We start from the raw sequence: 72089 nt of genomic DNA, 5'->3' as shown, positions 1-72089 counted from the left end.
ACCCTTCTGACTCCCACTTTTTTATCTGTCAAGTGCGAATAATAATTGTACCTATGCTTCATCAGGGTATTATGAGGATTAAATGAGTTAATGTATGAAAACACTTAATAGAGAGCCTAGCACATAATAAATACCCAATAAATGTAAGCTTTTAATACGACTTTGGTTTCCTCATATAGTATAGTGGTTCTCAACTTGGGGCAAATTTGCCCCCCTACCCCCCAAGACATTTGGAAATGTCTGGAGACAGTTTTGGTTGTCCCAGCGGGGGGATGAGTGCTACCGGTATCTGGTTGGTAGAGGCCAAGGATGATGCTAAACATCCTCCAATGTACAGGACAGGCCCCTGCAAAAAAGAAGCATCCAGCCCAAAATGTTAATAGTGCCAAGGTTCATAAAAACCAAACCATGTGGATCTTCCATTGTTTACCAAGAAGTTGGTGAGATAGTTGGTCCAACATGAGATTGGAAACAGCTGGATTCAAGAGGTTAGCAAACAGCCTCTTTGGTTTGGATAAGTGGGGCTGCCTGCCCCCCAACGCCCACCATTTTGACCAGTTCTCAAATTCTACTTTCAGGATTGGTTAATCTGTTGCATGTATTATCAAGCAATAGTTGACCACTTTGACCCCTGTGCTTTTTCTCTTTCTTCGCAGAGGAGATAACCAGCATTCTGAAAGGCCAGTGAAGAACAAAAGGAAGTGAAATAGGCCATATTAGTTCCTGAGGTTCAGCAGCACTCCTTGCATTTATGGAGGTCCTCTACCACCAATGGTTTCACTCATTATACTTGCAGAAGATTTTATCAAATCCTATTTGCATGGCTTTTTCAAGACATTCCCTCCACCTGGAATTCTCTGTTCTCCTTGCACCCCCGACCCCTCGGTCTCTTGACTATTGAAATTGGAAATTTTATTATCTCTTAAGTTCTGCTTCACACTTCGCCTCCTGCAACTTCACCAATTTAGTTGAAAATTGTCTCTCCCTGCTCTGAACTCCTCGGTCATGGTCTGATCACACCCTGACCTAAATTGAAGTTGTCCGACAGCTCTTCTGTGTTTTTCTTCCTTACTTCTTCCAGAGTTTCTAATATTCAGGGCTCAGTAAGTGCTTGAATGAATAGATAGCCGCATGGATCCCAACAGGAGTGCTCCCTCACTGCACGCCAAACACAAGTCAAGGACAAGCCCGGGGAGACCCGTGCCCGGTCCAGCCCTCTGCCAGGCATTTCTGTCATACCTCATGTCTCTCTCCAATGAAGCCATTTTTTCTCAGATTCCTTGGGAAAACATCCCTGGCATGTACGATAAAGGTCACCACTCTGGGCAGGGGAATGTCCAGCTGAATTTATGTTTTTACCCTCAAGGACCATGGAGCTAAAGTCCAAATAGGGTGGGGCCCAGTAATAAGAGGAGATTGTGGTGTGAATGCCAGCAATTTAGAGTATTGGGCCCCCTGCCTCTGATGCAGCCAAAGGGCACTGCCCACTCTCTATAGGACTGTTGTTAACGGCCAAAGGGTGTCATATGAGTGTCAAAGGAAAGTTCACATTTCCATGGAAGGCCCAGAGGCCAAGGGGGAGGTCAGACGCGTCTATGGGCTTTTGTCTGGTTTCTCTTTGTTAAAACCCACATGTGGACCTATTTTGATCTCCCACATATCTGCATGTGTTTCTGGGTGGATGAGAATGCCGTGCAGCTGGACCCTGAGTAATGGTTCCGGCCTTCAACAAGCTCCGCGGAGGAGCAGTTTAGACAGGGTTGCATTCTGGTCTCAATTTCCAATTTGGCAAAGGAAACTGCATATTCATCTCATCAAGTAAGGGGAGAGTTAAGGGCGTTGCCACCAAATTCTTCTCCCTTCCCATATGTGCAAGTCATGAGGGAAAAGTTCTGACTGTGTTTTTCTGCAATGCCAATTCACGGCTTAGGTCTGTCAATGCCAGCCTAGTTCCTGGTACATAGTAGGTGTTATTTTCTAACTTTTTATTATGGAAAATTCCATGCATGCACAAAGATAGATAGGATGTACAAGATCTCAGGCATATAAAAAGGTACCTGTCAATCAGTTTCAACATTTATGAGCTCATGGCCAATGCTGTTTTTTTTTCTTTTCTGCTGAGGAAGCTTTGCCTTAAGCTAACATCCACTGCCTATCTTCCTCTTTTTTGTATGTGAGCTGCCACCACAGCTTGGCCACTCGTCTGAGTGGTATAGGTCTGTGCCTGGGAACCGAACCCCTGCCGCCGAAGCAGAGAGCACCAAACTTAACCACTAGGCCACCGGGGCTGGCCCCCATATTGTTTTATATACAACCCCCACTCACTTCCTCCACCCTATCTGCATTATTTTGAAGCTAATTCCAGACATCATAGAATTTCTTCTGTAAACAGTTTTGTGTATGAATCTCTAAAAGAGAAAGACTCTTAAAAAAAACAACAACAACATGGCTACAATACCATTTCACATCTAAAACAATAGCAACAAGTCCTTAATATCATCAAGTATCTAATCAGTATTCAAATTTTAAATTGTCCCATAAATGTCATAACTTTTTTTTGTGTGTGAGGAAGATTGGCCCTGAGCTAACATCTATTGTCAATATTTCTCTTTTTGCTTGAGGAAGATTGGCTCTGAGCTAACATCTGTGCCCATCTTCCTCCATTTTGTATGTGGGATGCTACCACAGCATGGCTTGATGTGTGGTGCGTCAGTCCGTGCCCAGGATTCAAACCTGTGAACCCCAGGGCTGCCAAAGCGGAGCACACGAACTTAACCACTATGCCACTGGGCCAGCCCCCATAATTTTTTTTTAAAGTTTCCTTATTTGATTCAGAATCCAAATAAGGTCCACACATCTGACTGACTGCTATGTCTCATTATGTTTCTTTTCACGTATAGATGCCCCCTCCACCTCTCATTCTCTCTCTTTCTATCTCTTTCTTTCTTCCCTTGAAAGAGCTGAGTGGTTAGCCATGGAGAGTTTCTAGCGGTCTAGAGTTTTCTGACTACATCCTGGTGGTGTCATTGTACGTGTTTCTTTGTCTTCTGTTTTTCCTGTAAATTGGTGGTTGGATCTTGGGCTTGATCAGCTTCAGGTCATTTTTTTGGTGGGACTGCTTTACAGATGCTGTATTCTTCTATCAGGAAGCACATGTAATATCTGGTTTCTCTCTTTTTGTGATACCAGCAGCTATTGATGATCAACCCCTAGATCCATTAATCCATTGGAAGTTGCAAAATGGTGATGATGATTCTTCCATTACTTTCTTTGTTTATTAGCTGTAATACTTGTGTAAAGAGAAGAGAAGCCTCTCATCTACCACTTGGTTAACCACTGCAATCATCCATGTAGGAAAGGCAGGATAAACGCTTGATTTTTTTTCCCCTTCCTTACTAGTGATCAAAAAAAGAGAATTGATTCACCAGCCTTCTTCAAATGTGATGAATTATTATCTTTTAGAATCAACGTGAACTCGTGAATTTAAACATATTTGATGCATTTTAATCTACTGCAGTTACTATCATTATTGATTTTCAAACTGTCCGGTCTTTGGCCAGCGGGAGCCGCTTGAAGTTGGCTCATTTGTCCTTTGATGCATCCTGGTAGTCTCTGATAACTTTCTATCTGGTGTAACAAGACGTTCCAGGCACGTCTTATGAATTTCCTGCTCTCAATCTGGAATCAACTCTTTCTCCGAAGAGCGTTGTTCCCTTTAGTGGGAAATAGTGTTTCTGGAGATCACTCTGGGCACCGGGGTGCTCTGTGCTACCAGGTTATTCGTTGTGTCGAGGCCTTTTTAGTAGACAGAGCCAGATAATATGTTTATTTCTTAAGATAAATATATCGTGAGTTCAGATTAATACTTCTAATTCAAATTCAGGATTACAGGGATTTTGCTTAACATCTTCAATCTTACATCCCCTTTCTCTCAAAGTTGGAAATCCTGATTTTCAAAGACACCGGGAATGATACATAATTATCACATAATTATGCATTTGTTCTATCTTACAACACACACACAGGTCTCCGAAAAACTACCAACATTTCCACCAACAATGTGATTCCTGAAAAGAGTTTAAGTGGGTTTTGTTTTTGTGCTTGTTATTCTTATTGCCCCTGGGGACACGCAGTCAAGCTGAAGTTGTCAAGTCCAGTGGAATAGTTCCTCTCTGTGTGGTTATGCAAACTGTACTCACACTTAAGATCATTTGTTTCATTTTATTTTCCAGGATTCCTTTTTTCAAATGTAATTTTATATAATTTTTACATGGTTCCAAAGTCAAATCTATAAAGTGTATACAAAGTATGTTCAAAGTAGTCTAGCTTCTATTTCATATCTCCTTCACCCTGTTTACTCCTGTATCTTATAGGCAATCATTTATTCATAAATTTTAGGATTTATTCTTCTATTGTTTGTTTTTAAAATGTTATGCATGCACACACACAGAGATACACATTCCTTTTTCTCAGATATATACACACAATTTTCTCTACTCTGTTTTTTTTTTGCTTACTATATCTTGGAGATCACTCCATAGTGGTATATAGAGATATTTTTTGTTCCTGTTTTAGACTGGTTCAGTTTACTCAACCAGCCCTTTAATGATGGGTATCTGAGTCGTTTCATCTTTCTGGGCAAAAAATAATAACAGCCTTGTACTCTCTTTCCTTCTTTCAACAGTCTATCTTTGGAATAGATTCCTAAAAATGGGATTGCTGGATGCAGACAGAGTAGTTTAAAAAATTTTTTTTAACAATCTCAAACTTAAAGAAAAGTTGCAAATAGAATACAAAGAATATTTTCTCCTGCACCATTTGAGAGTAAGTTGCCAACATGATGCCCCACCAGCAGTGAATACTTTAGTATGTATTTCCTATAAACAAAGACATTCACCCACATAACAACAATACAACTATCAAAATCAGGAAATTAACATTGGTCTAATACTATCATCTAATCCTTGGACTCCATTCAATCTTCACCAACAACATCCTTTAAAGCAAAAGCATCCAGTTTAGAATCACGCATTGCATGTGAGTGTCACATCTCTTTAGCTCTTGTTTTAGAACAGTTCTCTCTTTCCTTAACTTTCAAGACCTCAATATGTTTGATGATTACAAGTCAGTTTTTTGTTGTATCTTCCTCAATTGAGGTTCATAGTACTACTAGGCTTTTAAAAAAGATGAATTGGATTAGTATTGATCATGTTCTCCTTAACTAGTGTCAGGACCCTGAGGGAGAGGGTGGAGCAGGATGAAGGGAGAGAAATGTCTCTAGAAGAGAGGGGCCCACACTCTTTAGAAATCTGTTTATCTTACTGTACACAAAGGATCACGGCCTTTTTTTATGGAGGGTGCAGGAAGGGGAAAGGAAGTCGATTCCCCAGGAAGCTCTGCCAGATAAGAAATCTGTGACTCTGTAAACTCATCTGCTCCTGTGTTTTTGTATTGTCCATCCTTAGTTTCCTTCTTAGTTCCAGTAAAATTATTTGTGGGGGGAAAAAATCTCAGCTTTGTTTCAGCTGAACTGAGGGGGGAGGGATTGTTCAAGAACGCTGATCAAGAAAGAGAAGGCTGCCAGGGGCCGCGTATGGCAAGTCTGCCTTCCTCAGGAGTCACACTTAGCAACTGGCCCTTAAGTAAACGTGAAATGAAATCATGTATGAAAGGGGCCTGCATGTAGCAGGCATTCGATGGTTAGCTACTATGTAGACAGTTAAGAGCTCCTCCTTCCTCCTGTCAAGGGCTCTGTTCATACCCCTGCTATTGGCCCTACCCTATTGAAACTGTCTGTGTCTCTCTTCTCTCTGAGACTGTGGACGCCTCCTGGGTAAGGGCCATGAACTCCTCTCAGAGCCTGGCAAGGGGAATGGCATGTGCTGAATAGCATCACATTAATGTGGCCCTTAGCTGCCTAATCCATTAGTAGCCATAATTAGGAGGGCTTCAGTCAGACAGTGGGAATCTTCTCCAGAAAGAAGTTGGGTAAGGGCACACATTAACATGGGAGAAGAAAGGAGAAGGGTGGGAGTATCTGCAAGAAGGACCTGGTGATCATTTACTTGATGATCCTTTTGAGTCCATCAGCCGGAGTAATTTCCTTTAAACTGAACTTGAGGAGAGAAGGAAGACAAGGGAAAACAGGAAGTTAAAGAATTTGTGATTGGTTCCCTTTCAAATCCAGGATGCAGGAGCCATCAGAGGGATCCAGTTTGGCCAGTGCTCCCAGGAGCCCTGCAGCCTGAATCCAGCCAGGCCCAGGCCTGGGACTCTGCACCCCAAGTCCGCCTGAGAGTTTGGTAAGGCAGGGAGCAGTTTACTTTAACTGAATTTGTAAAGCCATGTTTTCTTTTCAGGCCAAAAAAAAGGATAAAATCGCACACCCTTAGTTCAATCCAAGTGTTTGCACTGCTTGCCAAAGATAGAACAGACACGATTTCCCCTAAGGAGGGATGGTGGTAGTTTGGGGCATGGTGTCTGTGTGTGTATTTAATTGGGTAAAGCCCCAAATAGACTGAGTCCTTTTGTTACCTGATAGGAGCTCCAACCCACCCATCAAGGAAAAATCAAGGTATACTTCCAAACCTCTTTGAGATCACCTCAAAATCTTAGAAGTCAATATTTACTTATAGGAACTCTATGTACATTCCAGACATTTCAGATTTGGGTCTTTTTAAATTCCTTGTTTCTGATGGGGTATCACTTGGGGATCACTATTCATCAGAAGGTCCCTATTTCCCTATCCCCCCCCTTCCCTTTTTTTGGACGAAGCATTATTTTTTATCCCTCTAATGATTGGTATTTGGCTATAGTTGGAGCTCTCTTGATAAGAGGGATTTTTGGCATTTTTAAAAATTTGTGCATCATTTTATGAATTAGGGAGAGACAGCACAATTTGACACTGGAGTGTCTGGATAGAAAAGATTTTGTTAAAACACTTGAAATTTAAAAGCTCTTCTTGCCTTGTAATGAGTCCTTTGAAAGATAATCTGTTTGGGGCCCTGTGGGGTTTCTGAGGAAACACGCAGCTTTGAGGGGAAATGCTCGCTCTCTCCCCCGGTCCCACAAGTGCACATTTCTCAACCCAATGCTCTCCCTGGATCGCTCTGCTTCCTGAGGCGGTAATCAGATATTTTGGTGAAGGAAATTTTAAAGCCTAATCGTGCTGTAGTGAGGAAGGTGGGATTTTTTTTCCTTGCATGTGACTCAAGGGCACGTTTTCCTCAAAAACCAGGTATTACCTTTTGGCCTCTCACAAGATGCCCAGACCGTTACTATGAAAGAATCCACAGTCTCTGCCCCTGGAGAGGTTACCATCCAGAGTGGAGGAGAGGCAGCCTGCCAAATAATTTACATGTGTGGTAATTGCAGTAAACTTTTATTAGTGTTGTCAGCACATTCGACACATTTATTGCATTTACTGAGCCCACTGCCTGGGGACACAAAGGCAAATACTGAAATTTATCAAATTTATGCCATACATTGCAGTCATGCCATTACTTTTTTTTTTTTTTTAATCTCACCAAGAAAGAAAAAAAACACTGCCAATTATAATATAAATGCATACTGATTTCAGAGATGCCAAAAAGTTGCAAATCTGCATCCTGGAATGAATCAGATGCAGTAACTCCTTCTAGAGTCACCCAGAAGATAGGTAGGGAAGCAATCACAGAGCAAGGGAAGAAACACAATTAGAGATTTCTGAACAGTGTGCTAAGTTGGTCCAGAGCCAGGATCACCCAATCTAAGAGGCAAGGTGGGCAGGCTTCACAGAGGAGGTGACATCTGAACAAGGTCTTAATGAATGAATAAGGATTTGTCGGAGGAGAAGACAGGGCATTCCAGGCTGAAGAAACTACATGTGCAAAGGCAAAAAGGAATAATAATCACATCCAGGGCTTCGGGTCTATGTCTCAAAGGAAGGCTCACAACAATATGTTAGGTTTTATTATTACTTCTCTTTTACAGCAGGGAAGAGGGGCACAGGTTTAGTAATTTGCCCAAGGTCTCTCAGCTGGTAATCAAGAAATATGAGCGGGGCCGGCCCTGTGGCTTAGCGGTTAAGTGCGCGTGCTCCGCTACTGGCAGCCCGGGTTCGGATCCCGGGCGTGCACCGACGCACCACTTGGCCGGCCATGCTGAGGCCGCGTCCCACATACAGCAACTAGAAGGATGTGCAGCTATGACGTACAACTGTCTACTGGGGCTTTGGGGGGAAAAAAAGGAGGAGGATTGGCAATAGATGTTAGCTCAGAGCCGGTCTTCCTCAGCAAAAAGAGGAGGATTAGCATGGATGTTAACTCAGGGCTGATCTTCCTAAAGGAAAAAAAAAAAAAAGGAAATATGAGCTATTGCTATTATTTCAGTTCAGTCATGTGGGCCATTGTTCTAAAGCTGTGCTGTCCAATATGGTAGCTATGAGCCACATGTGACCAGGAGCCACATGTGGTCACTCGATATGTGGTAGTCCAAATTGAGATGTGCTGTAAGAGTAAACTATGCACTGAATTTTAAAGACTTTGTACCAAAAAAAGGATGTAAAATATCTCACATAATTTTTTCTATTAATTACATATTAAAGTGACAGTATTTTTGGATATGTTTGGTTAAATAAAATATATTATTAAAATTAATTTCAACTGTTTCTTTTTGGTAATTGGGTTACTAGAAAAGTTTTAAATTACATATGTGGCTCACATTATATTTCTGTTGGTCGACGCTGTTCTAGGGCAGTCTGCTATGAAGTGGCATGGTAAGCGTAAATGGTCCCCAAGGCAAAGGAAGGCGTCTTTGCCCACGTTCTCTGTGCTCTGCTGCTGGAATCTGCGCATATGCTGCCTTACACACCGGTGCCTCGCTGTCACTCAGCCTCTCAGGGTAAGTAGCTTGCCCCCAGCTCCACAGCTGCGAGTAGCAGAGCTGGACTTTGAACCCAGGCAGCCTACCTCCAGAGCCCGCGTCTGAGTTCCAGAAATGTGACTGAGGTATCGGTGACACTGAATGCAAGGAGGTGGGGTCAGGTCATTAATATGTTACCCCCTTCAGGGAACATGTATGTGCATGTCTCCATAAGGCCTCTGAAGAGTGAGTGGAATGCTGGGGACTTCTGGCACCAGCCACTTCCATCCTGAACCAGGCTTCTGTGAGAGCCGGGCACCTTTGGTGTTATGTTTGAGGGCAACCAGGTTTTGTCCTATACTAATGAGCTTCTGCCTGAAGCTCGAGTCCTGAGAAAGATCCAAGCCCCTACTCATCCAGGACCCCTGCTTTCTAGCATCATTGTTCTAGCATCTGCCCCACCCCCTATCCACCACCCACCTCGGCTCCCTTTAGACCCCACGCACTTTGATGTGGCCGCCCCTTTGTTAATGCTCTCCCTCAGTTTATTGGCCCTTTCTTTTCTTGCCCACAAGGCCAACTCATCCTTCAAGACTCGCCTCTATACCTTCTCTATAGCTCTCCTTGATATCTGGATTCTCCCTCCTCTGTTCCACATTGTAGTTATTTGTCTACATATCTGTGGCCTCTGCTTGATGATGTGGCCCACCAAGGTAGTGGCAGCATCCTACCTGTCCTATCTGCCCAGCAGTGCCTAGTAAGTGTCTGCACACACCAGACGCTCAGTGCCTGCTTTGGAATGGAATTGAATCAACTCACATTTAGCCAACTGAAGAAGAATGGTGACAGCTCCCTCACAATCGAATTTCCCTTTGCAAATCCCCAGGAAGGCCAGTGGTTCCTGCTCTTTGCCTGTCTGTTAAATGCAGGATTAAAAGAGGAAACAAGTAGCAGTTGTTGTTGTTTAACTTCTGAAATGATTGTTACAGACGCAAACCATGCAGGAAAAAACCCATAACTCACCAGCATGACTCAGCAACGAGGCACATTCCAGGGGATTCGCAGGTTGGTTTTACTCATAGGGGCTTAATCCGTAAAAGTTAATCACTTTCCCTCACTGGTGTCTCATGCTCTGATGTCTTAGGGTTCGAGGCACGATTAGGGCCCATTTCTGTGACACCTGAAGGCTTCTATGCTTCTATTTCTTCACTTGATTCATTTGCTTCTCACAGCAACCTCAGAGAGTGAAGGAAGTTTCTGGATATTTTCATTGGTTTTAAAGTTTTGTTTCATGAATTAATGGCTTGTGACAACTCCTCCCACCCCCACATGGTTTGATGTTTTCCTTTCAAACCTACTATGTTTTCCTTTCAAACCGACTACTGATGGTCACAGTGCTCTAAATCATGCCTTCTGAGTCAGTACCCACGTCCTCTACCGCAGCCAGATGCTGACAGCCATGATTAGGTGGCAGGTGATATCTCTAAGATAGCAATAGGGCCTGGAGGACATGCCACAGGCCCTGAAAAGGAGCCCCGAGTCGGACCCAACAGCTGGTACAAGCCACGGTGTCTGTGGAGGCGTTGTCCCCCCACCACTTTTCCTAATCCCCCAAAATAAAACTGACTCTGATTCTCAGAAGAAAGAGTCTGACCCCCCTGCTTCCCAAGCACACTGTTATGCCACCCCCAGGAGCTGTCCCATCCATCCCCTGAAATATTATTTTGCATAAAAATTTCAATTATTTTGCTACAATGTCCAACAAAGATTTAGCACCTTGAAGCCAGACAACTCAACAGGATGATTTCTCAGTTTTCTTCCTGACTGTAAATTTGTATCCTAAATTTTGGAGTATGTACAGTTTAGAGAAGGAAGTTTGCCTTCTGCTCAAGAAAAGCAGGGGATTTGCCTATGTAGTCAATATGTGAAGAGCTGTGTAGTGGAATGACCTGTGATATTTAGCTTCCATGGTCATGTTCTTCTCATTCTTCTCCTTCTCCCTCTGTCTTCCTGCTTCTCCTTTCTACTGAGAAAGGTATCAGAAAGTCTAGCGGGATGAGCTGTCCTGAGGCACTGCAGATTCTCCCTCTTCCTGAGGGCAACAGGGCCCCTTGGAGACCAGCAGGTGACCAATCTTAAGAAGTGGTGGGGGGCCCTATTTGCTGGAGATGAGGAATAATGAGGACCTTTTGTGTTTCAAGGTTTGAAAAGGAAAAGTTGCCAGACCTACAGTGGCTTGGTCCCTGGGGATGGAAAGTCTACAGAAGTTTGGGGTCTGCAGGGCTGGATAGCCTGATAAAATGTGATACCGCTCTCTTGGGTGACTGGATCTTTGGGGAAAGGTCACATTGGGGATTGAAAGTTAGCAGTAAGAGCTGCAACTCTGGGAACCTAAGCAAGGCTCAGTCCAGGCTGAGCTGAGCATAAGGTCGAGGATCATTTTCCTGCACAGACCTTCAGCAGCCTGTGAAGAGCTCTGGAGCAACATCTTCTAAAGGCTCGCATTGAGCATCTTCCACAGCCTTGTGGCAGTGAGCAGCAGCATTCCTCCCACTGGGATGAGGAAGTCAGGCTGATCTTTCTTTTTGGATTATGTGAGCCTTCGAGATTCTGGGCAAGTCATGGGGAGGGAGACAGCCCCAAGACAGAGATGCTGGACTTTCTGCTAATCCTACAATCTGTTAAACCATGGGAACTAAGCTACTTGTTTTGTATGAAAAAACTAAATATGACAGTATTTGTCCCCTGGGTTCATGGAGCAGTCCTACTAGTTATTACACATATCCAGGATACGCGTATACACGAACAATTCAAAAACCAGCATTAGTTTTCACAACCAGCCCCAAATTGAAAGTTGGTGAAGGGGTTGACCCCAAGCTTCTGTCTTGATGGTTCTGAGATTCACTGAGTCAAAAACGAACAGCAAAAGCCACTTGATATATATTTTGTGTTTATAATGAGAAGGGAAAATGATCACTCTTAGGGAAGATGGTGTTAAAACAGAGCAAAATGAGAGCCTAACTTTGCGATAAGGTTTGCCCATAGTCATTCTGCATTTAATAAATATTTCCACAGTACCTACTCTTCGCCGTGCACTGTGCTAGGTACTAGAGAATAATATGATAAGGCAGACGTCATTCTTGCCTTCTAGTTTCAAGATGGAGAAATACATTAATCAAAGAATCACTCAAATAGGTACCTGTAGTTAGCACTGAGGACTAATTATTATCTATTCTCATTCTGATTAATTTTCAACTAAGAGTCAGGATAGATGAGACTATGTATATAGCTCAAGATAGGAATGAGTTAAGCCCTACATGGGAACTGGCTGAGGCTGTCCTAGGGGAAAAGAGGGGTCCATTCGTCAGTCCTTAGGCAATGGGTTGGTTCTTCCTTTACTGTCATTTCAGAGAATGTGTGCTCCCTCGGGCATCCTGGCTGGCCCAGAAGGTCACTGCATGCTCAGGGTGCCACAAACACAGGATTGTTCACTCTCTTTGGCTGGAGAACTGGGCTGGGGACCAAACTGGCCCACAAACTCAGGTTTTCTCGTTTCATTTCAAGGGCAGCCAATTTCAGGGCCTTAAAAATGAGCTTATGGCAACACTGAGAGTGATGGTGAGGGGAGCCAAAGTCAATGCCATCGACAGGCCATGCTGTCTTCAGAATAATTTCCCAATCTTTGAAACAACTAGAGTGATTGCCAGAGTGATTCAGAGAGGAGGAGAGTTGGAGTGACTTCAACTAGTAAGGTTATATGTTGAAACAATATGAAATAATAGAAAGAATTTCCTAGGGATCCCCAATCTAGTCTATTTTTGAACAGCATGGTTTTGGTTTCTTCTATAATTCTTGGGCATACTGTGAATTAACATGGAATTTTCTATTAATTAGCTAATCAATTCAACACTTATTAAATTTAGTTCACTCTTTTACTAGCTATAAGACTGTAGGTGATAATCCATCCATCTTTCCTTCCATCCAACCAACAAACATTTATTTAGTGCCTACTGCAAGCCAGACATTGTCGCTACACCCAAAGAGGGGAACCACCAGAGTTCACCAGATGTCATGTCATTCTTCTCTTTCCCAAGTACATGGGAAAACTACATTTCCCAGACACCTTTGGGAGTCCTTATTAGGTTGGGGCCACATGACTGGATTCTACCTAATAGGGTAGCGTAGAAATGACATATATTACTCTCAGGCCTGGCCATAAAATTCCTTGTGCAATTGTCCAAGGTTCGTTCTTTCCCTTTTGTGGTGAATCCAGATGGCAGCAATATAAGATGAAAGGAATATGGATCCCTGAGACACTACTTGGAGGAGAGCCACAGAAGGACTGTGGTATAGAATCTATTTATTATAACCTAGCCTCGCTTTCCCTAACAATACACACTCTCTAAATGTGGGGATGTCTAAGTTTAATACTGAAAAAAAAGAAGAAATTATCTAGGCTAAATCAGGTAATGTGACCACTTTTAATTATCTTTTTCCAGCTAGAAAAAAAAACTATATAAAAAATAGCCAGCTTACCAAACAAAATATCTTGATCAAACACCAAAGTCTTGAATGAACCCCAGGTTTTTACTTGAAAAACTGAGTGTAATGGTTGCCTTCATCAAAATAGAGACTGTAGAAATTCCCTGAAAAATTCTGATTCACACTCCAGAAGGTTTTAACTTGACTGAAGTAAATACTGGGTTAGTTGAAGGAATCACTTTCTCATCATAAAAATGGATCATCTAGTTCTTGACTATTTGGAGTTTACAATTTAATGAGGTAGAATAGAGGCGAGCGGAGAGAGAATGTCAAGTTCATTCAAGTCCTAGTGCCTTGGACCTAGATTTTTCCCCCTTCCAGGAAGGCTCTTCTTGTCATTCGCTTCTTCAGAGAATGCTTTCCCGACAGCTTGATGTAAAGCAGTCACCTAGTGACTCTCTATTGAATCCCTCTATGCTAATTCTCTGTGTAGTGCTCCCCAATACCTGATAGTTTTCTTGTCCATGAATTTTGTTTGTTTTATTATTGGCTGCCTCCTCTCACTAGAATGGGGGAAAGAACACTTTGTTCAACATTATCTCCAGCACAGTGAACAGTGGCCAGCACGAGTAGGAGCTCCATAAATGTTTATCGAATAAATGAATGATAGGCAGCTGAATAGGAGTAAAAAAGCAAATGTTTTATTTTGAAACAGATGTGCAAAATACTGAATGGCCAAGCTTGGGATGTGCCTCAAATGAGAACTATAAGGTGGCCATGTTTATCATTCTGCATCAAAGAAAAACCAGTGTCAATTGGCATCAATATCTTGCCTATTTTGAAATTGAATTTTCTCAAACAACACACTGGAGTAAGTCTATTCCTGGAGAATTCCTTCTTTAGACATGACAAAGTCCCAGAGATGTAAATAGTGTTGAATCTAATTCATATACATTAAACCCCTTTATTGCAACATGTCTCAGATCATCTGATGCCCAAGATGCAATTTTTGCTGTAGAGGCTGAAGGAAGCAAATCTCTCTTTCAAAAGGGATATGAATTCTTGGGCTTAGGCTCCTCTATCTGACCTAACTGCTCTAGACCCTGAGGCATGGGCATTCCAGACCTGAGTTATCAGGAAATCAGATTGTCTTCAGACAATCAACTAAAATCTCAGTTTTGAAAGTCATGTCTGAAATGAGTGTAAAGACTAAAGGGATGTGGTTGCAATTCTGAAGCTAGAAGCTATAGCCGGAAAATAGGTCAAGAAAAAAAATGACAAACAAAAGCCGCATAGAACTGGGCCCTAAAAGGATGAGCCCTGCTGGTTTACCAAACAAGGAGGACTCCTCAGGAAGCCACAGGAGTGGGCTCCATTTCAAGCCAAGCCAACCAACTAGGTACTAAACACGGGCTCACATAATAATAGCTTTAGTAACAGTTACACCAACCAACATCTATTGAGTGCTTACTGTGTGCCAGGCACTCTGCCAAGTGCTTTATATGCATCATCTCATTTACTTCCTCATGACATGTGCCAGTGAGGGAGGGATTAGTAATTTCTATCTACAGGCCAGGAAACTGAGGTTAATTAACTTGCCCAAGTACAGATTTTCCTGACACCAAAATTCAAGGTTTAATCACAACCTGTCCAACTTAAAATTTCATTGTGAATGTCACGAATCATGGTAACGCTTCTAGAGAGGCCCAAAAACACAAAAAACAAAAAACCCAGCATGGGATACGAAAATGTATAACATACATCTATTTCATTTGCATCTTCTTATAATAAAGAGGATCCAACTATTTAATTCAGGAGACAATATGTGGTACAGTGGAAAGAGTAAAGCATGTCAAGGCCTGTGTGTCCTGCCTCATTCCTGCAGTAACCATTAGTGTGACTCCAGGTCCCTCACTTGCCTTCTCTCTGTCTCAGTTTCCTAGTCTATAAAATGGGACTAATCCCTACCTTGTATTTTCCATCCTGAGAAAGCTTCCTGAAAGGCCTAACGAAGGAAGGATTCTAATTTAGATTGTCTAAACAGTTTCAACCCATTTTAGCCTTCAGCACTTTTTTTCACCGCCCCCTAGTGAAAAAGGTACACAGAAAAAAAAAAAATGCCACAATAGAATCACAATACAATCAAAATCTCCTCTGTGCTACAGGAAACCTATATCATTCTCTATGGTCTATACTGTGCTTTTTCCCTTTAGAGGAATAGAAAAGAGAAAATCTTATGATCTATGCTGAAGAGGCAGCATGAGGTAGCTTGGAAGAGGGGTGGACACCACATTCTCACCTCACAGCCATTGTGGGAGGCAGCTAGCAGAGTATGGCAGCCTGTAAAACAACAGGAGAGCAGAGATTGTGTCATATCCATCTACTTAAATTCCTTCAACGTTTTTATTATCTGCTGTATAAATTATAAATCTTCAGGATAATATTTCTTTGGTGTTTTCTAGGTAGAAATCTTGGATTAACTCCATATATATTATACTCAGAGAAGATGGAGAGGGGTTTCTTGGTCTGGCTGCCTGCCCCTGAGAGCCAGAGGTAAATCGGGGAGGGCCCCAGATGCTGGGCTGGGGTCTGTGGAGCAGGAAGGCTGTGCGGCCTAGAAGTGCTGACGGACCTCAAGGCTGGGCTTGAGGAGGCTCCATGGTTTAAGGGTGGAGCCTGAGAGATGCTTCAAAACAACATTCTTCCTTCCTTCCAGAAATGCTGATTGTGTGACACATGCCCAGGCATTGTCCTGAACGCTGAAGATATGGTGATGAAGACAGTCTTTTATGGTCCAGTTTAACAAACTTTTGAAGCAATCAGACTTGGGCTTAAATCCTGCCTGCCACTAATTAGCTGTGACCCTGGGGAAGTTACTTGACTCTTTGAGCTCAGCTTCTTCAACTAGAAACTGGGGACAACCACACAGTTATGATTGTGAAAATCAAGTTAGATTATGTAAGTGAAGCATTTAGCACAGCCCCTAACCTGTGGTGACCGCATCCACACACTGCTGTAAACCCTGTGAGGTACGGATTGTGTCTTGGATTCACTTCGAATCCTTGGTGCTTACCAGGGTACACGGAAGGTACTGAAGAATTATCTGTTGAAGGCTTGAAGCTTAATGCAGGAGTCAGATTGGAGGCCAGGAAGCAAGCTAAGGGTCTGGAACAGGATAAAAAGTCAAAATGTCAAGAACTAGAAAAAGCAGAAACAGGATGTAGGAACAGAACATACATAGTAACTAAGGTTACTTGGGGGAGGGGCAAGGCCTCTGCAGGAGGTGGTGGATGTATGGGTGAGCATGGAATAAAGGGTTGTGGCAGATTCTGGGGACTCCCTCTCAGACCAGCCCCGTAGGCTATTAACACTCCTCCTTGCTCCCACAAACACACCTTGCCTCTCTTATAGCAACCATTAATGATTATAATAATAACAAACACAACTAACTAGCAGAACAAACAGTTCAGTTATTAGATAGTTGCCTACTGTGAGAGCTGGGGACAAAAAGACAAGCTCTTGAGACCATATTCCCAAACCAGGGCCCAGTTTGGGAAGGAGGGGACCCCAGAGCTGTGGCTGCTCAAACTTCCCCTTTACCCCTTCCAGCCCTCTACATCCCTAGCTCCCTGATTTTAAGTTTAAATTCGTGTCCCAATGCAATCATTAGTAGAGCAGGAGCTTTAGTGTATATACCAATCACCGGGAGATCTTGTTAAAATGCAGATTGACTCAGTAGGTCTGGCTGGGGCCTGAGATTCTGCATTTCTTAAAAACTTCCAAGTGAGGCTGATGCTATTTGTCTGAGGACCATACTTTTAGTAGTAAGGATCTACCACTGGTTCTCAAACGTAACTATATGTCAGCATCACCTAGGTTGTTTAAACTACAGACTCTGAGTCCCCATTCACCTATCGGGTGTGCCTCGAGGGCTCAGAAAGACCTGCTCTGAGATAGCTCCCCTTCTGGAATTTCCACTTGCCCTTTCTAACAAAACTTTTCTCTGGGTTAAGGAATATGAACAGAAAATCAACCACTTAATGAACATACCTTGGTTTACACACAGGAAAAGGCATCAGGGACCTGGCAGTTCTGAGATGGGGGTGCTCTGGGAGGGTAGCAGCTCTTCCCGTACAAGGAGCCACGCTTGAGTTTTTCCTTCAGACATCCTGGGGCTTAGTTGTGAGGCTTTGTGGAGCTGGACAATATACTGTGGGCAGCAGGGGAAAAAAGGTGGAAAAAAGCAGTCTCTGGCTTTAGGGAATTTTAAATTAAAGGATAAGATTTCAGATCCTTTCAAAGCCCCAATTAAACACTTGCAAAAGAAATCGAACAGAATACCAGGGTGCTGAAAAAAAGACAGAACTGAACTGGATGGGGTTAGAAGAGAGAGACTTCCAGGTAGAAGTGAATTTCACACTGTGCTTTGCAGGAGATAATCCAAGGGGATTAGTGGAAGTGGATGGAGGAGATTGCTGAGTTGAGGGGCTGAAAGGTGGAGGTACTGAGGCAGGAAGGAACATGTCCTAGGAGGGGCCTCCCTGAAAAGCCATCGGATTTTAAAAATCGAGAAGAAACACTTCAATTTATGAAGACTCGCAGGGCAGTCTCCTCTAACAGCTCCGATGGTGAGTGCCTGGGGCAGCGACCGGACCACATCCTGCCCTCTGGCACGTGGATGGTCCTGCAACACACCAACCTGGGCTTTTGGAGACCTCCCCGCGGTCTCATTTTGATCATTCTTGCCCGGCAGTAAAATAACACCCCACTAACGAGCTGTCAATTGCAAACTGTTCCAAACTACTTCCTCCCTCCCCGTCCCTATTCCCACCATTCCCGGAGTGGCAGAAGCGAAAGGTGGAAAAAAGCAGATTTTCCACGCACTACAGAGCAGGGTCAAGTGAAAGGCACAATGGGGCTTCTGAGGCAGAGAGGAAGGGCAGAGAAAGGGCTGATCTCTGCAAGACAAAGCTGGGTGAACAACTGAGTCTTTGCCTCGTTGACAAAGGAGAATGAGGGACTGGCGCCAGGCTGGCTTGAATTGACTGGAGAAAAGTAACTTTTGTAATTCACGGCCCTCTGCGTGCTATGGAAACGCTGGCAAGGCAGTGAGACAGGCATGGACTATGCAGGCAGAATGATCATGAACCAGGAGACAATTTCGGGCTCCAGGGTCAAGGATGGGGTTGCCCAAGGCCCCAGGGTAGCCTCAGGGAGACAGGGACTGCAGGACGTGGAGCCTGGCTGCCCCTGCAGGCTTCAGGGTCCACGGTTCACGCAGGACAGCGGCACAGCCCACTGGGTTAGAACGGCTGTGCTGGCTCCGCCCACTTATATGATCACGTGGGGGCAAAGTTAGCCAATCCAAGGTGGTCACTGCAGGGTGCTGAGGGGCGTCAAGGAGAGCTGGGAGACTGCCCTGGAAGGAGGGACCGCACAAAGAACAAGTCGGGGGTAGCAGGAGAGAACCCAAGCAACCCATCTGTCAGTTGGTCAGCGACATTTTCCTGGGTGGTTGCGCTGGGCTCAGCTCAGTGAGTTTGGCTCTCACTGCCTAACTAATGGGCTTTGGGACACAGATAGTGAATAACTTAGCAGGGGTGAAGTGTGCTGAAGACTTGCTCCCACAGCCACTCCAGGAATCTTAAAGAGGAGGACACATCCCTGTTAAGTGACCGATTCAGGATTTCTCATCAGTGTTGGTGGGTGGAGCCAGGTCAGAGATCATGGTTTAGAACAAATAAATGTGAAGTTTCTTACATCCGAGTGGTCTGGGAAAATCCATACTAATTACATAGTACAAGCCTGTTGTCGTCATGTGCTAAACAGTGTGGCAGTTGAGTGGAAAGCTCTCCAGGGGCCAGAGTGATCAGGAAAAGTTTGGTGGAAGAGGGAGAACTGGAGTTAGGTGCTGATGGATGGGCAGGCCATGGACAGGCAGAGGAAAGTAGAGGGCATTCCAGGAGGGAGGAGGCAGCATAACCCAGACCCTGAGATGAGCATGGTGAGTTTAAGGGGCTCCGGGGGGATTAGGCTGTTTGGAGTTGAGCAGGTGCTCTGAAGAGCAAGGGAGAGAAGAGAGCACCGGCAGCTGGAGTTCAGAGAGGAGCTCCTTGCAGGACCCCACAGTGCCTAGCAGAGTCTCAGCTGTCAGGGTCTTCTCCTAAGACTCATCCTCAGCTCCTTTTGGGGTTTAGGGAGATCTTTCATCAGAGTTCCAAGCACTTTAGTTGATTTTCAAATCCCCCTCACTGAATCCCCATGGAAGGGGGCCAAAATAGCAGGTGCTGCTCCTCTGAGGCACTAACATTCTGGTGCTGAGAGCATAAGGCTGCTCTGGACGGACCTTTTAGAAAAAGGTGTCTTTTTCAAATTTAGGTGTCTTATGAGCTTCAAGTATCTTAGGCATAGAGTCAAGAAGGCAGGAGGAGATGCTGAGGGGACACCCCAAGGAAGCATAAGGGCTTTGAGCACAGGACTGGCTGTGGGGGCAGAAGCTGAGCTTTAAGGCAGGGGGCAGGGGCTGGGAGAAGAGAGATGACAAAAGAGTCTCAGGCCACTGCTGGAAAATTGTTGTCCTATGAGATCCTGGGTATCTGCAATACCTTCTCTTTTTCTAGAAGAGGCACAGGGCTCCCTTTGAAAAGAGAGCATCTAGGGTCTTTCAAAAGGACAGGGGCAGAAAAGGGCAAGAATGTTTGCTCTCATCACTTCTATTCAACTTTATACAGAAGGTCCTAGCCAGTACAAGTGGGCAGGAAAAAGACATTAAAGACATACAGTTTGGAGAGGAAGAAGTAAAATTGTCCTTATTTGCAGATAAAATGATCTTGTACAAAGAAAAGCCTAAGGAATCTACAAAAGTCTACTAGAACCAATAAGCAAGTTCAGTAGAGTTGCAGGATACACTATTAACAATCAAACAATGAAGTTAACAATTCCATTCACAATAGCATAAAAAAAGAATAAAATACTTAGGAATAATTTTAACAAAAGAAGTACAAGACCTATACACTGAGAACCTCAAAACATTGCTAGAGAAATTAAAGATCTAAACAAATGGAGAGATATATGATGTTCATGAATTGGAAGATTCAATATTGTTAAGATAGAAATTGTCCCTAAATTGATCTATAGTCTCAACGCAATTCATATCAAAATCCCAGCAGGTTTTTTTTTTTTTGTAGGACTTGACAAGCTGATCCTAAAATTTATATGAAAATGCAAAGGACCTAGAGATATCAAATAAGTTTGAAAAAGAAAAACAAAGTTGGGGGATTTATTATAAAGCTATAGTAATCAAGACAGTGTGGTATTGACTTAAAGATAGGCGTATAGATCAATGAGACAGAATAAACTCCAGATATAAACCCGTAAATTAATGGTCAATTGACTTTTGACAAAGTTGCAAAGGCAATTCAATAGTCTTTTCAATAAATGATTCTGGAACGCTTTGATATCCATATGCAAAAAATGAACTTATTTCCTTACCTCAAACCATATGCAAAAAATAACTCACAATGAATCAGACCTATATTTAATAGCTAAAACTATAAAACTTCTAGAAGAAAACATAGGAGAAAACCTTGGTGAACATGGATTAGGCAAAGATTTCTTAGATATGACACCAAAAACGTGATCCTTAAAAGAAAAATATTGATAAATTGGACTTCATCAAAATTAAAAACTTTTTTTGTGTGTGTGTGTGAGGAAGATCGGCCCTAAGCTAACATCCATGCCAATCCTCCTCTTTTTGCTGAGGAAGACTGGTCCTGGGCTAACATCTGTGCCTATCTTCCTCCACTTTATATGGGATGCCGCCACATCATGGCCTGACAAGCGGTGCCTCGGTGGGTGCCCAGGATCCAAACCTGGACTGCCAGCAGTGGAGTGCGCGCACTTAACTGCTACGCCACGGGGCTGGCCCCAAAATTAAAAACTTTTGCGTTACAGAAGATACCGTTGAAAAAATGAAAAGGCAAGCCCCAGACTGGGAGAAAATATTTGCAAATCATATATCTGATAAAGAACTTGTATCCGGAATATATAAAGAACTCTTACAACTCAATCAGAAGACAAATTGATTTTTTAAAAATGATCAAAATATTTGAATAAGCATTTCACCAAAGCAGATATACGAATGTTTGATAAGCATATGAAAAGATGCTCAACATCATTAGTCATAAGGAAATGCAAATTAAAACTACAACTAACTACTACTACCTACCACCAGAATGGCTAAAGACTGACAATATCAAATATTTGCAAGGATGTGGAGAAATTGGAACTCTCATACATTGCCTTTGGGAATATAAAATGGTATAGCTAATTTGGATAACAGTTTGGCGGTTTCTCAAAATGTTAAATACATATTTACCATATGACCCAGCCATTCCACTCCTAAGTATCTACCCAAGAGAAATGAATACATATATCTACACAAACACTTATATGCAAATTTTCACAGCTGTGTTATTCATAATAGCCCCTGAAGGACAGCAGAATATGCCACCCCAAAATATGCCTCTTTGGCATAAGGATTATTTTGAGAAACAGCAGACACAGGAGAAGCTCTGGAAACAGAGTAGAAGTTACCCTTTGGTAAGGGACATTTACATTTATAAAGGAAATCTCCATTTGTCAAAGTGTCTCCCTTTCTGTATCAGGAAGAGAAGGATGACTCTAAATCACAAGAGAATCTTATTAATGGACAAGGCACTTATTTAAAGCTGCATAACAAACCTTACCCTTGTTTACCATGCTTTTCCTGGTAACCTCCCATAGCTGGCCTCCACCCTACCCCCTTCCACACAACTTTGTTTTGCCTTTAGCTGAAGATAGTATTTAAGCTGGTGGCTTAGACCACTTCAGGAGTTACTCATTTTTCCCTGGGTATCTTCCATGTACACAATGAGGTATACATGTTAATAAACTTATGTTTGTTTTTCTCTTGTTAGTCTGTCTTTTATTACAGGGGTCTCAGCTAATTCAGAAGAGTAGAGGGAAAATTGTTTTTCCTCCCCTACACCCAAAACTGAAAATAATCCAAATGTCCGTCAGCTGCTGTATAGATAAACAAAATATGGTATAGCCATACAATGGACTACTACTCAGCAATAAAAAGAAATGAACTACTGATACATGCAACAACACAGATGAACTTCAAAAACATGGCAAAGTAGAGAAAGTCAGACACAGAAGACTATGTTTTGTATGATTTCATTTATATGAAATTTTTACAAAGCACAGAAGTATATATAGAGAAAGCAGATCAGAGGAGTTGAGGTGGGAACAGGGATTGCCTGCCTAAGAAGAGCAGGGAACTTCCTACTAAGGGAAGAGGTGGGATGGAAGTGTTCTAAAACTGCATTATTTTGATAATTGTGATGATTGTACAACAGTATAAATTCACTGAGGTGATCAAAGTGTACACTTATGATGGGTGAATTTTATAGTGTGCAAACTATACATCAATAAAGCTGTTAAAACAAAGGACAGGGAGACTCCTAGAAAGGTCTTTGGGAAGAAGGTACATGGTGTGTGTGTGTGTGTGTCTGGTGTCTGTGTATGTGTGTGTGTGTGGTTGTCACAGGAAGAGAGAACATCTATGGGAGATAGTTATGAATTTAAGTGCAGCAGAAAAACATGGGGGCTCTGGAGCCAGACTGTTGAGTCTGAATCTTGGTGCTACTACTTACCACCTTTAAGAACTTGAGACAAATTACTTAATTTCTTTGAGCCTCTGGGAAGTGGGACTAATAGTAAATACCAAGGCAGTTGTGAGCATTGAAGGTAATGTATATAAAGTGCTTAGCCCAGAGCCTGACAACATAGTAGGTACTTGCTGAGGGAACATTCTGGACCAATTACTCCTACAGAAAATTCAGGGCTTTGTTGTAGCTGTAGAATTATAGGCTCTCTGGGTATATTGTAGCAGAATTACAAGCCTCTCACTGACCTGATTTAGCAGCTTATTAATGAAGAAGCTTGAGACCATGGGCCAAAAGCCTTGGTTTCCAATACTGGTTCTACCATAATCACACCATGTAACTCTAATGGGGTTCCATAACCTCTTTGGGTTCCTAAGATATGCCCCACCTCGCAAATGGGGTTGTTGGGATGCTTCAGAAGTCAGAGCTCATCGCCAACATCAAAAGTGTCCTGTGTAGGTAATGATGGCATAAGCAGAGAGTGGGGGCTGGGGCCTAGCATGAGAGGAATATAATCTGGCCAAGGTCACTGTGCCTATGGGCTGGGATATGTGAACATCAGCCTAGCAGGAGGCCATGGAAATTTTCGCAAACCAAAATTGGCATTTGGAGCTGAGCTGGAAAGCTGTGAACACAGGATGTTGCTGAAAATGGTGCCGGGCAGGGCTGCTACCTGAGGTTTTGGCAGGCTTCACCCCCTGCCAGTTGATTGCAGAAGGATGTTGGATCATCAGGAAATGGGGATTTGAAATGATCCCACAGGAAGGTGTGAATAACAACAGAAGTAATAAACAAAGCCAGCCAGGCCAGGTCTGACCGGGGGGTGTCGGATTGGGAGACAAGTGAGTTCTCACTTTCTTCAACACTTCAGTAACTTCTAAGGAGGAGCCCAGCTGGCACTCAAAGATGGCTTTGTGATAGATTCCTCCCCCCTCCCCCCCCATCCTCCATTATTACCTCTTGGAGGAGGAAAGAGAAAAGTAGTGGCTTGAAGGGACAACTCATTTCTGGCTCAGGATGCTGGCAGTCCTCCATGAAACAGTTTCTAGTGGACACTTGCTATATTTTTGGAAGCCCAGCACACGCTCCTGCTTTTTCTGGTAAGATCGCTTGGTTCCTTTTTTGGGAATTTCCTCTCCCCATTATGTACAGTGTTGGTGGGGCTGTCAATACAGGTATGCTGCCCTCCTCTGTCCAATTAAACTCTGCCTCCTGGACTCTGAGTTGAGCTGAATGATGGACAAGAGTGGAAAAAAATGTTGGAGAGGATCTGATTCCATGGCCCTCACTCAAATTTACCTACACTTGTTACTTGAATCCCAGCTCCACTCCAGTTTCTCAACACTGCTATTTTGTGAGTCCCTGATATCACTCCAATAAATTCTGTTTTCCTTAAGTTAGCTGTGGTCCATTTCTGTTTCAAGGAACAGACATAGAACGTGGCTATGGCACTCTTGGTTGGGGCAGTTTTCATGGAGGACATGCAAAGGGAGTAGAAAGAGCCCAGCTTCAGTCACCACATTCAGTCATCCGACTCCTCAACTTTCTAACCATGTAACCACAGGTAAGTCACTAAATCCCTCTAAGCCTCAACTTCTATAAAATGGAAATACTATTACTTTGCAGATCTGTTAGGATTAAATGTATTTATCCATTCATTCACCCAGCAGCTGCCATTTTCTAGGCACTCTGTGAGGAAGCAGAATAGAGAAGTGAACAAGACAGACAGAGTCGAGTCCCTGTCTTCATGGAGCATATACTCGAATGGGAAGAGACACACTGAACTTACGTTTACAAGTCTGATGATATTATAATAGTTTAAGGCACTATGGGAGTAGTTAAAAAGGAATCCAGTAGAGAGCCACATATGGAAGGCCCTTCATAAATGTGACTTCCTTTTCTCCTTCTTTCTCCTGGCTCTTTTCTTCTTCATCATGGTATGTTCACTATTGAATGGTCCGCTCACATCCATGTGCTTACAGAAGAATTAGGACACTCCAGAGAAGCCCTGATTTGATTCAGTGACTGGACATCTGCCTATTTTGTTTAAAGCAGAAGTTGGAAGCCACTCACCCCCACAGATGGGCCAACTTGGTGGGGGGTCCTTACCCCATAAAGGAGTCAATGCATAAAGGGAGGTCAAGGTTAAGATGATGAGGAAGGGAACAGGAAGGCACTAACACCTTTAGAATTAACTGCTTCTCAGATTACCAAGGTCTTGTAGGAGTCAAGACGGAAGAGGCTTGCCTAAAGTTGATATTGAAAAAACAATGACTTCCTGTTGAAAAACAGCAACTTCTCTGACCCACGAGGTCCATTTCTAGCATCGCAAAGTCTCAAAAATGATTCACAAAATGTTAGCACCAGAAAAGATCTTAGACAACATTTAGAAAGCTCCTTCATTTACAGATGAGGAAGCCAAAGTTCACTGGAATTAAGTCTCTTATCTGTGTCCTGGATGTGTAACCCTGTGACACCTTTAGACCCCTGCTAGGCAGTGAGAGAGCCCAGACTGGTTCCTTTTTCGTGTGGACAAGTCCTGGTGGATGTGCCCCCTGAGAAACAGTCTAGGTTAACCTCCCAAAGGGCAGGGACCAAGGGAGTGATGCTCTGTGCCAGGTATTGGGGAGGGACAAAGACAGTAAGACATCAGTTCTTTAGGGTTCTTCTGACATAGCTGGCGAGCTGAGCATTATACATAATGCTATATAATCACACAGGGCAACAATACATGGGAACTGCCTGTTGGTCGTGGTCACATGGACGTGCTGGTGCCATTTCCCTCTCAACATCTCTGAAACCCATCTCATTATTTATGCCCAGTTTCCTCCCAAGTCTCCTACTGGAGGTGCCTTCTCCTCAGATGCCTGTATCCATTAATAGTAATACTATCTTCCAATCACAAAGGCTTGAAATATTGAAGTTAGTTTTTATTCCTGCCTTTCCCTCATCCCCACATCCAGTTAGTCACTAGGTCCTGTTGATCTGATCTTTAAATTCTACCTCATCCTGTCCAAAGACACCAGAAGAGTATTCCTAATATACAGCTCTTGTATCATTCTCCTGCTTAAAATCCTTCAGGGTGTCACAGAAGAATGTGTAGAATGAAACTCAAATTCCGTAGCTTAACATCTGTGGTTCCTTGTGATCTAGTCTCAACTCCCATTTCCTCCCTCCAGTCCTGCTACTCTCCTGGAGGAATGTATCGACCATGTCTTTTTTTTTTTTTTTTTGCATATCGATTCTTTGACGTCTGGGGCCTTGCTGACCCCAGAGGGACTGCCCCTCCCCCCAAGGCTAGCCAATTCCTAGAGATAGTAAACAACTAGCCCTTGAGTGCACCTTTCAAAGGCAGACCAACCAATTCAGAGCCCACATCCCCAACCTTTATCAGTCTATCATACTCAGGGCCACTATTCCTCTGGCCAAAATACCCCAAGGCCAGGTACCAGACAACTGGGCCAGGTACCAAACAACTAAGGACAAACCCTATGCCCCTGAACCCACTGAAATTATTCAAACTAGCCAATCCTAAACCTGCTTACCTTGTCACACCCATTCCTTCCCGTGGAAACCACAATAAAGGCTCTTGGGCATGTTTTTCCCTGCTCCTTCTGCTTCCTGACCGACCCTAATGCTTCCCCGTGTGGCCCTCTGTGGTGTGGTGTGCCCCCTTCTCCTGGGACCTGTGAGTATAACTATGTTTTCAATAGCAGTCCTCTCATAATCTGTTGTTCTTGCCATATCTAAATAATAATAAATCCTATACTTTAAAGCAAGGAAACTCATGCTCCAGAGGAGCTCCCTCTGCTTCCCAGACAGGCCTCTGCTTTCCTGCACCCATGTCTTCTCCTGTGCTGTACCTCGTTTTTAGAATGAACTCCCTCTGCCATATCTGCATCTTTCAATTCTATCCATCCTTCAATGTACTCTCACCAGCACTGGCTTGAATCTCTGGTGATTTAAAGATGAGTGTGTGAGGTTCAGAGTGAATTGTCACTTGAACTATATCACACAGCAAGTGGAAGGCAGTGTCAGGCCTCAAAGCCCAGTAGCCTTTTTTTCTGCCCTTTGCAATCGTATTTGCTCAGGTCCTTTGAATACGTGCAACATAAACTGACCCTAGCTAACTTGAGCACAAAAGGGATTTCCTGGAACAATGCTGGGACAGCACACATAATTGGAGGAGCTGAAGAACCAGACCCCAGGTGAAGTGGAAACAAGGGCAGCCCCAGAGATATGTCTTCAAATCTTCCCTCAAGATCCCAGTCTTTAATAGGATCAGCTCAAGCCCACTTGCTTAAAGGTTCAAATATCTGGAAGTGAAAATATGAGGGACCCTGCCTGGTCAGCTATGGTGGGGTGTGTTTGGGAGGGGGCAGACTGATGTGATGCGTGGAGAACCACTCCTGTGTATTAGAGAGTTTCCCAAAGCAAAAGGGAACTGTTGAGACCTGCGCATACACCTCAACTTGAGTCTCCTACAGCCATCTTTCTAATATTTTAAATACAAGTTCCCCAAATAAAATTCGGTAATGGAAGGGTTGGATGAAAACACCTCCAAAGCAACTTTGACAATTCCACAGATAGTCATTGAATGCTTACTCTGTGCAAAGTACTATGCTAGACACTGAGTGGGGAAAGGGATGAGGCTGGGATGTGAAAATCAATAAGATCTGGCTCAAGGATAAGACAGGCATATGAATCACGACAATGCGAGGCAGGATAAAGGCATGACGATGCCAGGCTCCAAAAGACGTACAAAGTGCCATGAGATTTTACAAGATGGAGAGGTTCCCTAAAATTTATATCCAGAAGAAAACCAAAAAACTGAATTCCAGATTTTCCTTCTTATTGCAACTTCATCATATGCTGGAGAAACTATACATGACTCCACATGGAAAGGAACACAATGTTCTTATTTCCACCTACTGCAGCCCAGCTGCCAATTCAAACATCTGTCGCCCCTTAAATGTGCACTTAGGGAAGCATCAGGTTCAGGGGGCTCATGTGCCACTTCCAAGTCCCCTCTTAGACGGACTGTATAAACATGGTATCTGGGAAGGAAAAAGGGAGTTGCCAGGAGTCCTGCCCATACTCCTGCAAAGATTTCAGATGTTTGTTCCATCAGGGAGACACCTCTGAAAATCTGTGAGCACAAAGGAGAAAGCCCCCTAGAATTCTTACTGACAGGGTTAAAGACAGAGACCTTTGCTGATAACATCACTGTACAAGGAGAGTTTGCTGCAACATTTCATAACTCCAGAGCTGCAGGCCCAGGGCCATGCTGTTGCAACATATTTGGACGCTTCTCATGTTGTGGTGGTGAGAGAGTGAGAAGAATTTAAACGTCTTGGTCCGGCTGGATTATCAAAACAACGTTGTTTTATTGAGAGCACCAGGTGCACCTCATGACCCCTCAGGGCCAGGGAAGATCAGTTTAGGATCTGATATGAGGGTGGGGAGTGCAATGGCTTCTTCACTTACTATCAATCCTTTTGGCTTGTCTTTAGTCAGTGGTTACAGGAGGAGGCAGGGGCAAAGGGGATGCAGAGGAAGTGAAGGCAGAAGCAGCAGGAGAGCAGGCAGATTAAGGAGGGAGGAGGGCGCATATGTTTGGGAGCAGGGAGCAAGGGGATGGAAAGACTGGAGTTGTTTAGCATGGTTTTCACTATTCAAGTGGAGGAGAGTAAGCAAAACAGAGTCAGCCTCACCTTTAGCAGTAGAGTGTGAGGAGATGATCAGTTGAAGGAGAAAGGGAACCAGTCAATTAATATTTTTGTAGACCACTGTATGTCAGGCACTGTTGCATTTTCTTCAACTTAGGAACTTACTTAGGGACAGAGAAGCCTCCAGCATTTGTACTTGGAGACTTACAAAGACATATCAGACATTTCCTCACCCTTAATACATACATAGGCTTCATCTCTAGAATGCAGCTTTCTTTTAGCCAGATGTTCAGCCTCCACCGCTGGGTCAGAGAGCTCAGAACGCTTTGTTTGGAGGTTGAGATTTCACACTCACACTCAACCTTAAGGCCATAGTCAGTATTGGGGGAGTCGGGGTGGGCAGGAGAGCACTTACCTTGGTCCTCATAGTCATGAGAAGGAAGGGCAGCGCCTCAAATTTACACTTCTGACATTTATCTCCAGGTGAGGTTGTATTAAGCTGAACTATACAAAATAGTTTTTTTAGGTCACAAAATAGTTGAAAATCAACAATTTCATGTGGCTTAATACATTGTGAATTATATACATGTTAAAGATGTTAATTTGTTAGATGAAATATTTAAAGATTATCATTTTTGTAAACCTGCTTTATCATCTTGTCATTCTTTTTAAAATAATATATTGGGATCTTAAAAAAAAAGGAAGTTATCTAGACCCTTCTTGACTCTGGCCAAAGCCGGGTTCTACCTTTATCTTGGGACCCCCACAGAGGAGGCCTCAGACATGTGTATATGAGCACCATGTGCTGCTCGAGACCCAGAGCACGTCTTCAGAAGTGCTTCTCATGTCCAAGTCTATGAGTTTTTTCTTCTTCTGAATGTTACACCTCAGCCTCGTTTCTCATAGCTAACTGTCTAAAGCCACATAGGTTCTCCTGTTGCACGTTTTTATATCACCGTATCTGTTTGGTCACCAGATGGCTGCTCACAAACATCTTTTCTTTCTCTTCAAATCTTCTGTGGCCTCCTAATCGCTGGCTCTGCAAACTATGTTTAACTTCCTACGAAGTTTGACATTAATTCTAAATTCACTCGAGAATTCAGGCCAACATAAGACCTATTCATTTAGTGCAGCTGCTATCAAAAGCCCACCTGCTGACCCTGAACATACAGATGCTGCTGTAGCCAAAAAAAGCCTAATATAGGTCCCTGCTGCCATTTCTCCACCTCTGCTTCACTGAGCTCCTCAAAAAGCAAAAAAGAAATCATTTGCTTCACTGTAGTCATACTGTGTGCATATGTGTACATTATAGTTATGTGTGCTCATTTTTCAACAAACATTTATTGAGGCCTGATTACGTGCGAGGCACTGAAGATATGATGGTGCATAAAACAGACACGATTCTTCTTGTCAGGAAGTTAACAATCTAGTAGGTGATACAGATAAGAGAGACTGATAATATATGCTGTAAGGGCCACACAGGAATGACTGGAGGCTCCAGTGTGCTGTGGGAGCACCGTGATTCCCTTACCATAGGATTTTGAGTGTCTACTTGTCCCAAGCCCTGTTCTAGATTCTAGAGGAAGAGATGATAACTTAGTAAACAGGGAGGCCTGTTAGAGGAGGCAATATTTGAGCAGGTACTGAATAATGAGCAGGATCCAGGGATCAGGGAGGGTGTGGTGCATTGAACTCAAAATGAGAGGTCAAGGAAGGCTTCCTAAAGGTGGTGAACTGAGCTCATATCTGAACTGAGCCCTGAAGGACGAACAGGAGTTATCCAGATGACGGAGGCTGAGGTTTGATGGAGAAGCGTTCCAGGCAAAGGAAGCAGGGTATGCAAAAGCCCAGGGGAAAAGGAGCAGAACATCTGAGAAGTTTGTGCTAGAAAAGATGAGGGTGTGGTAGATGACTACTAGCTCCCCCTTTGCCTGGTAAATTGTTTCAATTGTGTAAGGGCCAGTATTTTTGTGTACCTTCTTTTCTGTTTAGTAGCCTTACTGATACACCAGTCCGAATGTGTCTGGATAGCTGACAGAACATGACAAAGTAACTCCTGCCATCTGGTGGACAGACAGAACATCACAATGTGTGGAAAATTAGCATTACTACATAGTGTCAGGCTCACAGCATCCCAGATTATGGCAATTTTCCATTCAATAATTTAAAAGTCCTGATGTGTTAAAAAAAAAAAAATTTAAGAAATATGTAAGAATATTCCCAGGCCATGCTCCCCTGTTGGAGGGAGATGAAGGGAAACTAGAGTAAGAAAGGAAGGGGGGAAGGGAAACAACTATGTACTGTCACCATTATACTTAGGAGGCATGCTCTCACTTATTCCTCCGAATGATGAGGTACGCATATGAACTCATTTTGCAGCTGAGGAAACCAGGTTCACAGTACAGTGAAAAGCCAGCCTTAGCTGACTCCTTTGTGTTATGCTGCCTCTAGTCAGGGTTCATGTTTAATCAACAAAGTGTGAGTAAGGGAGCATTCGTTCTCCATCTATACTTTTAAATGTGAGAACCTCAATGAAAATACTTAAGGCCTCATTCAGCGCTCAAAAGACACTGGAAAACTCTCCATTTTACTCAATAATATACACATCAGACAGTTCCCAAAGCAGAGGGAGCCTCAAATGAAACATGTCATAATGGACATATTTTCAAAGCTAAAAAACTGGAATGCATTTCTAACAATTTCACACTGCTTCTAGTTGAGAGACATTCTTAGAAATGCAATTTGGATGCAGAAATGTTGGGATTCTCAGAACACATCAACAAGGACTGACATTTTTGGAATTGAAGCTGTCTCAGAAATATCCAAGATGAACAGTGTCCTGCATGTATGAAGATGAATCACATTAGCAAAGCATAATCAAGTGTGTAGATAATGCTTTCCCATAGTACTTTATACATATTTACAAGTCCTTAAAACAGATTTTTTTTATTGTTATGGTGCTCAGCACACAACAGTAGGAGCTAAAAACATGACTATAATTATGAAATTTTTCCTTATTCGCCTCTTATTCTAGGATGTGCAAAGTTATTAGAGACAGAATGTCCCAGTTGTTCTCTGTCTCCACTGAGGTCAAAGCAATGGGAATGGAGCACCAGCAAATTGAAATGCAGAGAAATTAGAACTGATATGGCTGGGATGGGGGTGGGGAGCTGGGAAGTCTTAGGACTACCAAGGGAAAACAGTATAATCCTGTAGATGTTTAAGACTAAAAGGGGCTGTCCTTATTCTGGTGGGGTTTGGGAATACGCCCTGGTGTCAGGTTCCTAGTCAACCCCAAAGTTTTGACTGAGTACTTGAGTCTCCAATGTGGTGATAAGAAACGCAGGGTGTGGGGGGATGACATATAAAAGTCTCTACCTTCCAGAAACTTATAATCCAGATACAGGAAATCAAGGAAATGATCATTTGGATTGGAGTGATCAGGGAAGGTTTTGTAAAGGGAGTGAGACTTCTGCGAGTCTAAGAAGAATGAATACATTTGAGATAGAGGAGAGAAAAAGGCACTGTAGGTAATAGCAACTACAAGTCCAAATATCCCTTTAGGGCTATTCTGAACCTAAAGCCTGGCATCAAAATCTTGCCTTCATTTAAATTACATATTTATTAGGGGGTGGGGGAAGGGTGGGAGGAGATGATCTACTGGAGAGAGATTATGTAAGGAAGAATGTGGCATTTCATTTTTCTTACCATTTGGTGTTACTCCCTATCAAATAAATCGTACCAAACTTAGGAAAATAGGCACCCTTATTAAGAGAGACTTTTGGCCTAATACCTTGCCAAGAAAGCAAATTAATTAAATGTAATTTAATGCATTCACTCCACAGATACTTATCGAACACCCACTCAATAAATGCCAGGCGCTAATCTAGTCACACTGTATAGGGACAGGCAAGAAAGATGCTTCCTCATAATACACAAAAATGAGATGTAAGACACCAATGTTTATTTTTACACATAAAAGTGATAATGAGTTTTCTTTTTACAAAGAGTACACATTTGATATGGCCATTTATCTATGGAGTTTTAAAATAAAAAATTAAAATGACAGAAAAGGATACTCACAGAATACCTGGCATTCATTTCACAAACTCTGGGGCAAAGTGTGAAGAAGCATTGCTAACACTTGTCTAAAGATTACTCATATATACATACACAAACAGTGGGACTGGTTTTGTTTCTTATCAGAACACTTGAGCGTAGGAAGACCAGCAACACGCCAGAAGAAATAAAGAAACTTCTACTGGGTAAAAAGCACTAAGATAAGTGTTGAGAGACATTCAGAGGGGGTTGGATTCCCCAGCCCCTTGCTCCTTTTGCTTATGGACAGGGCTGAAATAACAATGTGAGGCTACAGAGCCATACATCTGTTTCTGATTTACTGTCTTGGTCTTGTCCTAGTTGGAGTCATTTCTAGATCATATGCTAGTCTTCAGAGAAGTTACAGAAGGAATTTACACAAAGGGTGAATATATAATTAAATACACACATATAAAAACACAGCATGGATAGAATGTAGATAAGAAACAAATGTAAAAATTCTGATGAGAAAGAAATTATCAGATGGCTCTTTCATTTTCTGATTTGTGCTACTCACTCCCCAGCTGACAGTGTTATTACTGTTGATTTCGGGATGTCAGAAGCCCACCTGTTGGTTCATCTTCTTAGGTTCCCTAATAAAGTGAGTGACATTGGCCTTCTCTAAATCTAGACCTAGAGATGAATCTAAAAGCTATTATTCTCTATTTTCCTTCATAAGATAGCATTAAATTTTCTAGTGCTAAACCTGTTACTTTCCTCAAAGAAATGCTTCAGTAGTGTCCAAGATGGAATCTGCTTAAGGGCTAGGACAGCGTAATGTGTTCAATTTAAAAGGCATTTTGCACACAGTGCATGCTTAAATCAAAATTCTAAACCATTTACATCTGTTTTCTAGTCATCTTTCTTGCCTTATAAAAACTGTGTACACACCCTCCAAATAAGTTTTTTGCTCATCCTTTTGAATTCTTTTCCATAAATTATTTTGTTAATTTTTTAAAGCACTCAAACAGAGGTCAAGGACAATTTTATTCCTTTAGTTCATTTTCTTCTGTTGAGAAAAAAATTAGGTCAAATTAAGCTTGAACTATTTTGCAATCATTTTTCTGAACCTCATTTTCATAATTTTCTCGCCCAACTTGCAATTGCTTTCCTAAGATCATACTTTTCACTTTAGATATCTAAAATGTCATTATTTACTAAATATTTGCCTTAGCACTGACCTCTGTGGTTACTTTGTTGAAAATCTTGCTGTAATTTGACACAGCATCAATTACTTGTGATGACTTGTCTAGTACATGGATGATATAATATCCACCTTTCAAGAAAGGCAGTTTAAACAATTTGACAAAATTAGGAAAGGGTAACATCAGTTCTAAGAATATAGGAAAAAATCTGAACAGAGTTGACATTCCTGCCTGGTGTTAGATAGTGTTCTTTAAAGACCACAGACAGCACGCACAAATGTAGGCGGAAACAATACATCTGCAGACACTGGCAGACGGCATTACCCGCCAAATTTGGCCACAGTTTCTTAAGATAAATAACTTTTCGGTGACGCGTAGGGTTGAAATTACATAAACAGCAGAAATTACTAAGACATAAGCCTACGAGTTTGTGGGTTTCAAGATTTTATGCAATCAATATTCTGACATCTGTAACACCATTTTGTTTCTAAAAAGCTGATGCCAGAAATGTAAGAGATTAACTAACATCACTTGATGACTTTTGTTCAGATTTCGAAATAAACTAAGTTTAATTCTTTGGAATAACCATTCTTGAGCCACATTTTTATTTAGGTCATTAAGACAACCATAATCATCTCCTTATAAGGAAAAGTTTCATTAAAAATGCTAGAGAGCTGCAGCCTGTTTCAAAAACCAATACTTGTAGCTTGTTATATTAATAGTTCTAAATGTCTAAGGCTTATTAAATGAAAACACCCTTAACAGTTTTATCTCAAGAGTTTGAGCAATAAGAATTTTAAAAAGCTGACAATGAAAAATAGCTAAATATTCCGGGAACTTCCATAATAAGAGGAAACGGCATTAACTAATTACCTTCTTAATCTTTCCCTAGAAGTGACTATTTTGCCTAATTAAAATCTTTTAGGGAGATAGCTGCCATTATAAAATGGTATTCAGAAGGCTGAAAAACCTAAAGAATATGCGTATGGAAGCTCCTGGCTAATTTTTGTCTATAGAGCACCCAAAATTGAGGCAACATTCTCTAGTGGGATTGAAATTCCCCGAGAACTAATCTGTAACACTGGATATCTTTTAAAACACTATCTCCCTTTACCTCCCCTTGCATATCACCCAAGTTCTATTCTAAATATTACATTAACGAAAGGTGAACCAACACTCTGAATATTAAACTTTCTTAGAGTATGTCTCCTTCCCTGCACTTTTGGTAGTTGAATTTTTCTTCTTGTTAATTTTCTTGAGAATATGTTAACTTGATTGTGAGTCACATTAAGAAAATATTTTTTTTAGCTAAGACTTCATTTTAGTTATTGAGATGGTTTACTATTTGTGACAAATATCCTATAAATGAAGTCAATGAGCACCTTTTCTATAAAAAAAACTCTATTTTTATCTATCAAGTATTACTTGAGCCAGGTCAATATTTGTTAATCTAATACAAAACTATACGTTGAAGAGAGCATTCATCAAACTCAGAAGGAAAATACTCCCAGTGGTCAATACTTTTTTTAAAAAAGGTATTTTTCAAATGAGTAGTCTGATATAAAAAATATAAAAGGACAACTTTATTAAACATAAAAATTTAAGAACATTCAAGTTTTTTTTTCTTCTAAAGACTACAGCATGACAAGACAGAGCAGATCAATGGTAACGGTTTATAAATATACTATACTTACCAAATACGGTGGGTAGACATACTGACTTCAATGCTCAAAATAACAAAATGAATGTTGTATGTCCCTCAGCTGTTTCTGTACTCTATGTCTACTAAATGGGAAACTTCTCAGCAGATCCACACCCCCACTTATTTCCCATAGGAAGTTTGATATGCTGTCACTGATAGGTATCATTTTGAAATGTAGTAATACGTAAACCTCTATCTTTGGTCCTTTTCTACTTTGCCTACTTCATTCTCTCTTTTCCCAACCCAGCCAAGACTACAGTAATCATCCTTTTCTGAGCAGGACCAACTTAGTCAGAACAGGATATAGAGATCTGAATGGCTCTAGGCAGAGCAAAAATCTCCAATAATATTTTCAATTCTGTGTTCACTTTTCCTTTTAGCAGCTACCTAATTATACTTAAGATGATGTGAAAAAAACATACACATTCAGAGAAAAAGAAGAGCATTTTGGACTATCAATCCTCACGTTGGTCCTATGGCTTCCTTTTATGAACCAGTGTACACATTATTTTAAGTTCCCAACTGTAAACACATGCAGTATTTAACAAAGTATCCAAAAACTTTGTGGAAAGCACCATATAATTTCCAAGGAGAATGTGTTGGGTGGGGGTAGAGAAGGCAGAAAACTCAAGAGAGAAACCATTAAGAAAAACATAGCAATTCACACAAAAAATGCTTTCACAAAATACTTTTAAAAATGGATGAATTAAATTCAATTTTAAGTGATACCCCCCCAACATTTTCTCATTAATTGTTTTAGTGTTCATGAAAGGTGTAATATATGCTTCTAGAAGAGGAAGTTATCTACTTTACCTACAGAACGGTTAGAGCACCAGCACCAGGTTGAGTTTTCCAAAAGTACACATAGCTCACAGCTTGAAGAAACCAATAAAGTAAGTCTTTTGACTCATTTAATCCTATCACATCCCTTAATTCTAAGACTTACACCTTGAACCCCTATGTACAGGCTAAAACTGCTCCTTTTTCTGCATACAGCAGTGACAAGTAATTAGGGACATTGCAGATCTGATTCTACTTGGGTAGATCTAATCAAAGATAATGTTGTTAGTCCAAAGAACTATCCCAGGCATTTTAAGTAATCTTAATCCATATTTTAGAATCTGCTGAGAGCAATCACTAAAATTTTAAAATAAATTATTCATACTGCCCTGGTCTCTAATCAAGAACTTATGGCTATTACAAAGAACTCTTTTTCACCCCACCTCACAATACACAACAGCAAACGTTAAATGAAGAAGGAGAATCATAAGCTCATATCTTTAAAAAAAGGATGCAACAAAGCTTCTTCTGCTGTTATTCTTGAAGCTGGATTTAGATCTAGAAGTTTATCAAGTAGGTCATAAGCTTCATCAGGCACCTCATCCCAGCCTTCTAAGTTGGTAGTATATGCATCAAAACGACCACCACAGCCATTACTGTCCCCTTTAAACAATGAAGTCCCTGAGTGTTGTGCTTGAGCTGTTTGTACGAGGTGCGAAGCTTTATGGTCAGTCTTCTCTGAAAAAGCTGGGTCATGAGAAGCAGGCCCTTGTATATCACTTGTTAATTTGGGAGTGTTAGAATCTATACCTCTGAGCTTCTCACAGAGTTTTCTCAAGTCTTGTGCAGGGACTTCTTTGCTACACAATATTGATTTGCCTAAAGAGAAAAAATACACACATTTTATATTATTTGAATATATCAGAAGCCTCTCTCATGAGAAACATGCAAGGCCAACCCTGTGCTCTGTGGATACATTTACATGGAGTTATGAGATACAGCACCACATGCTATATCTGTGTTTTGCACAACATAGTTGAAGGTAAGGTCAAATCATAAGGTGGGAGATGGCAAATAGAAAGCAGTGACTTACCACGCTATGTAAGGGACTCACCTGATTCTGCCAACTTCTCCAGCTTTCACTGTATCCTTCTGTAATCTTTAATCAGCTACAGCTTCCATTCCCTCTCCCCCTTCCAAGCTTCTATATGCCTTTGACTACATGGTTCTTGTCTTTGAATAGGATGCCCTGAACTCCCCCGTGTGCCCAGGATAATCCCACTTAACATCACCACTCACCTCAAGAATTACCCTGTGAGGCCTGACACTCTCGGAGTTGATCATTCTAAGCTTCTGTTGCATCCCGTGAAGATTTCTATTATTACTTTTGCTATCCTGCATTGTAACAGATAAAACGAATGTCTATCTTGCTTACTAGACTATGAGCTCTTTGAAGACAGGGACTATCTTATTTATTTTTGAATCCCCAAAAGCTAGACAATGTCTGATACACACTAGATTCTCAATTAATGTCTGTTGAACTAGACAAAAAGGCATTATTCAGCCTCTCACGTTTTACTTCAAATATCACATCCTTACAGATGCCATCCTTGAGCAATCTATCTGCAGTAGCTGAGCCTTCTTCACTCCCTTTCCCCTTTTATCTTTCTCAATACCACTCATCTGTCTGATATATATATTTGTTTGTCTCTCCCACTAGAATTTAAGCTCCATGAGCACAGAGACTCAACAAGAGTACCTGGCACACATAAAGTTCCAATAAATGTTTTTGAATGAATTAATAAACAAACCAGAATTCAGTTTTTAAAAATATAAATGTCTTTGAAAAAATTTTGCAACAGGATTATCATCAGACACGGGCAAAAATAAGTTAAGCACACAAAGAGGCAATAATGCATTATTTTTGCCTTATATTTCCTTATTAAACAGAAATGCGGCTCTAAACGATGCGTAGTGCGGCATTTAGATTCCTTTTTGGGCTACGTGGATTGCTAACAAAGCAATTAATCCAGCTCTGGATGTTAAAAAATTAACTTTTAGGGGCTGGCCCCGTGGCCTAGTGGTTAAGTTTGGCACGCTCCACTTTGGCGGCCTGGGTTTAGTTCCCGGGCGTGGACCTACACCACTTGTTGGTGGCCATGCTGTGGCGGCACCTACATACAAAATAGAGAAAGACTGGCACAGATGTTAGCTCAGGGCAAATCTTCCTCAGCAAAAAAAAAAAAAGAAACAAAAGTTACTTTTTTACATATTCTAATCTAACTACTGGATTAGAGTACTAGGGTAAGGAAAAAAGGGGGGCAGGGGCAGGCAGGGAGAAGGCAAAGGAAACAAATTACCAAAAACTAAGTTTGTTGAAGATACAACATGCCAATCCTTTTTTATTTTAAAATTTTATCATTCCTATTCTCTTGAGAAAATTATACCCAGAGGAGAACAGCCATATAGTTTTATTCCTTAATTTAGAGGCTACTCTGAAGTCATGAAATAATTAACAGTATGTTATAGCATCTTCCCAAGTTACACAACATGCTTAAATTATTTTTTTACATGATCAAAGAGAGGACTCATTATTCAGGGAAAATAATTTAAAATAATACATCCAATCAAAAAATATTATGTTACAGACTACTATGTGTCAGGCATTTGTTTTAGCTCAATGTTTTTCTTTCGAATGTATTTGATACAATTCAACAAGTACTTAATGACAGTTTACAATGGGGCCAGGCCTAGGAGTTGAGGACAGTGGGGCAAGTTACATAAAAGAGAAGTACAAGTACTCTTGCTGCTCATCTCAGGCAAGTCATATCTTTGGGTCATAAAGACGAACACAGTCGTGGTTTTTGAAGTTTTGAGTCCTTCTGTATTCAGCCCAAAGTTATAATAAGTTTTGACTGAAATAACTACAGAAGTAACACTAATAAAACAGAGACAAGTGCTATATAGCATTATATATTTTTTTAATATGAGAAAAAGCATTACAATGACAAATCTCTAAAAGCCCTTGCCTGTTACCATGATACTTGCCATGGAATCTGTGTGTCAGATGCTGCACTTCTATTGTTGGTCCTCATTATAACTTTCACTACAGATGGGAAAGATTTAAGTTCTTCAACAAAATGTTTTGGTGTTCTCTGACAAACTTCATGTTCATAAATTTCTCATGAAGTTATTCAATAGTAGATCAAAATTTTCTCAATCAGTTGAGAATAAACATACTCATGTAAGAAAATAATTTCTAAGGTATCAATCTTGCTTTCCATTCATGGTCACTTTTCCCTTGTTTGTACGTATTATTTCACCCTATTATTCTCAGATAAAATTTTCTTATAATAGGTATAAGAAAGGTACAAGTTGTGGATTCACTTTGCTGCACAAACATTTTTTGGTAAGCCTCTATTATGAGGCTTTCTTCACAACCACCACGAAGTTCTTCTGGTTGATTAGACAATGGCACTGGTGCTTAAGCAAGGGACAATAATTTTCATAGTGATTCTTAGCCAGAAGTAGTTCTTGGTCAAAATCACTTGTTTTCAAACTAACAAGCCTGGACCCTTCTTACATATCATATTTTTCTGAATCATATTTTCCAAGAAGGGGAAGGATGAGAGAAGCATATGATTTCTTGAAGCTCCTCATATAATTCTGATATGCACTCTGATTAAAGCCCACTGATCCATGGCAACCCAGCTACTTTTGAGGCGGACTGACTAAAATTTTGTCCCAAAGGGGTGTTCCATATTGTGTGGTAGCATGCTGACTCAATCACACCCACCCACTTTGGAAAGTATTAACTATAATTGTGCATGGAGAATAACATAAGGTGGGCATTTGAGTTCAAGTTGCTGGCCAGGGCCAGGCTGAGATAATTCTCAGGTGCCCTATGAAGTACACTGTGTATCCTAGTCTTAAAGTACAAGAACCTGTGTAGCTAAGATGACTTCCTACATCCAATATATGCTTACAATAATACTCCATCAGTAAAGGTGCTCTGTTCATTTCTCTTCTCTGCTACCCTAACCCCAAGAAACCTGACAACACAAATTCTATTGTCTTCCCTACTATAGCCCTTACTATACTGTATTATAATTAACTGTTCGTTAGTATAGACTAAGATCATTTAAGGCAGGCCCAAGAGTATCTGATGCTTAATAAATATACAATAAACAAATTAAAGCCTATTATTAAAAATATTTATGCAGTATATATTTTTTGCATTTCTGCAATTATTGCATTGCAAAATTATGCAATGAAGTCAACCTATAACTACAGGCAGTTGAGATTTTATTTCTTATTTTTTTGTTTAAGATTATAAAGCTGAACTTTAAATAATGGAGAAGTACAGCACTTTGTGCTTGATAAGATTAAATGATTACATGTATAGAAGAGAAGTGATGATAAATTATTTTCTTACAAAATGCAATTAATTTTCAAGCAATTGAAAAATTTTCTACCTAATATCAGAGAACTTCATGAACATAGAATATGTTTACTTTTAAAGAGAATTTCATAATTTATTAAGTGATTTGTAGGAGACAATCAAAGGCATTTGTTTTGTTCTATAATATAAAACTGCTTACCAAAAGTTTTAGCAGCCTGGATAGTTTCCCTGGATCCACGAATTGTCATAATTTGAGCCAAAGCAGTTAAATCATCACTTGCTTTATAAAATGGATATCGTCCACTAAGTAAAGAAAGGAATATGACACCTGCAGACCACATGTCAATTGCTGTAACAGAAAATAAACTTAAAACAAAATTCCAAATCTACAATTTTATCATCTACATCAGTAGTTCTCAACCTTTACTGCGCATTCCAATTATCTTGAGAACCTTAAGAAATTCTGATGCCGAGGCCGAATCCCTCAGAGATTCTGATTTAATTGTTCTAGAGTAGGGCTCAGGCATCAGTACTTTTTTAAAAGTTCCTCAGGTGCTTTTAACATAATTCCAGGATTGACATCCTTAATACAAAACCTAATTCCTGGCCTAACATCCTTAATACAAAATACAATGTGTTCTTTCTTAAGCAACACGTTGGTAAGTTTAAAAGGATATTTCATTATTAGAAAACACTAAGTAAATGCACATTTTATAAGATCAAAAGAAATCCAAAAATAGCTATGTGGGAAAAAATCTGGATGCTCCTCAAGAATTACACACCAAAGTAGCGGAAGTGTTTCAGTTTAGTAAAAGTATTGAACATTAGAAGATCTTCTTTGGCCAGATGCTAACCCTAGCTTTTGTGATAGAAACTTTAATCTTCAGAATTCTGGCGGTTAAGATTAAGATCACCTCAGCCTTATGTTAAGAAATTCATTTTCTTTCTTTTAGGGACTTCTTTCCTAATTGGTGACCTCCCAGTATCACCAAGTTATTTGCTCCCTATTCCCTTGGCCACTGTATCATCTGCCTTTCCTGGTCCCCTTTGTACCTCTGCCTGCTCCTTCAATGTTTTCTCCAAGCCTTAAGGGCTGAGGTTCCCCAGAGTTCCAACCTCTTCCCCTGCACACTCTCCCTGATTGGCCCATCCATTTCTCAGCTTCAACTACCATTTAAACAATGACGACACTCCACTGTATTTCTAGCCCAGACTTCCCTGGGCTTCAGACTTTTATCCTGTTGGACATCTCTACCTAGATGTCCCACAAATATCAACCAATTATGCCCCCAATAAACCTTATTTTTCCCTGTAAACCAGTTAAACTTCTTTATTCTCCACCTTCGTTACTGGTACCCATCTAAGTCCCTCAACCTAGGAATCTGATAAACATCCTGGATGCCTTCTCCCTCACCACCCCACACTCAAATCCCAAATCCAATTATCCACCAAGCTCTGCCTTTCCAATCCTTCACCTTTCTTTTCATTCCTATTACTAATGCTCTCATTCAGACTTTCAGCATCTCTAACTGCAGGCCACCACTCTCCAAGATCTATCCTTGCTGTACACCTGCCAGAATGATCCATCTAGAACACAATTATTTGCCATCTCTTTCCCTTGAATAATTTTCCAACATCTACAGGAAACAGTCCAAGCTGTTTAACAACAGTGATCTGACCTTGTCTACCTCTTTCCAGGTTTATTTCTCATCATTCCTTGACTTCCATCTTACATTCTAGCAACAAGAAACTTTTGTTTCCTGTATGATAGACCATGCTGTTTCTTGAGTTCCTCTGCTCAGGCCTCAATACCAACACCCCCCACCCCAATTTACATTCTCTTCTCAGAGGGTCTCTCTTCCATAAACTTCCTTCCATAATCCCTTCAGTTAAGGATAGTTACATATCCCTAAAATATCATGTATAAAGTTTTATAACCATACTCAACAGGTTATTGATAATTATTTGAGAGTGTGTCCTGACTAGAGTGTAAGCAGACAGTTTCATTCACTTTTGTATCACTAGCAAGCACAGAATACACACAATGAATGAATGCATTTCTTTAAAGTCCATAATCAAAGTGAATAGCAAGATTCTTCCATTCAATAAGATGTTTCCTGGGTTCTGGCTCCATGACAACTTTTTAGATTATAGACTTTTTTCTTTTTCTAAAATTCTTTTAATGCTATTATATCATCATACAATAACAAAAAATAATTTCAATCAAACACACAATCATATGGCATCACAGAAAACTTTCAAGGTATTAGGCAAACAGATAAAACGCTGCAAGTCTTAAGTTAGCAAAGACTACTAAACACAGTTTTTTCCCCCACAAAGGTGATATTAACAAAATTCCTGATAAAATCATCTTGTAAATAGATAAGCAAAATGTGACCTATAGAAAAAAAAATGTTTAAAAAAAAGAAAAGGCCACACCACGAACAGAAATTTTCATAAACAGCATTATCTCAAAAATGAGAATGCCACATTGCTAGAACCACTTACATAATTTAATTAAAAGCAGAAGAGCTTAAATATTACTCATAAATAGACAAAGATCATAAAATATACCTGGGACAGTCAATTTTAATCAGGTTCTGAATTTCTAGTGCAACATACCTGTAGTTTGATTGGGGCACTTTGTCAATACCTCTGGTGCTCTGAATCCTGGTGTACCTGCCCTAGGGGCAACCTGTTGCCGCCTTATGATGACAAAATAAGATTTTTCTAGTTATGTTCAAGTTTAATTATTTAAGATGAAAAAATAACATTTATCGATTTAGTTCACACTAAATTCTGCCTTGATATCTATATAAATAAAAGTTATTACAAAGCAAATGACAATCCAGTGTGATAAAAATTCTAGATTTTGCTTCTACTGGCCTCCCCTCCCCACCCTGCCACCTAGTACCCAGGCCTTATTCCAGAAAGGTTTTAAGGTAACTTCCAGGCACAAAAAAAGGTAGTAGATGACAAGAGCCATATCAGAAAAATAGAATACAACAAGAATTCAGAGGTATAAAAATTCTTTTCTGTTTGGAGTGACTAATTACTGATATACTTAGTCACTTATATACTTGAGTTAATCAGGAAAGGCTCATGAAAACCAAGTCTTGAAAGAAAGGGAGAAATTTATGTGGCAAAGAGTTGGAGGCGGGAGTAAGAGAGGAGCTCCATTATTTGGTTCTGGTTATTCTACATTGGCAGGAATAAAGAAAGAAAACAAATGATTAAATCAGCAAGCAAAATGTGCAATTCTAAAGCTCCAAAAAAGCTATCCCCTGCACCAAAATTATTTGCATGTAAGAGCAAATGTGTTTTCCAAAGAACATATGCATGTTGAATGAACAATATATAACTGTAATTATCATTTGCTCTTTAAGGTACCACTCTGCATTAGTGCCTGTGTTCACAGAACTGTGTTGTTCCCTTTCACTCACTAAACCAACTGCCCATCAAAATCAATGCAATTTCTATCTTCCCTGGCAGCATGCTGGTGATTTTACAGCACCATCAAAACACATTACCTTGAAAGGCAAATACTGCAAACTTTATCTGTTGCATAACAGTCACAGGTCAGGTTAGCTGGGCAAGAACTGGCAGTCTTCCTCATCACACCACTATTCATAACTTTTGTAGAAACAGCCTTCTTTTTTGTTGCTAACTTTCTAGATAGTACATCCACAGTCTTTGACTGCTTCATAAGCTGTAAAAAAAAGTCATATTTTCTATATTCATGACATTTAACATGATGCCTTCAAATGCTAATATGGCTAAACACAATAGTGGAAGCATAACTTTTAAAACTGCTAAATGTGCTATCGATTGTAAACAAACAGTTGTCCATTAAAACATTTAAGGTGTTGTTAGGTTTTTCTGAATAAACATTAAAATTTACTAATTAGTCCTAGTTTGGTAAATAGTTGACATACTTTATTAGAACTTTTCCTGATATGTTACAAAAATATAAAAGTTACGTTCTAGTGTCTAACTCCATTTCAGAACTGTAAACTGCACAATTACATTGGCTAAAATCAAGAGTTTTCATTTGTTGCTCATGCTATCTCGCTGTAACAGGATATCATATGTCAATTTAAAACCATGAAACATTGATGACAATTTTGTAAACTTCACAAACATCTTTATGCTATCAACTATGTATTAGAAATGTGTTAGTTGTTGGGAGCTCACATTCCAGCTAATGAAAGAAAAGGCCTCAATGTTCTAAATGTTCCTTTAGAGAAAGAGCAACAACAGTCAGCTAACCAAAAATAATAAAAAATTCCACCAGAAAAGTTCAGAAAAAAACTGGAGAAAATAAACGTGCTGACTAGATGCTCAAAGCAGCAATACCTTCTGTCAAAGCAAAACTCTCCTTTTAAAAACTTACTGATAATAAATGCTAATCTAGCCATTCCCTAAATTCTCTTCAGGGTACGACTGACTGATGATTGCACTATTAAGCTACATTACTTACTTTCACTGCAGGGCTCTCATGTGAAATGGAGCTGTGTATATTGAAATTTCTTTCTCCAAAAACAGAGCGCTGGACAGAAAGGCCTACAGATCCCTCCTACAATACCAACAAAAACAAGGAAAATAAGGATTATATCTGTAACACTTTCTGCCAGCTGTACTCTGCCATAGTTTTGAAAGAGTTAAGTGACATGAAACAAAAACAGCTGCATCCAAGTCATTCTCAGGCACCAATACACTTCTGTGAAAGGAGAAAATAGTCTAGACAGAATGCTTAATACCCATACATGTTATCATAGTCCACAAATATATATATATGTAACTAGAAAAATTAAAAACCACCTGCACGGATGTCACATTTTGCTGTGCAGCTAAAATGGAGATAGACACTTCAGAATCCTTCCCCTATAACTAATGCTTTCTTTTAAAAAGGATAATTAATCTCATTTTTATAACATGCAGGGAAAATTTATTATTTTCCATTTTTTTAATATAATGTGATTGTAATAATGACAGACATTATAAAGCTACCAAGTAAATTTCACTTTTCAAAGAGTAAAATGATCCATTACAAATCTTAGTGAAAATGTAATCAATTGAATATATAACAAATGTAAAAAAAATTTTTTTTAATTGCAAGTATTATCCTAGTATTATACCTCCCTCTGTTGGTTGAAGGAGTACATTTCCAAAACCGTGTTAATACTTAAGAAATAAAAGAGGTAGAACCTTTCCATCTTTTCCTTGTTTAATCTGAATTTGTGCATTTGTGTAGGGCCTTTTAACAGAAGTTTTTGTGGTGGGCTGCTGATCCAGCTCCTTAGGTGCTGCTGGGCCACTCAATGAAACCTTGTTTCCTGTGATTATGTGAGATTTATTTTGTAAACAACTTTCTTGCTGAGCTTCCGACTGGACAAATTTGAGAAGGTCTATTTTCGTATCATGGGTTCCTTGGGCCAAACCAAAGTCTACCAAGGCGTACCTAAGAAACAAAAGCAAGCATTTTTTACCTCTCTGTAACAATTAAAGCTTAGTAACAACATAATATGCTCAAACCATATTCATACAGAAACTGTAATTCTTTTGGAGATCAATTAAGAATCTGTAAAATTCTTGGGGCCGGCCCGGTGGTGCAAGCAGTTAAGTGCACGTGCTCCACTGTGGCGGCCCGGGGTTCGCCGGTTTGGATCCCAGGTGCGCACCTACACACCGCTTGCCGGGCCATGCTGTGGCGGCGTCCCATATAAAGTGGAGGAAGACGGGCGTGGATGTTAGCCCAGGGCCAGTCTTGCTCAGCAAAAAGAGGAGGATTGGCAGATGTTAGCTCAGGGCTGATCTTCCTCACAAGAAAAAAAAAAAAAAAGAATCTGTAAAATTCTTGAAAAAAAGGAAAAAAAAAAAGTTTTATGGACAAGGTAAGGACTTAATAGCTAACTAGGATTGAAAATCCCCCCCCACACACAAAAATCCTTTATCCCATTTTTCCAATGGCCTGTACTGACAAGGCAGACAAGGAATGTAGAATATAAGCACAATCCTTTGTTCTCTGACGGTAGCAGAGATGGCATCATAGCAGATAAGTTTTAATTAAACAAATGTAAAACAAAAAGTTATAGTTTTTTTTTTTTTTTTTTTTTTTTTTGTGAGGAAGATCAGCCCTGAGCCAACATCTGCCAGTCCTCCTTCCTTTGCTGAGGAAGACTGGCCCTGGGCCAACATCTGTGCCCATCTTGCTCCACTTTACATGGGACGCCGCCACAGCATGGCTTGACAAGCGGTGCGTCGGTGTGCGCCCGGGATCCGAACCAGCGAACCCCGGGCCGCCGCAGTGGAGCGCGCACACTTAACCTCTTGTGCCACCGGGCTGGCCCCAAAAAAGGTATAGTTTTAAAATCTGATTTAATTAAAGAAAATTAAAGAGGAAAGTTAGAAGTATAAAAGCCCAAGAAGGGCTGGCCCCGTGGCTTAGCGGTTAAGTGCGCACACTCCGCTGCTGGCGGCCCGGGGTTCGGATCCCGGGCGTCCACCGATGCACCGCTTCTCTGGCCATGCTGAGGCCACGTCCCACATACAGCAACTAGAAGGATGTGCAGCTATGACATACAACTATCTACTGGGGCTTTGGGGGAAGAAAAATAAAGAAAATTATAAAAAAAAATAAAAATAAAAGCCCAAGAAAAGTTATAGTTCTATTCTTCCTACCATACTCACTATGATCCATTGTATAAACAGCAGTATTTAAGTTTTCAATGCCTCTATGTATATAATCAGCATAAAAACATACATAAAAACAGAACTTTAGTGTTGAAACAGGAAATTGGCTATCCTGTGGTCCAATCCCCTCATTTACTAGAAAAGAAAAATAAAGTCCAGAAATAAGAGAAATGTGTAAGGTCAAAAAGGACTAGATCCTTTCTAAGTCTCTTTTAGCTAAGTGCTATTTCCACTGCGCCATGAAACATCTAATGATGTACACTGCTTTACTAATACAATTTTATCTTCTCCTTCACTATATTTCCCCCTTCCCCAATCACAGTGAAAATATGAAACAGAAAAAAATCTGCATTGCTGTTGTAGTATGTTCTATGTCTAAAAGATGACCTCATGGCACAAATTCATTCGAGTGGAAATATTTTCTGGTAACTTTCCATACTTACTTTTTCAGGCGCCTATTATATAAAAAATTGCTGGGCTTAACATCACGGTGAACAATACCAAACTGATGAATGCGTTTCAAAGCTTTGAACAGATTAAACATATATTCCCGTACTTCTTGAAAGGAGAGAGAATTCAAAATGTCCTAAAATAAAGTTATGAATAAGGTCATAAAACCGTTTCCAATTAAATATTTAGCTAATAAAAATTCAAGAAATATTAAAACCTACCAAAAAGGACTCATGCTCCAGATATGGCATAGCAATAACCACATGATCATTTTTCCTAAAGCAGTATTTAACTCCCATGACATTGTCTTGCCCCCTAGTGGAAAAATGCACAATGAACTTTAGAGGAAAGGTCAAAGGAACTGAAACTTTATGCCTAGTACTTTTAAAAATGTAATTTTAGCAATGCATAAATAATGCTAGAAAACTAACTTAAAACCATCATCATATAAGATAGTATACATATTTGACTGACTTGTACAAGATAAAGTTTTTTTTTAAAACAAAAATAGCAACAGTTATGAGGTTACTATAATTCAAACATGAGATAATTACAGTTTTAATTAGGGAAGTGACAGAATGAGAAGGAAAAGATGAATAACAAGAATGAATTAACAAAACTCAATAGCAGATAAGATAGTAATAATAACAAACTAATTATTTGAAAAATAATAGCTAAGATTTACTAAGTATTCACACTATGCCAAGCTCTGATCTAAGCACTTCATATCTATTAACAATTGACTTAATCTTCTCAGCAACCCTATGAGAAGGGTATTATTATCTCCTCCCTCTTTTTTACAGATAAGGAAATTGAGGCACAGAGAGGTTAAAGAACTTCCCCAAGGTCACTAAATTCATGGAGCCAGGATTTGAATCCAGGCCGTCTGCTTCAAATCTATGCTCTTCATCTCTATATCATACTGCTTCATAAAAGATGAGGAAAATAGGGTAAAGTTGATTTCCATGGTTTTGAGCCTGAGTGAGTAAAACAGCATGGATACCAACAAAATATGCAGAGAAATCAGGAAAAGAAGCATCGAAACCAAGAGCTCATCATTTTTACTAAGATATCTAGATGTAGAACTAAATCTTTTAAGTGAGAAGTCAGTGACTACTTGCAGAGAAATGATACCCAAAGCTGTGAAAATGATTAGACAGAAGAGAAAACTGAACCTTGGAAAAGTCTCAAGTTGGAGGGCAAAATAAGGAAGAAGGGGCAGAAAGCCCAGATAAGAATGTCACCCAAGTGAGGAGTTTTGAAGGAAGGGGTGATCAGCATGAAAGTCAAAGAGAATGAGGACTGAGAGAAGGCTTTTAGTCTGGCAAAGAGAAATTAACCAGTAAGTTTTCACAGAGCAATTTAAGTGGAAAGGAAGAGGCAAAACAGAATTCAAGGAGGGAAAATAGGATACAATGGAAGCAGAACATAAAGATATTTGCTTGAAATATCGGGCAAAGAAAAGAAGAAAAGCTAGTGTGGGAGCTAGAAGGGAAGCAAGATTAGATAAAGATTTTTTTAGCACACACCGTTTCGAAGTACAGGGTAAGGAAAAATGTTGGAGGGAGATATTTAAAGTGTGGAAAAAGGAATGATCTTATTCAGGGGACTAGAATGCATGTAATCATGCCTTAAAGAGGCCATCTCATGCTCTTGTCTCATAACAGACAGAAAGATAAAACAAAGAAATAGGCTTGTTCGTTTATTCAATAAATATTTAATGGACACTGTTATTTGCCAGACACTATGTTACACATTAGGGATGTGATGGAGAATTAAAATTAACATGATTTCTGCCCTCATGGAGTTTACTATCTAGTGGACAAAACAGATAATGAACAAGGTAACAAATAGTGACAGGTTATGATGAGCGTTTTGAAAGAGATCAAAAGGTGCTGTGACAATAAAAAAAAATAGGAGAACTTAATTTAATTCAGAGAAGACCTCTTTGGAGTGGTGCCACTCTTGCTCAGATCAGAAAGATGAGGGGTCAGCATGCAAAGACTGGGAGGGGTCCTCCTGAATGGGGAAACAGTATGGGTAGTACCTTCAGGTAAGAAAGCTCTTTAGACAAATCTGAGGAACTAAGGAAACTGGAGCACAGTGAGGACTGGCATGAGATAAGGCTGGATTTTTTTTTTTCAAAGTACATTCGGAAACCATTGAAGGATTTTAAGTGGTGGAACTAACAGCATCCAGTTTATGTTACATACATACACATTTTTATATTTTAAAGATCACTGGCTGTTTTGTGACCATGGGATTAAGGGGGAAGAGAAGAAGTAGGCTATTGTAGTAATCTAGGTTTGGACTGAGGTTGTGGTTGAGAAGATAGTAAGACAGGGATGGGTCTTTAGATATATTTTGGAGGCAAAATGGCCAGGACTTGGTGATGGACGTGGTTTAGGCGAGAAATGGAGAAATCAAGGATGACCACTAGGTTTCTGGCTTGAGCCACTGGGTAGATAGTAGCCATCCGTTGAGATGAGTAGGTGAAAACAGGTTGTTACAATAAAGTATTTTTTTGGCAGGTGAAGGCTGATTAAAATTTAGTTTTTGACATATTACATTTGAGATGTTTATTAAGTACCCAAGTGAAAATGTCAAACAGGCAGGTGGATATATACAAATCTGCAAATAAGAGGTCTGAGGCTAGATATATACTTAGGGGAATCGTTACTATCTATCTAAAGCCACGTGGAAACACATGATACTACCTAGGGAAAAGTTCACAGAAAGAAAGTCCAGGATCAAGCACTGAGGAACTCCAACATTTAGGGGTCAGGTAGAAGACGAAGAACTAGCAAAGGATACTGAAAATGAAAGGCTAAATAAAGCAGGAAGAAAACAAAGAGCACGTGGCAGTAGAGAAGTCAAAAGACAATGGTTCAAATCAATTACGCTAAACACTGCCTCGAGTTCATGTGAACAGAAACAGGAAATGGCAAAATGGAAGCCGTGGCTGACTCTACCTGAAGTAGCTTCAGTTTAGCATAGAGGAGAGCAGCCACACCGTGTGTTGTGAAAAGGGGGTTTGGAAGTGAAAACAGTATGTGTAAATAATTTTTGAAAAGTCTCGCTATAAAGGGGAGCAAGGAAATGATGGAGCAGCTGGAAGAGGGACGGTAGTAGTGGGGAGGCTGATAGAGGGGAATAAGAGATACTAGATCGCGTCGGTATGTTGAGAGGAATGACCTAGCAGAGAGACCAATGAGAAAGACATGCCAGATGATTCTGTTGTTCAAAACAAAATATGAGATGAGGCTGTCAATAGCTGGGGAGATGTGAAAAATATGAGTTTCCCACATTGTTTAAAAATATCTAGACCATGGATGACAAGGTTTATGATTTGGCAGGAAGATTAGAAAAAGAAGTGGTAGGAGAACAGGAAGTCAAGCTGAGCCTGAAGGGAAATCCACTCTAAAAACTAATATAAATTTAACTAAGCATTCCAAGGTTAGCGGAAAAGTGCTGGCAAATTGCATACCCCTGACTGAAGAATATGTTTAATTCACAGACAATCGCATCATCCCTGTTAGATATCTACTTAAAAATCTTAAAAATAATATACAGCCAGTTCAATTAAAATATCTTTAAATTGCCTACCCAGCCACTGTTAGGCACTGAAGTTCAGCTGCAATTCTTATAGGATGACTTGTTGGAATTAAGTGTTTTAGAGCAATTTTCTCTTCAGGTCCTACTTGTAACTGTGCTGTAGCCAAATAAACAGAGCTGAAAGTGCCTATAAAACAATGTATCAGATTTTTCAATATTTGATTCTTAAAAATTTAATGAAATAATGCTGAAATAGATCCTAAAAACTGTTTGGAACCCATAAAATTATCATAATCACTAATATTTTAATGACAATGAACACAAAGAGCAACATATCTATAAATACAACTTATTTTTTTAATAAATCCTTAAATGTCCACAGTTCTTTAGGGGTATATTAATTTACCAAAACTCTATAGTAAATCTGTTTGACTGGGTTAGCATAAAATATTTCCACGGTCACGAGCCATTCTAATAATTGTTTTTCTATAACATTGCCATTTGAAATTACGTTCTTAAGACCTGGATACAGGTCTGTTAGGAGCAGAAATGATAATAGTCTTAGGGGAAAAAAAAAATCTACAAAAACACCTGGGCTTTTAAATTTAGCATTAAACTAAACAGAAAAAATAAAAGATTTAGTGGTCAATTAAATTTGAGAAATACAGAGTTAAAACAAATTGATAGATTTCTTATACTACAAAATTCTCCAGAATCTTTAATGTGTTAAAGTACCTCATGAACAACCAAAAGGAAGCTATAACACGGAACATTTTCCAAACTTATTTAGCCTTACAATACGCTCCTCCCCTTCCCCTCTCCAGGAAAAGCTATCAATTTATCAGGAGGACACCACTGTTTTCCAGAACAAAGTTTCTGAACATTAAGTCAGTGTCAAAAAATGTAAGGAAAAAGACGTAAAGATCTGCTTTTTACATCCCAAATCATCTCATTTTCTAATTTCTCTGCCCTCACTGACCCAGCCTTTTCTCGTCTGACACTTTCCATTGTGAAAAGCAAGCAACAAAGCAAATGGAAGTTTTTTACTATTTAGGCATTTCTCAACATAGCCACCAAAAAGTTCTATTAGCTTTTATTTTCTTATTCATTTCACATCTGTCTACCAAATTCACCCTTTATTCAATCAATATGATTGCCAGTTTCTCAATGGTATTTATGTTAATATCATCCTATAAATATTGTACCACTTTATTTTCATCATTTTGCCATCTTAGGTTTCATATATGTTTCAATGTACAATTCTACCTAACTGCAATGGAGACGAAAAATATTTGGCTTCATTTGATCAAATCCCCCCATTTAAATCTTAAACTTTTCACTTTTAACAATTAATTATCATTAATAATACATTATCAACATATCAATACTTTGGTATAAAAGCATAAAGATTAAAATAGGACTATTTGTTTTACTGTAAATATTTATTCTTTCACTCTTTTCAGGGAAAAAAGAAAAGCTGTTACTGTTATTAGTAATATAAACATGGTCTTAATAGTTTTAAAAGGGGTATATTTTTCAATAAGAAATAATAATGAAAGTCAAGAGTATACAAGGAAAACAGAAGGAAAAAAAACTTATAAAGATAGTATATCCCCAAATTACCTTCTCCAATTTTGTCCTTAATCTTAAACACATTACCAAGCTGTGGTACAGCTTCATAAAGCTTCTCAATATCTTTTTTAATGCCTAGCAAGGAAAAAAGAATTTATAATTATAATTAATTAGAGTATATTTTATACTTTAAGTTAAAAAAAACTCAATGAAATTAATTCTAAAACATGAGTAATTAAATTACAAAAAATAGCTATAATAAATCTTAAAATCATGATAAGAATAATTAAAAACCCATCAAGTTGCCATAATTCACACACACCTCTTAAACTAACAGACAAAACTGATTAAATCCCAGAATCACACACACCGAGTGTCTACTACTCTAAAACCACATACTAACAGATGCATTGTCACTGCATAGAGTACAATATAATGAAGAAACTAAATTTAAAAAATAACTAAACAATTTGTGCTATGATCACTAGATGGCATGACAAGAACACAATGAAATCTTCTTGAAAACTATTTCCTTCTCCCAAAGATACAAAATCTTACAGGCTTGGGAAAGTTTTACGTATTGAATATTCACAGAATACCCTCAGAGAGAAGGTCTACTAAAGCTCTTGGGAATGTTAAAAAATATTTTTTAAAAATTGTCCCAATTACCGATAGTATCCTCTATCCTTGACAACAGATAAATTACTACTTTTAAATAAATATAAGCTCTTTACAAAAATGTACATGGTTAAAATAAGAAGAGGCAATAATACAAAATGCAATAAACTACCGGATACAAAAGAGAACTACATACTTATGAGTCATCAGATTATGTTATAGTATCTAGCCCAAGCAACAACTACTTTTTAAGTTATCATAATACTCTGCATAGTGTAACAGTTTAAGACATTTCAAAGCACTTTCACATACATTATCTTTTCAGATCTTCACAACAGCACTGTTATATTGGCAGGACATGAACTACTACCCTGAGTTTTCAGATAAGGAAACTCTATTCAGAGAAGTTCCATCATCTGCCCAGTTTCACAGAGGTATTGCTGATAAATCTATAGACTCATTCATTTAACACTCTGTTTTAAAACATGCTCAGCAATGAGCATATTTAAGAAAACTAACAAATCTGGTGCATCCCCTGTTCTCTAGGAGCTTAGTCTAGTGGAAGAGACAGATGTTAAAAACTCACTCTTAATAAAAGATGATAATTGTAATAATAGAGGAATGCATATATTACTAGGTGGTGGGGGAGGGGAATGAACACTTCTGAAGGTCCCAGGAAGCTTCAGGTGACAGTTAAGCTGTGTCTTGAAGCATTCACCAAGTAGAAAAAGTAGAAGGCGGCATTTTAGGAAAAAGGAACTATATATGCAAAGACATGGAAAGGAAAAGGCATGGATTATTGTGTGTGAGGGGAGATAATGAAATTCAATGTGGCTAAGAAAGGGAAACGCAGAGAATGCAAGTGAAACCATGAAAAGTTTTTAAGCAGGAAGATAACAAGGGGAGGATAATCTGAAAGGAAGAAGAACATTAAGAGCTGGAAACTAAGTAAGAGGCCAAGAAGATCTAGTCCAGTATTCTTTCCACTACATCAGCCTAGCTAAGGAAATGCGAAGTTACTTCAATTACCCTCATCTTCCCATCTACTTCATAAACGGACTGGAGAAGCTTCATGGATTTCAATACAAGAGGCAAATATAACAGTAATTATGCATGTAAGTTTTGGAGATGGGAGGCCTAAGTTAAAATCCTGGCTCCACTATTTAGCAGCCAGTATGACCTTCCTTGAGCACACAGCTTATCTCTGTGAGCCTTAGTTTCCCATGTATAGAAAAGGTGGTAATAACACTACCATGCCATTGAGATATTGTGAGGATTAAATGAAACAACGTACATAATAAAAGACAAGCTTTTAATGCAATGGCTGGCACATGGTAAATATTAAATAAATGACAGTGGTAATTCTTATCGTTGTACTTATTGTTATTAGCACTATTTCTTTAGGGCTTTTGCTCTTATTTCTTCTGCTTGAAATCCTCTGCCGTTGTAACTTCATGTGGTTGGCTCAACTGTCACAGTCTCCTTAAATAGTCTCCATCCTATTTAAATTAGCACTCCTCCCATTACTCACATTACCCTCTTTATTGTCTTTGGAAAACTTATCCACCATAAAATTATCCTGTTTATTTGTTTGCTGTCTGCCTCCTCCCACTAGAAAATAAACTCTACCAGTACAGGTTCCCTGACTGTATAATTCACCACAGTACACTCAGCTCCTAGTGAGAATAGTACCTGGCACTTCTGCTGAATGAATGATTACCATTATTATGGGCATTCAGAGATAGCTGAAGGAAAAAAAAAGCAAAAGTTTAGAAGCTACAACAGAGTGAAGCCACAGACAGCAGCAGCTACCTCACTACTTCACTCTAGAAACCAAAAGCAAGGCCTGGGGGAAAAGCTAGCTTTCTACCAGTCATAGTTGCCACAGTCAATTACAATATTTCCTAATGAGCGTCAATTCCAACCAGCTTCAAATCCACTGTCACAGGAAAGGCACCATAAATGGGTACTAAAATGATATGTTCAATTTTAATAACTCTGAAACTGGGAGGTAAATTATAATTGTTGTCGGCCAGCATCAAAACTTACAGAACACGTACCAGTGACTTGAAAAAACCCAAGAAATCATACAGGAGCATTCCAATTAACCATTATGAGGTTAAATGTTAAATGTGTAGGGAGGAGGAGTAGAGATGGTGAAGAAGAAATCAGACGCAGGTCAGCTCCACATAATTGGGCTCCTCTTAACGAGTCTATTAACAATGGCTTTTTCTAAAAATGGATTCTTCAAAGAAATTCTGCATCACTAACATACAGAGAAAACTACTGTGAGGGGGAAAATAGAATATCAATGAGTCTAAGTACAAAAGTGATTCAGAAGGGACAGATCTGAAAAGTTTATTTTCCTTTTTAAGTATGTACCGTTCGTCTAATTAGGTCTAAAAGATCTCTTTCAATAAGTATAAAATAAAAAATTCTAAGTGATAAGAAAGCATTGTGTCATAGTATAACGGACAGCATTTCTGAGCAGTACATAAAATGGTATATCTTACAATCACTGGTGTTTAGATATGATGAAATATTTTAAGAACCCTGTTTGTAGTCTTTTTACTACTAAATGTACTGAAGTGTTTACATGCACGTTTTGTTGTATGTAATTAATAACACCAAAAGCTTTGTAGTAGGATGATACAGAATTGTGCTATCCACTAGTTTCATGTGGCTATTTAAATTAATTAAAATTAAGTAAAATTAAAATTAAAATTTAATTTCCTCAGTTGCACTAGCTACACGTGATGATATAGAAACATTTCCGTTACCACAGAAACTTCATTGGACAGCACGATAAGAAGAAAGCCTGGAATCTAAAGATCCAGATTCAACTCCTATCATTAAACCACATTTGTGTTCAATTTCTTAATCTATAAAACAAAGGAGTTGGATTAGATGAACTTTACCTACCAACTATAACAGTCTATGGTTTTCCTATGAGTTCCATACATCTTGGAACTTCCCTTTGCATAAGCATGAGCTGCCAGTTAGTAGTAGAAATGCTGATAAGCAGTTAGAAATCACCAGAAAGAAAATATATGTGATAAAAAAATACTGTAATGCACAAGCCACGTGAATGACTATGTAAGCTCAATGTGTTTCCACACCACTACTCACTTACTATGTACTTACCTATCTTTACAAAACTCAAAATATGTTTATATTAAGGTGTCCTGTCACCACAGAACAATTTTGACATTCTTAAACAACAGTAAAACTTCCTGACAACCCAAGAGAATGCAAAATCCTCAAATTCTAAAGTGGGAGATAAGAGTAGACAGAGGAAGAGAGCATTCATGTCAAAAGCTGGAAAATACTACCAAAGGCAGAGACCAATGAATATCTACTTTGAGGACTGGGAGAAGACCCTGAAAATCCATAAGCTAAAAAATTATTTAAATGCCCATATTCTATACATGAATGTCTAGGCTTCTGTTTTGAAATTTAAAGTGATTTTTTTTTTCCTGCTACATAATATATCCAAGTTGGCTTTAATATAGCAATAGCCTCCTTAACTATACCTGCTTTCACTCTTGCTGGCCTATTGTCTATTCATAACATGGCAGCCAGAGTGATCCTGTAGAGCTAAGTCACCATATCACTTCTGCTCAAACCCACTTCTTTCACATCTTGCTCCACATAAAAGCCAAAGAACTACCTCCTCTCCTCACACCTCTCTTTGACTTCACTCCCATCATCCTCCCACTTCAAGTCACAATGACCTCCTTGCTATTCCTCGATGATAGGCACACACTCATCTCAGGGACTTCGTGCTTGCTGTTTCCTCTGCCTGGAATGCTCTTCCCCAGATACCTACATAGCTCACTCCTCCACCAACTTAGTTCAAATGTTACCACACTGAAGCCTTCTCTGACCAATTACACTTATTAAAATCAGAATCTCCTCCCCCAATACTTCCCATTTTCCGTTCTCTTCTACATTTTCTTCACAGCGCTAATCACTTTGGAACATAGTATTTATCTCTTCTTTATTGTCTATCCCTTTCCACTAGATTGAGGACATTGACTTTTTTCTGTTTTATGCACTGATTTATCCCTAGCACCCAGAAAAGTGCCCCCACATAATAGACATTTAATAATAAATATTTCTATATAAATGAAATGTTTTCAATCACTTACCATGGAGTAAAACTGACACTCCAGGAATTATATATCATGCTTATTCTGGGGCTTTGTGTACTGCCTGATTTACACCTCCTATAACTACGGAGATTATATAATTTAGCCCAAACTTGGACACTCTTCAGAGTGAAAAGGGGCACAGATAATAATTACACTCTAACGATACACATAAACTGGATCTGTCCCAGGCAAACCAAGATGGTATCAATAATCCATTTTAGAAGCATGGGCTAAGAGCATCCATATAACACACCAAAAGCAAGCCTTCTGGTACAGTTCAACAGCATGCAGGAGACATTCAGTGTATATATAGTTGATACTTCATTCTTTCACTGAATAGATCTTTATCACTTACTAAACTTGGCATATAGTAGATACTTAAAAAAAAAAAGCTTGCTGAAAGAATGAAAGAATAAACATTTGATCCAATACTATGCCAGGTACTTGGTTCATTGCAGCATTTTTCTTAATAGGAAGAAATGGAAAATAATCCAAAGGTTCAGTAAGAAAAGGCAATTTAAATAAATTATAGCATACTATGCAATGGAACATTAGGCAGTCATCTTAAATCAAGCTGTAGAATATTTAATTACATAGGAAATGTTCGAGATATATATTGCTAAGTAAAAAATAGAGATTAGAAATAAGTTGGCTATGATCCCAATTTAGTTTAAAAAAATGTATCTGTATACACAGGAAAACTAAAGGAACATAATAAAATGTCAACAGGGGCAATACTTGGATAATGGGATAATATTTTCTTATGTTGGCTTTCTATACGTCCCAAATTTTCTTCAATAACCATGTATAATTTTTATCAGAAAAAAAGTTATAAAAAGCTGTCAAATATCCCAAAACAAAGTCATGCTATTCATCCATGATACTAAGTATTTCACTTTATATCGTTGCATTAAACCACTCATTAAATATTTTCAAGCACCTACTATGTGCTGGACACTATTAGGTTCTGGGAATACAAAGACATATAAAAAATCCCATCATTTGAAAGTTATTCCATCAAGGGAAAGTAAACCACATTAGACCATGAGACAGTTATGTGCCTGGACCTCATCAGCTTTACTCCTTATTGAAGTTATATTTTTGATAGAACCTTAGCTTTTATCAAGGGTCATATAAAAAAGAACTGTATGAATAACATTTCAGCATGTTTTATAAATTATCAAAGGTACCGTTTATAATGTTCAATGTTCTGTTGCATAAAAGCCACAAAACTTTAGAAATCTGGAATAAAATTCACCCCACTCTTCATTGCCCAGCAGATTTTCAGAAGAATACTAGAATAGTAGCTTTCACTTCAACATAATGCTAGAACCAACTCAGATTCATCCATTCATACACTCTGCCTAATGCACAACACACATCAGGAGCTATACGATACTGCCTTCAAGGAGCTTATACTATAACTGAAGAGACAAAATACACAGAGTGAAGAATAATACAATGACTGTGTTATTGTGTTATGTGTCCAAAGACATAAGGGAAAGGTGAACCGTGAAAAATAGGTAATTGCAAGAAAAACAGAAGTGAAGAGGGATAGCATCCACGAAACTGGATGAAAGTGGCATTTTAATATTATTCTAGTAGCAGTGTACAAGATGAACTGGAGGATGGTAAAGAAGTGAAAGCAGGCAGTTTAGGTAAGAAACCTTGTTGTAATTCAGGAGCAAAGTGTAAGGGAATAAATGTGGTGAAAGTAGGAATGGGAAGAAGAGGCAATGTCATACATATTAAAAAGTATGATAAAACTGGGTGACTGGATATGAGGAGCAAAGCCTAAGTAGAAGACAGCTCTAAAGTTTTAAGCATAGGTAACTGGAATAATAGTGGCTTTCATCACCAAAAATAGGGACATCAGGAAGGATACTCATTTTGACACCAAAGATGAGTTTTAGGCAAAAAGCAAAAGCATGTGACGTCATGTTTTTCTAGGGTGAGGGTAAAGTCTATTTTGCAGTGTTTAAGTATCTATCATGGATGAAAGGTTAGAATTAATATCTTTTGGACAAACACTAAATATGCTTAACTCAAAGATGGAAAAGAAGATTTAGCAGGGAAAAAAAAATACAGTCAACTGAAACTCCTGTATTTAACAATATTTATTAAATGCCTAGTATGTCCCAGGCACTGTACTAGAGCAGGAATGAAGCAGCACATTTCAGAGTACAAGATCAGGCGCTGTTTGACCCTCTCTTTCTCACTTCAAGGTCTGGGTTAGGGTCAAACAACACTTCATGATGTACACTGAGATACAGTGATATATTATTGCTACAAATAAATACAAAAACAAATTTATTCTTGTCAAAGAATTCTGCTTTTGAATACTTAGAGAAAATCTCTCCAATATTGATTTCTAAATCCAAGCTTAATGCAATATGGTGAGTAGACACAGGAACACAGGTCTCTAGGAGAAGAGAAATTCTAGTTTGGCTATCAATAAACTTTGTGTTCTTAGACAATAACTAATTTTTGGACCTTAGCAACTACGTCTGTAAAATGACACAGCTGGACTACAATCCTCCTTCTAAAATGCAATCCAATCCTATATCTAGATCTTAGGAAGCTTTACTGATTTGTGAAATGCTCCTAGATAAACATACAACTCACTTTAAGATTCAGGAAGTTATTTTTTTTTAAATAATCCAAATTACAGAACTGTTGCCCTACATCTTTGGAATTAAACACATACCTGGTAGTTTAAAATTCTGCTCATGTTTTTTTAACGAGCCATCCGCCTGAAACCGGTCGCGCAGGGGAGAAAAAGCCACTGGTTCATCCATCTGAATCCCCAAAGAAGCCTCCATCACAAAACAACTGGGATGCAAAATGCCAGCTAAGGGGTCATGTCCAGAGGGGGAGCAAAGCAGCTGTGAAAATTAGAATACTGGAGAAGACGAGAAGTTTAAATTACTCACTGAACCAAGCATTAAAAAATGCCACTGCCTCCAAAGGAGCAAACATTTAACAACGCGCCATATGTCCAAATCCCCAAGGGAAGGAAAACCGTGGGCCAATTCTAAGGATTCCATTTGCTTCACTTTCACCTTCCAGACATAATGGCTGGGGCCGAAGGGACTATTTCCTAGTCGGGGAGCCTCCTCGGCAGCTGTGGGCGGTGGAAAGGTGGCGGTGGACACCGCTGGTGCAGCGAGCCCGGCCCCGGCCGTCCGGCCAATGCGGGCGGGGAGGGAAGGCCTTAGCGGGAAGAGCGGTTTGCCCTGAGGAAGAGGACTTAAGGAGGACATCGTTTTGCCTTTGGAAAGGGAGCGTCAGGAGGCTGGTCCAAGGCCCCATGCAAGTCAGTGGAGAAACTGATACGATACTGGACAAGAGCGCCGGGCGGAGGAAGAGAAGGGGAATGAATGAGATCCTTCCCAGAGCGCGGCCCGCGAGCTCCGCGGGGAAGGACCCTCCTCCCTCAGGCCCGAGACCGAACAGGATGCTTAGTGCGCAGGCGCAAGACTTTCCCGCCGCAGGTCAGCGGGATCCGAACGGGGGTGGGGAGTACTGCGCTGCGACAAAACCCGAAGTGATGATCCAGAATTCGTTTCTAATCCCTCACAATCCCGCGCCATGGAACAAACCGTCGGAAACTCACGGTTTAAGGGCATACGACTTCTGTGGCTCCCCAGAACGCTGGGTCGCCGCCTCCAAGAGCTTCCCACCTAACCAGTCTGCCAAACGCGCCTGCGCAACACTTCCCGCCTCGCTGCTTCTGGTTGCTCATGCGCACTGTACAGCCTTGTACGCCGCGGAATCGGCTACTGAGCGCTTGCGCAACCGGGTTGGGCTTCTTCCCCAGGGCAGTGGCTTTTTAAACGGGCAGTTACAGAAGTCAAGTCCGGGAATGATCCTTTACTAAAAGATAGAGTGAATCATAAGGTTAAGGATCCAGCACAGTTTTCAGGAAACAAGATAATTCAGAGACAGAAAAGTCTCAGGTCCTGAAGTCCTAACACATCCCGACATATTGTGGCCACACGAGACATCGGGCACTCTGGATAAAAGACAGTCACTTTCTTGACTCCCTGCTTTTACTTCTTTTTGTTGAGTGCCTACTTCCCCGTTAAAAACAAAAAATGCAATTGCTGGTGGTTTGTGGCTGTATTCGCAGAAACGAGCCTAGTGGCATTCATCCATTCAGTCAGTCAGTGTAGTATATTTATTGAGCTCTTGCCTATGATACAGGTTTTTAGAGGCTGGAGTTACGGCGGTGAACACGGCAGACAAAAACACCACTTCTTTATGAAGCTAAATTCCAGTGAGGCGGTGACAATAAATAAAGGAATAAATGAACAACATTCTTTCAGATATTGATGAGTGCTCTGAAAGAAATACAGCGGGAGGATGTGATAGTGACCAGGAAGGAGGCACCATGATGGAAGCCATGGGGAAAGAGACTACCAGGCAAAGGATAGAGCAAGTACAGAGGTAGGAATGAGCTTGGTGTGTTTGAGGGGGGGAAATTTCACAGAACATCAACATCAGACAAGGCCCCTCTGTGACCAGGATGGATCAAGACAAAAATAAGATCACTCTGTAGTCATGTCTGAACATAGACAAAACATAAACACTGTCCAAGCCAAAAGGTAAGCAAACATTTCCCTGCCTCTCTATAGCTTCCAATCCAGAGCAAAGTCCCTCTTCCTAGAACCCTTCCCTAAATCACCTAACACAAGCCCAAATTTCCAACACCCTCTTACTGAGATGCCCCATGGTTCTCCATGGTGTGCGTTCTCACTTACTCAAACAAGAAATAAACCCAACTTGTTCAGCTACAGTTGTGTTCCTAGTGGTCTTTGGCTGGAGGATATTGACAATGATCAAGTCCAAGATGCCTATTAGATATCCAAGTGATAATGTCAAGTAAAGAAATGAATATGTTGATCTGAAATGGAGTCTAGGTGGGAGACACAAATTTGGCAGTTATGAGTTTATACGTGAAACTTAAAATCATGGAACTAGATGAGATTATCTAAGCAAAGATTGTAGGTAGAGAACTGGGCTATGAGAACCTCCAACATTTAAAAGTTGGGCAGAGGAGGAAGAGCCATCAGGAGACTGAGAAGGAGCAACCTGTGAGGTAAGAAGGTGATGTCATAGAAGTGAAGAGAAGAAAGTTTTACAATTGAAAGAGAGTGGTCAACTGCAGCGAATGCTACATGGAAGTTAAGTAGTGAGGACACAGAATAAACTAATGTCTTCACTATTTTTCCTTCACTGGATGTTTATTCTACCTCTAGGTATGTGTGTGTTTCTTGTTTTTATCTTTTGTTTCTATCTATGCATCCTCTAAGATCAGTGAAGGTTCCATTTCTCTGGATATCTCAGCCTAGGATCTGTCGCTTCCCTAATTCATGCTTAACTCCTTATGGATCAACTATAAGTAATTTTATCTCATGCTGTTTTGTTTTCTAATTAACTGTATTGAACAATTTAGTTCCTTATTAAATATGCTGTCACATTTTCTGAACTACACTGCTCTTCTGTGCATTTCACATTTCAACTAGACTGTAATCTTGTGGAGAAGGATCTTGTCTTTTAAGGATTTCTTTTATTTGTCATAGCACTTAGTTCAGTGCTAGCCATAGATAGGATAGGTGTTTTATTAATGCTTAGCATATTTTTGCACTCATCAACATGTACTGAGTTTTTGATCTTATCTTGTTGAACTCATTTTTTGAGGAAGGTGAGTTTGTTTATCCAGTAGGTTGTTTCCTCTTTCTTCCACTTCCAAAGGAGACAGTCATAGATTACCAAGAAGGGAAACAGAGTTGAGAACAGAAACTTAAGGGAGACAGAAGCAGAAACCATTGGTGTAGGAATCTGAAGGTAGTCTTATTTCAAAGGAATGAGAAAGCTCTGCAATGATTTTAGGCAACTGATGTCAGAACAGGACTGTATTAGATCCTTCTATGGTTCCAAACTATGTCAGAGAAAAGATAATGACTATGTAAAATAATAGTTTTGGATTTTTCATCTTCAAAGGTAAGAGATAAGGAATGGAAAGGGGAAGTAAGAAAAGAAAGAAAACATGGAAGTAGAAAAAGGAATTAACATGTGAAAATACATACCACTGTGCTCACTTTAGTCTTATTGTTCTAGATGTTCTATGGGGAAGGGAAAAAGTAGATGGAGGAGGGGATGGGGTCCTTCAAATGGGAAGAGGACAGAGGTTGGTAGGTCTTGTCTGCTGGAGGGGGAGGTGGAAAACTTGAGTGGAGAAATGACTGGGCAGTGCTTATAGGAAGACAGGTTCTGAGGCCTGGCGAGATGCCCATCCCTGTTGGCACAGGACAGGGACCCACTGGGCTGGACAATGGGTATCTCATCACTATCAAGTGGCCTCTTCAGTGCTTTGGTGCTGCATAAGATGCTTCCCTGGACCTTTGCATGATCTTGGCAGGCGTTAGATAGGATGCAAAGAATGAATTTTCTACTGTCTCACTAGAATGGTGGCTTACAGGTAAGACAAATTGGATTCACATAAATAAATAAGGCATTTTTTTTGAAAGCTGAGTTGGAAGTTAGACTTGCTTGACAAGTTCACACAACAGGAGAGGAGTCAGGACTTATAATACTACTCCTTATGTCACAAAGCCTGTGCATTTTCTGTTGACAGAGTGAGTGAGTTAGAGGGGCAATTAGCCAATCTTTACCTGGGCTGGGGCCTGGGGTACCATATGACCCCAAGTCCTCCTATGTTTATCCAGTTGTGTTAAAAATCTTTAACTTGTCCTGAACAGTTGTCAGCAGAACTCTTCTCACCCTTCTACCCCTTAACCCCTAGCACTCTCTCAAAACCTTTTACTCCTGATTGCTAAGTAAAGCAGAAATTTTCATTTGACAAACAATTATTTAGTGCTGTCTTTCAAAGTGGCTAAGAGTGAATTTTACAGTGTCAGAATCACACAATCTGGGTAAAGGAATAAACATTATTAGGACAAGTTATTAGCTAAGGGTTAGCAAGAGAGACCAGGGACCTATTGTTGCCAGTGAGATGGTGGGTCTGTGCTGCAGCAAAGGTTATCCTGCCCTCCTGTTGTTCTCCTTTCTTATAGGGAACACCTGAGAACAATCTTAGTGAGGTTCAAACTACTTGGATACCAGGCAATCTGTGTTTGGATGCCAAGTGGTTATAGACAACTTGTCTGGGGAAAATCAGGAGCCCAGCAAGTGGAGACTTTGGGGCCTGTGGAAATTTGACTTGGGTGCAGCTTCTCGCTCTGGGAAAAGTGGGGAGTTCCTGGTCAGTCCCTTGTACAGTCTGTACAGGGTAAGAATAAATTCCCAGCACAACTTTCAAATAATTCTGTTCGTCTCTCTCTCCATGGAGGTATGGAAGGAAGGGAGGAAGGAAGGCAGGCAGGCAGGCAGGCAGGCAGGAAGGCAGGCAAGCCTAGTATACAAAAAAAAAAGAAAAAGTTATTGGAAGTCTTATCCCCTCCCCACTTTTTTTTTTTTAGCCTCCACTATTAAGCTGAGCCACTCTCTTAGAAACTCCTCAAAGTTAGACAACCTAGGATAAAGATAAAGGTAATACATTGCTTTTGAATATGAATGGAAATCTTCTCTTAGGGCAATTGCTATAGAGTAAATGTTTATGTTCCCCTGAATTCACAGGATGATGTTGAAACCAAACCCCCAATGCGATAGTATTAGGAAGTTGGGCCTTTGGAAGGTAATTAGGTCACGAATGTGGAACCTCATGAATGAGACTAGTGCCCTTATAAAAGAGACCCCTGAGAGTTGCTTCGCCCCTTCTGCTGGATAAGGACCAAGCAAAAAGTCTATGAACTAGGAAGTATGTTCTCACCAAACACCCAATCTGTCTGGGCCTTGATCTTGGACTTTCCAGCCTCCAGAACTGAGAGAAATGTTATTTAAGCCACCCAGTCTATGGTATTTTTTTTTTTCTTTTGAGTAAGATTAGCCCTGAGCTAACATCTGTTGCCAATCCTCCTCTTTTTTGCCTATCTTCCTCTACTTTAAGTGGGATGCCGCCACAGCATGGCTTGATAAGCGGTGCATAAGTCCACGCCTGGGATCAGAACGTGTGAACCCTGGGCCGCTGAAGCACAGTGCACAAACTTAACTGCTACGCCACCGGCCTGGCCCCTATGGTATCTTTTTTATAGCAGTCTGAGTGGACTAAGACAGAAATAGTCAAGTAAATGAAATAAAACCCATGTTATAAATTAAAATCCTAGACAGTCATTGTAAAATATACATAGGACAAAACACCTAGAGTTTCATGGGGGAAAACATTTATTTGAAAAAATAAAATTATAATTTAATTTTAATTTAAATTAATTTAATATAATTTTTTAAAAGCCAAAGAGCTGTCCAAGAGTCAATTCTGAAACTGCAGTGGAACAGCAAGGAATTTTGAAATACACAAAGGTCCACGAATGAACTGAAGTTGTTTCTCAATTAGTAATGCAGGAAGGAGAAATAACTGCCTTGCAGGATTGTTATATGCAGATTAAATAAGAAAATATTTAAAGTTTCTGGTAGAGCTTAAAGAAGACACCTAACATTTTGGTTTATTTATTCATTCAATAAATACACATTCTCACATTTGCTGTGCCTAGCAACAGAATAGGTCCTGTCATATGGAGATGACCAAGAAGAGGACTCTGGAGATGACCAAGAAGAGGACTCCTCCCTCCAGTAGCTTAAAGTATATCTAGGGGTTGAAGTGGACAGGTTCCATACTCGTCCTTCACAACCCAGCTTTAAGCATATCTTTCTCAGGGAAGCCTCACCAACTACATAGGTTAGGTCTCCTGGTGCATGCTTCCATAGCATCCTGTATGCCTTCTTTTATCACATTTTGTTATAACTTCTTGTTAATGTCAATCTTCCTCATTAGACTTGTTAACTCTAATAAGATATGGGCAAGACCTGTCCTGAACATGCACGCTGAAGCTGCACTGCCAAGGTGACCATGGTCAAGTTACCTAACCTCTCTGGGGTTCAGTTGCTTCATTTATGCAATGGCGATAGTAAGAGTATCTACTTCATGGAAGTATTGTTCAGGTCAATAAATTAATAAATGTATATCTTTTAGAATAGTACCTGGCACATGGTGAACCCTTTGTGAGTTTTAGCAGGGATGGAATAATGATAATGAGATTCCCTAGCACAGCACTTGACATATATTAAGTAGGTCAGTAAATATTTGCCAAATGTTATTGAATTTGTCAAATAAATGAATGAGTAAAATGGAATAAGTGCACAGAAGAGGGAGTTATTAATTCTGAGTCAGAGAACTTTTTCTGGGGAAATTGAAGTCCAAGTTGGGTTTTAAAAAATTAATAGGAGTTCACCAGGTGAATGGGAGAAGGAAGAGGCATTCTCTTAGGCATTCTAAGAGGACTGAAATAGACGAACATGTTCAGGGAACTATAGGTTGGTATTATTTCAGCACAAATAGAGAAAGATTGGTAGGAGATGAGCTAGAGAGTAGACAAGGACTTCATCATGAAACTTCTTGTGTACTATTCTCAAAATGAGGGCAATAGAGAGCTATAAAGGGTATTAAATGAGAGAGAGAGAAATAAACTTGAGTTTTATTAAGATCACTTTCGGGAGAGTGTAGAAAATAAACTAGAGGAGGAAGAGGTCATAAGCTGGGTGAGCTATTCAACAAATGTTTAGAGAGTGAACAAGAGCCAGAACTTGAAATAGATGACCTGAAATGGTCTCTTTTTTGAAAAAGCTTCAATTTTTTGAGTTTACTCCTACATGAAGCTTTATGCTACATACAAGACATTTCTATCTTGTCTGTGTTTATTTCTCCTTGAGAGATGTTGAAAGGAGAGCAAGCATCTAGTTTGCTTATGAACTACAAGGTTTACAAGAAAGCAAAAGTAAGAACCCTCTTCCCATCAATGCTGACGTGACCACAAGAATGTTGCTTCTAGTGTTGCCAAACATGGTCTCCTTTGCAAGAGAAAAATAATAACTAAGTCAGTGATTCTAAGGAGTGGATATAGGAACAAATTAGCCAATGAAAAGTATATCCCTTCTTCTGATGTAGCCATTTTTAGGGGAGGTGTATTGGTGAGCAGTGGGTCCCTTTTGGGAGTAGGAGTTGGGAAGGGGATAGCCTGAACCCTGGACACAGGAGGAGCTTCCTATGTGTATCCTGCTCGTCTGGGTGATGGATTGAGACTTGATTCTGCCTTTTTTGGCTTCCCCCTGAAGATGAGAGTCTGTAGCAGTCAAAGTTGTTGTCCAAGAAGAGTCACTAACGTGGTACTTGCCTCCAGGCACATCTCTCCTGTGAGAAAACACCCGAAACAAGAGAATATGCTGTTCTGGGGTCAATGGTGGGAGAGTATGAACAAACAGGACATGTATTCCCCGGGCTGGCCCAATGGTGCAGGTAGTTAAGTGCGCACGCTCTGCTGCGGCGGCCCGGGGTTCGCCGATTCAGATCCCGGGAGCGCACCAATGCACTGCTTGGCAAGCCATGCTGTGGCGGCCTCCCATATAAAGTGGAGGAAGATGGGCACGGATGTTAGCCCAGGGCCAGTCTTCCTCAGCAAAAAAAAGAGGAGGATTGGCAGATGTTAGCACAGGGCTGATCTCACGAAACAAAACAAAAAGAACACATATTCCCCATATACAAGGTGTGGGCTCACAACCAGAGTCTGGCAGCTGGTGGCACTACTTTTTTTTTTGGCCTGCTGCTCCTTGAATAAATAGGCCTGTTTGTTTTTAAGAACCTGGTGGATAGTTGAGAAAAAATTGGGATAAATTGTTCCAACCCCAACTCTTTTCCTCAGAGTCCAGCTGCAGATGAGGTAGGTAGATAATATTTAAGCTTAGTCTTGGATTAGAATAGTGAGAGAAATGGGCATTTACAGGTAAAAGAACACAGTGCTGGCATTGAGGGACATAAATTCTAGTGACCAAACTAGGGGACTTCCCTCCCATCCAGGCATCCCGAACAGAAATTAGGAAAGTTCAATAGCAGTTCCATAAGGGAAAGCCTCCAAGAATTCCCTCTCAATCCCATTTGAGGTGTATTTGAAATATGGGTATAATGAGAGGAAGAGAAGGGGATACATTTAATGGGCAATGTCATAGGCACTGACTAAGATACTGTAGTAAGATCTTTATATGTGTTATCTCATTAAGTCTTCTAATAATTGGACCTATTTTATGGACCAGGAAAATGAGCTTTAGAAAAGGCTAAGTAAATTGCTGACAACAACAAGCCAGTAAGTGGCAAAACTGGAATTTGAATCCAGGACTCTTTGATTACAAAGATCTTGATTTACATTAGACCTCAACTATATGTAAAAAAAAAAAAAATTTCTTGTAAAATACACATAATCTTGTGAACGAAACTGGGACCCCTCTCGCTGGTCTAACAGGCAAATCTAGCAAGCGAGCTGCATAGGCTTCAAGTCAGTACAATAAAAGTCCGTGCTGTACTGTAAAGCAGCCATGCAGGGCATCCTAAGTCTGTTAGAATGACTGCAACTCACACCTCATGACTGAAGACGCCAGCTGGACAGATCCACAACAGGAAAAGATAAAGTGTACCTTGCTCCCGCATTTCCCAGCTGCATTTCTTAGAGATGGAGGGAAAAAGTAATGACCGTGGTCCTTGCTTCTCTCCATGCATAGATACCACCACCATTACAAGCCTTGTTTGATGTATAACCAAAAAGCTCTGGTTCATGTTCTCTCTGGAGTATATGACTATCAGGTGTGTAAGCCCTCTCCTGTGTGGACACTGCTTTCTTAAAAAGTATATAAACTGCACTCACATCTGTAGACCTCCAAGCAGTTCCTGCTCTGAGGTACTGTTGGACTGTTTCCCAGAACTTGAGTTCCTCACCTTGATTATCAAATAGACTCCTTTAATTAACCTTTACCCAGACTATTTCATTCGACAACCGTAACCGTTTTTAAGTGTGCAGTTCGGTGGTATTAAGTACATTCATGGTTTTGTGCATCCATCTGCAGAACTCTTTTCATCTTGTAAAACTGACACTCTATACCCATTAAACAGTAACTTCCCATTCCCCGTTTCTCCCAACCTCTGGCAACCACCAGTCTATTTTGTGTCCCCATGAATTTGACTCTAGGTACCACATATAAATGGAATCAGACAGTATTTGTCTTTTTGTGCCTGGCTTATTTCACTTTCATAATGTCCTCAAGGTTCATCCATGTTGTAGCATATGTTAGAATTTCCTTCCTTTTTGAGGCTGAAGAATATTTCATTGTATGCCTATAACATATTTTGATTATCCATTCATCCATCGGTGGACACTTAGGTTGTTTCATTTTCTAGCTATTGTGACTAATGCTGCTATGAACATGTGTGTACAAATGTCTCTTCAAGACCCTGCTGTCAATTCTTTGGGAATATATATATCCAGAAGTGGAATTGCTGGATCATATGGTAATTCTATTTTTAATTTTTTGAGAAACCACCATATAGTTTTCCACAGCTGTACCATTTTACATTCCCATCAACAGCGCACAAGTGTTCTAATTTCTCCACATCCTTGCCAACACTTGTTATTTTCTATTTTTTGAATAGTAGCCATCCTAATGCATGTGAGGTTGTATCTTATTGTGGTTTTGATTTGCATTTCTCTAATAATTAGTGATGTTGAGCATCTTTTCTAGTGCTTGTTGGCCATTTGTATATCTTCTTTGAAGAAATGTCTATTCAAGTCTTTTGCCCAATTTTTTTTTTTTTTTTTTTTTTTTGAGGGAGATCAGCCCTGAGCTAACATCCGTGCTAATCTTCCTCTTTTTGCTGAGGAAGACCGGCTCTGAGCTAACATCTATTGCCAATCCTCCTCCTTTTTTTTTTTCCTTCCCCAAAGCCCCAGTAGATAGTTGTATGTCATAGTTGCACATCCTTCTAGTTGCTGTATGTGGGACGCGGCCTCAGCATGGCCAGAGAAGTGGTGCGTTGGTGCGCGCCCAGGATCCGAACCTGGGCCGCCAGTAGCAGAGCCTGCACACTTAACCGCTAAGCCACCAGGCCGGCCCATTTTGCCCATTTTTGAATTGGATTTTGCTGTTGAGTTTTAGGAGTTCTCTATATATTCTGAATATTAATCCATTATCAGATACATGATTTACAAATATTTTCTCCTATTCTGTCGTTTGCCTTTTTATTCTGTTGATAGTGTCTTTTGATGCACAAAAGTTATTCATTTTCATGAAATTCAACTTGTCTATTTTTCCTTTTGTTGCCTGTGTCCTTGGTGTCATATTGAAGAAATCATTGCCAAATCTAATGTCGTGAAACCTTGCCTTTTGTTTTCTTCTAGGAGGTATATAGTTTTAGCTCTTATGTTTAGGTCTTTGATCCATTTTGAGTTAATTTTTGCATATGGTGTTAGGTAAGCCTCCAACTTCATTCTTTTGCATGTGAATATCCAGTTTTTCCAGTAGACCTCAACTATATTTCTAAAAAAGTTTTGTTCAACGTAGCTAGCAAATAAATGGTTCAGGTTAAGTTAAATTTGAAATTCAATTTGAAAGTATAAGTAATCGCATGCTCTATTATTGGAAAAAAGATACTGATTTTTGTCCTATTGTTTTGTAGCATAGTTTAAAGAGATACAAATCTCTCAGGATTAGGTAAAAACAAACAAACAAAAAAGAAAGCCGAGCTATTTAGTATAATAATTATCTATCTTGTTGTCTTGTTTATTTGTTCATCTATCCATTTTTGTGGTAGCTGTGTGTAGTTGTAACTCAGTTTCAAAATTAAAAACATAAGGAATGGGAAACTCTGTAAGAAATATCTGGAAATCTACCAAGAGGGAAAAAGTATTTATAGGATGAAATAAACATGCTATACTTGAAGGTGATTGCAGCATACAAAGAAAACAAACAACGTATTTTTTCCCCTAAAACATACAGATTTCAAACACTCTGGAATAAATCTTGTTATTGTTGCTAAAATTCAGAGACACTCATACGACAAATTCATATTTTAAAAATTTAAATACAAACTTATGACCGCTGAAGTTTTCTTTACATTCACTGGGCTCCAATGTAAAGTAAAACACACTTAGGACTGGGAGGTCAAGGGGCAAGTACTGTTATGCGTCAGGTTTCATCTCCAGGGCCTGAAACTTGCTAGCATCTGGTACCACTCTGAAATGGGCTGACAGTTTCAGTTCAGCCATTAATGGGAAAAATATTC

General features: G+C 40.0%; 1 protein-coding gene across 2 annotated transcripts; it reads right to left on the bottom strand.

The window, feature by feature from the left end:
• Window positions 1-32644: 32644 nt before the first annotated feature.
• On the bottom strand, window positions 32645-61589 carry CDC7 (cell division cycle 7). Of its 2 annotated transcripts, none has more exons than XM_058538501.1 (12): window positions 61488-61589; window positions 60579-60773; window positions 53151-53234; window positions 51579-51714; window positions 48194-48287; window positions 47966-48108; window positions 46038-46290; window positions 45310-45405; window positions 44360-44538; window positions 43452-43534; window positions 41029-41178; window positions 32645-37306 (listed from the first exon to the last, which is right to left on the bottom strand). In XM_058538501.1, the coding sequence occupies exons 2-12, from the start codon at window positions 60691-60693 to the stop codon at window positions 36912-36914; spliced, it is 1728 nt and encodes a 575-aa protein (XP_058394484.1). In that variant the 5' UTR covers window positions 60694-60773; window positions 61488-61589; the 3' UTR covers window positions 32645-36911. The 2 variants fall into 2 exon arrangements, with proteins under 2 accessions (XP_058394484.1, XP_058394485.1); XM_058538502.1 differs by lacking the exon at window positions 61488-61589 and adding an exon at window positions 60934-61202.
• Between the last annotated feature and the right edge of the window lie 10500 nt (window positions 61590-72089).

The sequence above is a fragment of the Diceros bicornis genome, chromosome 4, assembly GCF_020826845.1.
Source record: "Diceros bicornis minor isolate mBicDic1 chromosome 4, mDicBic1.mat.cur, whole genome shotgun sequence".
Classification (NCBI taxonomy): Eukaryota; Metazoa; Chordata; class Mammalia; order Perissodactyla; family Rhinocerotidae; genus Diceros; species Diceros bicornis.
This window is presented reverse-complemented; position numbering and strand designations above follow the sequence as displayed.

Coding starts and splice junctions, on each gene's coding strand:
- CDC7 (XM_058538501.1), bottom strand. CDS start 60,693: ATGGAGGCTTCTTTGGGGATTCAGATGGATGAACCAGTGGCTTTTTCT. Junction 51,715..53,150: donor TAAGGACAAAATTGGAGAAG/GTAATTTGGGGA, acceptor ATTGTTTTATAG/GCACTTTCAGCTCTGTTTAT. Junction 48,288..51,578: donor CAGTGCCTAACAGTGGCTGG/GTAGGCAATTTA, acceptor TTTTTCCACTAG/GGGGCAAGACAATGTCATGG.